The sequence below is a fragment of the Corylus avellana genome, chromosome 4 (genome assembly GCF_965113065.1).
Source record: "Corylus avellana chromosome 4, dhCorAvel1.hap1.2, whole genome shotgun sequence".
NCBI lineage: Eukaryota > Viridiplantae > Streptophyta > Magnoliopsida > Fagales > Betulaceae > Corylus > Corylus avellana.
In genome coordinates, this window is record NC_142493.1 from 2,738,804 (window position 1) to 2,799,751 (window position 60,948).

The following is a 60,948-nucleotide window of genomic DNA, read 5'->3' on the forward strand; positions in this document are numbered from 1 at the left end:
AATACTTACCTTGTAGCCTACAAATGACTCACGACTCAAGTAATCCTTTCGAAGTGCTCCATCGATCCGATTACTCATACCACACATTGGAAGACTAGATCCAGTCCTAAGCCTCCAATATCACATTACATGCCTGCAATTAACCACATCCTTAGACTTTGTTAAACTATCAAACTCTACACCTTATTACACACATAGCTACCCACAAGCTCTCACATAACATCGCTTACTCTCCTAGACATTAACTAAGCACCAAAGACCCTCCAAATAAGCCAACACAATTAAGGCCTTATTCTAATTAATTACTTTACACTAAGACACCCAAGGTTACTATATTCTTACATCATGTGTTAACTTGATTACTAAATACACACTTAATGAATTCCATCTTTACATAGCAATTTATTACTACATCCATTTATGATAGGAAAGTATATTTGGTACATATATAATTTAAATGCATATTAAGTTGATCCAATTTCAATAACGTGCTTAAGTCACTATTATTGTACATAGATAATCGCATTAATTATTTAATAGCAATACTAAGTGGATTCAAAGTCTAGTTATCATAACTAACTTATACATATAATACTAATAAACACTTAGAATAATCCATATAATTGTAATGACATATTAGAACCTAAACCCCATAAATGACGATTTCCATGGAACCCATGAAAACCTAGAGTTAATTAACACTCTAAATGCAATTAACCCATCCAATTAGCCATCCTAGTGTTCACATACCAAAAGTCTCAATTTAATTCAAACTACATAAAATTAGGGTTTATGCCCATACTTTACCAATAAGTAAAATTAGAGTTTCAACCCATTAATTCCATAACCTGGAACTTGTATAATGCATAACAATTTAATACGCATAAAAGCCCGACATTAATATTAGGCATTTAGCTTCATACTACAACTCCCCCCAATTTTCGGACCTAATCAAAATTTTCCAAATCATTATGATTTCAAGCTTGATATTCAATGGGTAAAACAAAACCTTAAAGAGAAACTAGAGATTCAACTATATAACAAAATCCCAAAAATCCCTTTCATAACCTTAACTTTCGGACCCAAATCAAAGCCCCACAAATCCACACAATTTCTAGCTTCTAATCCCATGGGTAACACGACAATCATAAGAGAAATCTTGAATGTTTACCTCACTAACCCCATGGCTAGAATCCCCTTGTGTTTCATCACCTTCTTCTTCTTCTTCTTCGGACAGCAACAGCTCTCTCTCTCATTCAGTCTCGTTCTCTCTCTCTCTCTCTCGGCCATGTGTGCGTGTGTGGGTGTAGAGAAGGAAGAGAGAAGATGAAAGAAAGGAAGGAGGAGAAATGAGAGATGTGCGTGATGAGAGAAGGGAGAAGAAAATGGGATAAGGGGATAAGGAATATCCCACATAGCCAGTGGTAGCCCGACACGTGGCATTAATTAGATCTCCTTTTTATTTTAAAGCCCCATCTTTTTAAAATTGCAAGATAACCCCACTACATATTGATTCTATCGTTATTGTCCTCTTTTATTCCCCACACTACTTTTATTTATTTTATCTACCACTTACAATTAAGCTATTTTATTTATTAATCCATTGTCACACTAACGTTATTATTAATTAACCTCTTTATCACTTAAAACTTACATTACACGAATATGTCATCATTAAATGACATTGTTATCATATTAGTATCACACAAATATTATCATTATTATTAACCAATCTTGTTTAGGTATCAATTATGATAAAGTTATTATTATTATTATAAATCATCCCATGTGCAATTTATCTCATTAATTAATTCAGATTACTATGAGATTATTAATAATAAACTTAATTATTTTCTTGGGTCTTACAATAATGAGACACTATTCCACCTCCACTTGTAGGGATGTTGTTATGTTAATCCTTACAAGATTTGGTATAGTGCTTACAACATTTTCTCCTATGTGCTTAATGGTCATGTACTACCTAAAATTTATCCCCAATATCAAGGATAAGGATGATTTTCAATTTTTCTAAGACCTAAACCTACTTAATTTGAAAAATGATAAGAATTACTAGTTAAAGGTATAGCGAGCCAAAAGGAGAAAAACCACACCATTTTGAATGTCGATAATTCAATAGGAGACAATAAATGAAACATTTTTAAGGTATATATATATGATAGAATGACAATCAATGAAGATCTTCTTAACATAATTGTAAAGTAACACAATATATATGTTTTTTAGAATATATATATATATCTTATTCGCATACATCAAATTAAATTTGGGAAGAGGAGCTTGGATACTTCTGTATCAGCCAAGGCGATGAAAGATAGAGAGAGGATTAAGGTGAAGGTGATCCGGGTGAAGCTAGAACTTCTTCCTCTATGAGAAAATGATCTTGTAGGCCTCTAGGAAGATACCAAGAGGCCTACAAGAAGATTTGCAAGAAGATATGTAAATTAAATTTAATTGTTTTCAGGTCAATAATTAAGTGAAATTATTGAGAATATGTGATTTTATCTTATTCACTTAACATTATTCAAAAATAAATTTATATATATATCACATATCGTATGGACTTATCCTTATTTAATTCAAGATATTATATTTGGTTTTATCATTTGCATTAACCTTGAGTGAAGTAATAGAAAAGTCATGCTGCGTATTGGAAGGTACGATATGTGATGCTACCAGGAGATTCTAGGTCTGATCAATACCCTCTCCTTAGGCCGTCCGATCCCCTCCCAGAGCCTTACGCCTCTGCACCACCGATGGGATCGAATTCTGTCTCTTCTGCTACTTCAATCCCCCCAACCATATTTTCCCCAAGCCCTAACCCTAACCCTAATCCTTCTCCTATTTCGCGGTTCAGCCCCGCAATTCCTTTGACCTCTCCTGCATTCCAAGTTCGCAGGTTCATGAAATCCAAAGCAATTCCTTTGACCTCTCCTGAGCCCAAAGTTCGCAGGTTCATGAAATCCGAAGCAATTCCTGTGACCTCTCCTGCGCCCCAAGTTCGCTCGTTCGTGAAATCCGAAGCACTAGCACCGATGAAATTCGAAGCCCCTGCCCCTAAATTGTCCAAGGTGGATTACTTACTAGTGTTGGATTTGAAAAACAGCAAAAGAGCATTACAACCCTTCAAGGGGGAAAGAAAATAGAGGGTGGTTCTAACCACTACAAGCGGCTGGGGGAGGAGAAAAAAGGGAAAAAAATGGCAATACAGTCCGAGTGAACTCTTGCCACAGCCCAATATGCCATATGATGGACACAGAAGTTTGCACTTCTGTTAATCTTCCTTGCCTCCCTCTTCGGGAGAAGAGATAAGGAATCTAAAATAATTTTTATAATACACCAATCTCAAATGATAGCTGGGAATTAAAGTGCTGAAATTACAATAAGTGAGTCCCCTTCAATAGTAAAATTCTTTAGATTTAAAGACATTGCCAAGCAGGCAGCAAGGAGAGCAGCCTGAGCTTCACCAAAGTTTGGCTTAGATCAATGCAATTAATTGCTTCTCTTTCTCTACTTATTTTTTGGAGCTATTGGATTCTAGGAGTTTGGCTGTTTTTTTATTTTTTTTCCTTTTTTATTTACCTGTTGTACGTTTTCTCTTGTATACCGCCATGTACTAGGGCTACACCTCATTTTGTGCTCTATTAGTTTTGTTGTCTTTTTTAACTAAAAATTTCAGCTCACCGATTACTATTATTTTATTTAGAAGTGCTTTTTGCATGAAAGGAAGCAACATTTGAAGACCACCATCAACTATTTTGTTTAGGTTGCCAAGAAGAGTTTCGCAGAGCCTCTTAAATTGAACTACTTGTGTTTCTCATTGGTGAGTCAGAATTTCTGAAAGAAGTTAAAAAAGTTAAGATTTTCTTTCACTTTGGCATGAGGAAGAAGAAGCGTCAAGTTATTTTTGTTTTGGGAGGGCAACGAGTTGTACGCTGTTTTTTGTTTTGAAAGGGAAATGAAATAACACTACAAAAATTATGGTCATTACCGGCGATCCAAAGTCACCGCTAATGAGCAAAAAGTTGCCGCTATTTGCAAATACCGGCAACACGCAGCCGCTATTTGGTGGTTGGTAGTAATCCGACGATAAAGCTAAATACCGACGACTTTCAAAGTATCATTAGCGGCCACTCTAAGTCGTCACTAATAATTTTTTTTTTTTTGCCGGAAAAAAGGGTTCAACATGGTTCCACGGTTGCCGCTATTGGTATATCATTAGCAGCGACCACCAAGTTGCCGCTAATTGTATGTCATTAGCGGCGACATTGAGTCGCCACTAATGATATAAGAAAATTAAAAAAGTCAATAGCGGCCACATAGATGCCGCTATTCCTCTATCATTAGCGGCAACCTATAGTTGCCGCTATTTCTCCAAAATTACCGACAACCTATAGTTGCCGCTATTCGTCTATCATTAGCGGCAACATAGAGTCGCCGCTATTTATCTCATTAGCGGCAACCTCTAATGAATTAAAAAATAGAAACTCAATAGCGGCGACCAATAAAAAAAAAAAAAAGCATCTATATATATATATATATATATATATATATAGGGTTGGCACGTGCAATACATCATAGTGTAAACAAAGATAACCAAGATTAACAGAACATATAGGACAATAGATATAACTCACTTAAATTCTAGGCATCCTACTTCTCGATTACTCAAAAGCAACTTTCTGGAAATTTCCAAAACCATTTTCAGTTATGAAAAATGAAAGGAATCTTATTTATAAAAACAAAATAACAAAAAAGCACATATGCTTGTAAGAAAAATAGCACATATGCACAAAGCACTACTACAGATTAAATAAAGAGTCAACTGTTGAGAGAACTATTCACCAAATTTTGCTTGTAAGAAAAATAGCAAAGTTTTAAGGCAATTACTAGCTTCTACTACAATGGCAAGTAATGTGGTTTACAATCAATTTCTTTTAATTGTCCATGCATAGACAACTTGAACAACTGTGATGTAGTTCTTACAATATATGAAAAACCAAAATATTGAAGAAGAAAAAAATATTACAATACTAATTAAATGATTAAATCAACATCATGAAATGCATGAAAATTGCTTACAGTACCGCATATTTCATCAATTGTTAATTAATCTTAAATTTGTGACTTAGGATAATCTAGAAGGTAACATCAAACCTACATTCTCTGCAGCAGTAACAACTGAAGCAACATTGTCTTTATTGAAATTCTGCAATCCTGAGATAATCTGTAAAGGACACGATTAAGTACATACAGTGGTGCAATTTGCAATTGAATTAAAATTCTCTTAATTAGATGGATTATAAAACTGTGAAAATCTAAAATTCTTTGAAATTATGCAACATTGCATTTGGAAAGCAGAGAAAGCTCCTTAATTCTCTAGCCCATTAAAGAGACATAATAAAGAAAAAGAAAACACATAGAAAAAAGGAAATTAGAAAAACAAAAGAATTAATAAATGAGTTTAAGCAATAGCATCAAATCTCTCCCCCTGTTTGATTGCAGTGAAATAGAAAACTTAAACTAAGCATAGGATAACAACAAATTGTTACTCTTCCCCAGGATCCAAGCATAGGAGAAATAGAAAAAAATGATTACAGAAAATGGGAAGTGGGTCTGAAAGTACCTTAAGAGCTCTTCGTTCATGAAAATCCTTCAGGACTGCTTCTTTGGTAGTTGATAAAAGGATCACTAGTCATCACATCCCTAATAGCTAGATTGGTGCCTTTAACCACATTGACCTTAATCAATCCAATGAATTCAACCATACCTGCCTATAAACAGTGCATTTGAAGAAATAAGATTTAGCATCCACATCAAACTCAAATTTTGAAATTAGCGAAGAAAATTTTTTATGTCCTTTTTTTCTTTTTTCAACTTGTGATATAAAATAACTGCTGGTTCACATTCAGTTTTCTACAAGAGAATATTAACAAAAAAAAAAAAGAATAGAAAAGATGGGAGCTAAAAACAAAAGAATGAAAACTTATATCTTGTTCCATTGTTTGGTCTTCCGAAGAAAATGTTTACTAGGTTGCGGCCCTCTACACTTTTAATGAATTTGCATTACTTACCAAAAAAGAAGAAGAATGAAATAAAGTTTAATGTCATTTAGTTCTCACAGCCAAATTTTCTCTCCAAATCTCACCTATTTTAGAGATATTTTCGGATGACGCTAAGAGCAATGTGCTGATATATTTTCCCTTATGCTTTCTTTTCTCTCCCCTTGACAAACAATTACAGGAAAATATGAAAATTTAATGAATTTCCTCTTTTCGTTTTCTCTAGGGATGAACAATTTTTGCATACGTGAAAACAGGACATTAAATTCCAACAGAGAAAATCATTCAGAGAAGTGCTAGTGTGAAGCAATCCAATTTTGGCTCATTTTTGTAGTTCACAAACTTTTGTGTTTCCTCTTACTTCCCCATACACGTGCTAATGCACTTTCCAATGTGATGAGGCAATACTTATAGTCCTTATAGACAATGTAAAGCATAGACTTCTTTAATCACTCCTTTATCACTTGAAGGAAGAGCAAGTGTATCTCATTGCTACAGATACGGTTTTATCAATAGTGTATATATTTAGACATTTCCCTCCAACTCCACCAAATTGTAGCATTAGTTTGTCAAAAATGTCTTGAACAAGTGTGGAACTTGAACTACTCGATTGGGCTGTGCTTATATTCTACAGACAAACATACACAGTTACACAAACAATTGTAGTGTATATGACTGACATTTAACCTTCTGTTCAATAATGTTTCCTTGACTTCCTCCTTCCTGTGTTTGTGTAGGTGCAGATACATTTGAACTTTTCTATAAACAAATAGTTCTAAACAGCCTACATGTTATCACTTGCAAGCAAAACAGAAAATTCAATGTGCTTGTGCATGTTCCGAGGATGTATAATGTTTCCATTCCTCTTTCGAAGGAATTCTTTGGAGTTCAAAAAGCATCAAATCTAATTCTTCAGTAAAACACAATTTCCAGTAGCATATTTTATATCCATAGCCAGCTCCAAAGACAAAAAAAGAAAAAGAAAAGTGCACTTAAACATCTGCATATACCTGATAAAAACAGAAATTAACCAAATGAAAAAGTCGTTACCAATAGATTGCACTTCTTAGAGGCCTTGTGCTCAGAGTCTTTTCTTGCCCAGCTGTTACGAAATGCCTGCCCAATACGAGTTCTAGTTGCTTGTTTCTCGAATTGTTTCTTGTCATGTGCAAAGAAAATGCTTAAAGAACTGCTTGGGGATGATGAACTCCTTTTATGAGTCGACGGGAAGGGGCAGAACAGCTGCTCATTGGAATCCGAAAATTATAGCATCTCATATTTTCTCCCGAGTGTTCAACAATGTTTCTGGTTTAGAATAGTAAATGTCTCTCATTCAAAAGTATGACAAGTATTGTATTAGCATTACCTAATAAAATCCAATCGTTCCTCTATAGAAGAATCCGGTTTTGGTTTTTCAAGGTTATTTGGGATGCAAGCTTCATACTTCTGGTTAACTGCAATATTTCCAACCAGAGTTTCCAAATTATCGACTTGTTCATCAGTCCATTCATCTAGCTTCACTGATAGAACCTGGTACATTTTTGGATTGAATTAGAACATCCAATTCCAAACTTCATCAGAGGGAGAGAGGCGAGAGAGAGTATAGCTACCTTGGTTGAAATCTGCAATTGAAATCCTACCAAAACCCTACATATCTCTGATTAAAATTTGATACACTACATGTCAAGCTACCAGAGTTGTTACCCGGTAAAATGACTTTACTTACCCTCCTAACCTGCTAGGGATCCTCCCACACATGAGGATCCAATGCGGAAACAAAGAAAATTTGAATCTGCTCAAATTTGTCAATTCCTCAAAGTGTTCTTGTGATATTTCTTTCTTCAATGGGCAGTTATATTTAAGCTTCTTTGTTATAAATGAGCTCTGGAATTTTTTTACTTCCCTTGGCACACACTTAGAGAGACAGAGAGAGAGAGAATTCAAGGTAGCAAAGTGTGTCACCAAAGACAGTCCTTTGGGAAAAGTATTGACAAGGCAGGAAATCTTGAAGAATCAGGATCAGCCTTTAGATAATAAGATAGGTTTCTCTACCAGCAACTATTTCCAGCTAAAGTTAATAGCAGGATGCAGGCCCCAATGCTGCTTCTAGTTGGCCCAGCACAAATTTGGCATTATTATATAATGTGTTAAGACGAGCTGAGAATAATTATCTGAAACCCTTCTGAGTCATACCATAAAGACAACATCAAGTAGTTGTTATAAGCCTTGTGGATTATGGATGGTGATTCTGGCTTGATAACATCTATATCACCGATGTCTCTCTTTCAAGTTCTATAAAGAAGTAAAAGACCTACTCAATCAAATTTTGAAGGCCTCAAAGTGGAAAGATAGTGCCAATACAAGGTTATATAATCTGTACTCATGAAATTTTGTTTTACAAGACTGTGTCAAGGAGCATAATTGGAAACTATACCTTTGAAATCTGCATGCCAAGGCTTCTATGTACACCAGAACACTTGATACAAATAAATACTCCCAGATTTGAGGATCTGACAATGACCAGATGAACAATTATGAATTAAGTAAATATGAGCTATTCATTTGTCCATAATAAACTTGACTAAACAATATGAGCAGTTTTCCTTCTGTGTAGATTAGTGAGAAATCAATAGATATGTATGCTGAACGATTGCATCGCTCAAAATAATACCATGAAATAATGCCTTAATTTTAAAAAATAATGACAACAAAAGACTTCAGAGAGAGAGAGAGAAAGCAGTCTTTTCAGGAAGAGGAGCATAAAAGATTCATTGGCAATGACATTATTAATCCTATTTACTCAAGATATGAAAACTTACACCCATTTTGGATCTGGAGTTCCACAATCTGCACAGAACCTATTACCAGATTGATGTAACAGACTCTCCAGTCTTAATTGCGGACCTAGTTAATAAAAAATACAAGTTGCGAAAGTCAGACATTGCTGCTTAAACTTTATCAAACGATTTGTTTAGAAGACACCGAAGGAGATATCATTTCCTATACACAGAGTTGCAGATCAAGCGTCAAAGCATTTAAGTACTTTATGAAGAGTACATGCAAGAAAGCAAGCTCTCAAAATTTTTGCCCAGAAAGTTGTGTAAGAATAAAAATCATTCAGTGAAAGGAATAATTCAGATTTTGGAGATAACATGACGTGAATAATCATCTAGTTTGGTAAATATCATATCAGTGTATGAGCTAGACTCATGATCAAAATAATTCCATGATTTTGATAGCCCATATCTATGAATGGGACATGAATTTCACTGGTGAATACCAATAAAGTGTACTTTGACCTACGAACCAAGAATTTCATAAACATCCGGTGAAAGAATAAATACCTGACCTCCCATTTGAAAAGTTAAGATTTGGAGGAGGAACAGGAGCTTTAATATGTTTGTAGTGGCAATAAACTTACCTCTAGAGCACTAATCTTTGCTAGGAACTGACCATATAATATGTTCATAATTTGTTGGATAGGCCTTTGTGTTTCTCATTCATTTCAATTACCAATTGGCATTCATAATTTGATAGACTTTAAGAATGACACAAACTACCACCACATGGGTCAAGGACTAGGAAAAAGGTTGATAAGCTATTGCAAATTTTCTTAAACAAGAAATTAAAACATAAAGTCTCAACATACTGGAAGATGAACATCGATCTGTTTTGCTACTCCAACTTGGTGTGTCTAAACATAAGAGATCATATAAGCTTGACGCTGACCCTACAAATGGAATATTTGTCATCAAATAATAGACCATCATAAAAGTTGGCAAGAATACCACTTTGATTAAGAATTGAACTTATAAAACTAACCTCAAAAGTGCAACTTGCGTTAAGCAATTTTGCACCGCTTCTAAATGGTTCTCCGTCGACGAGCTGTTGTTCTGTGTTAAGAAATATAAAAACAAATTAAATTGTAGTTGACATGATTTTGAGCTAGTAAATATAATCAACTATATTAGAATCTTCAACCAAATTTCAATAATTAATGTAGTTACAAAACTTGGACCACTTTTATGAAAAAAATAAAAAATCACCCACGGCCACAGGGCACTTGTCACCCACTCCCATGGTCCCACTGCCCACCTAACTTTTTCCCATGGCCCCATGTGCTCACTTTCCTGTATTACAAAAAAAAAATCATGATCCCTCTTTGGAGTCTTTTCCTCAGTTTCTCTTTGTTTCTTTTTCAGTTTCTCTCTCCGTCTGTCGCCGGTGCCGCTCTTGCCTCTCTCTCTCTCTTTTTCTTTTCTTTTTTTTTTTTCAGTTATTCTATCTAAGTGAGTCAGTGATGGCGGAGGAGGAGCCTTTTTTTTTTTCCAGGATTTCGGGGTGCCGTGGGTTAGGGTGTAACAGTTTTGTTCTAATAACAGCTGTTAATGAATGCAAATATGGGAAAGGAAAGATAGAAAGAATAGAATGAATGAATGAATTGACTATTGAACTAGGTATTTCGAGGATACCTAAACCTCCTTGAGTATTCGAGGATTCCTCCTCCAAGTTCACAATGAACAATTGTCTACAAAGTTATTGATTACATTCTCATTCAGACTATTTATACATCCTCCCTCAACTAACACTTCAACTAACTCTCAACTAACTAAATTGTATTATAACCTTCTCAACTAACTAAACTATATTATAACAGAAATGAGTTATCTACTTTAACCCATTACATTACCCGCTCCTTTAAAACACCTTGCCCACAAGGTGTGCAATTGAAAGAAAGCTGCCTATTACAAGGGACTACAAAGAATATTGAAATACAAATGCAGCCTAGGGTCAAAATGCAGGCCAAAAGCCCAAACCTTTGTCTGATATTTGTTCTCACTTCCCCACCTTCGCACTATTCAGCTTCCCAAGCAAGCCAGCTCAGGTGAACACACTACCCAAGTCTGACTTTCACAATGCCCAATTCCACCATTTGCACACAACAGTGACAGCACACACCTCCTCCTCACCCTTTTTTATTTCTGTTGAACCCTCTCTCTTCTCATGCATCATCTACATTTTCTTCCAGCGCCATCTATGTTTGAAGAGAAAAAAAAAATTCAGACCACAAAGCTGCTTCTCCACATTAGCAAATACAGCAACCTCCCCAACAGCAGACAAGCAATGCCTCATATTGGCCAAGGTTTCATCAGCCCGAGGAAGATCACCATTGGCAAAGACATCCTCCACAGTTGCATTTAAAGTCTCATACGCAGCTTCCATTCTTTGTTTGACGGTATCGACTTTATCAAGGGCAGCAATAGATTCAGCTGAGGATCCCTCTGCCTTCACTTCGCCTTTCTTGAATTCTTCTTGGGTCTCTACCTTCTCATTCAAAGGCGAATTAATTTCTTTTTCCAACTTGACTTGTTCGCCTAATGAATTTTTAAATTGTTTCTTATCTTCCTCTAGTGAGCCCCCTTGCGTCAACTTAGCTAAGCTTTCCATAGGATCATCGTAAAACCCCATGCCAAATCGTTTTTGTAAAGCTCTAGCAAAATCATCCCAAGATGAAAAAGAATTTGACTTAGGTAATTCTTTCAACCAAATTAGAGCTGTACCTTTCATGTGAAATGAAGCAATTTTCAGCCTTTGTTGATCTGGTGTAGAGAAATGCTCAAAAAACTGAACAGCCTTATAGCACCAATTCATCGGTTCGTCTCCATCAAACATTGGAAATTCCCATCGAATGAACCTAGTTTGAAACCCTTCACCATCTGCTGCATGACTCCTTCCTTTTGAGGTTGAGCCAAAATTGGCCTCCATAGAATCAAAAGAAGAACTTTTATCTTTCTGTTCTGGCGCCTTCTTTGTCTCTTGGAAATATTTCAGCAATTGAGCAAATTGTGCATCCTGCTGCCTCATATGCTCCTCCTGCTGCCTCATATGCTCATTTTGCTGCCTCATATACTCCTCCTGTTTTCTTGCATGTTCATCATGCTTCCACTCATTACGATCAATCCTTACATTCAACTCCTCCTGAATGATTTTATAAGCTGATACATCATCCTGTAACTTTTTAAACTCCTTCCTGAATTGTGCCAAATCAGACTCTTGCCCCATAGATCTAGTTTTCATGAAAAGAAAAAACAAATGGCTCTGATACCACTTGTAACAGTTTTGTTCTAATAACAGCTGTTAATGAATGCAAATATGGGAAAGGAAAGATAGAAAGAATAGAATGAATGAATGAATTGACTATTGAACTAGGTATTTCGAGGATACCTAAACCTCCTTGAGTATTCGAGGACTCCTCCTCCAAGTTCACAATGAACAATTGTCTACAAAGTTATTGATTACATTCTCATTCAGACTATTTATACATCCTCCCTCAACTAACACTTCAACTAACTCTCAACTAACTAAATTGTATTATAACCTTCTCAACTAACTAAACTATATTATAACAGAAATGAGTTATCTACTTTAACCCATTACATAGGGTGGGTAGGAAAAAAGAAAGAAGAAGATGAAGAAGACCCACGTACATACCAGGAGGATGTGCGTATGTGGGTCGGATCCGATTCGATCCGATCTAGGTCCGTCTATCTTCTCCTTCTCCGTCTTCTTCTTTCTCTTCCTCTCTTACTGATTTCGCTGTTTCTCTGAAGTTTGATTTCGCAGTTTCTCGGAGTGAATGAGAGAGAGTGAGAGAGTGATTTTATTTTGAGTCAGAGCGATTTTGGGACTTTGAGTAAGAAAACAAAAAAAATGGTCTGAAATTTTCAAAAAATTAGCGCCAATTTCAGAGATGGCGCTAATTTTATTTGGCACAATCAATAGTCGCCGCTAATGATCTCAAATAGCGGCGATCCAATATGTCGCCGCTATTTGGGGTTTCTTTTTTATTAAAAAAATTATACTTACAATTTTTTTAATTTTTATTTATTTTTTTTTTTTTTAATTTTTCTCTTGTAATATATTTTTATTATTATAATATTAACTAAAAATTTTCGTTTAATAAATTTTTATGATAAAGATCATTAAGTACTTGATATTTATCTTATAATTAATTATAAAATAAAACAAAATCCAAAGATAATATAAGATCAATATAACTAAGGCACTAAGATAATATAAAAAGCTTATAGTTCAATTGAATGTTCGATTGAACCTTTAATTGTATCCAGTTTGATCTATCAATTGATCATATCACGATCAATCGAACTAATTCACTAGGATCGATAAAATGTTTGATCGAACATTTAATCCTATCACGATCAATCGAACTAATTCATTAGAATCGATCGAATGTTTAATCGATCATTTGATCATATCACGATCAATCGAACTAATTTACAAGGATCGATCAGATGTTTGACCGATCATTTGATCCTATCACGATCAATCAAACTAATTTATCCGGATCGATCGGATGTTTGATCGATCATTTTATCCTATCACGAGCAATCTACCTAATTCATTAAGAGCGATGGGATGTTTGATCAATCATTTGATCCTATCACGATCAATCGAATTAATTCAGTAGGATCAATCGGATGTTTGATCGATAATTTGATCCTATCATCATCAATCAAATTAATTCAGTAAGATCGATCAAACATTTGATTCTATCAAGATCAATCAAATTAATTCATTAGAATCGATCAGATGTTTGATCGAACATTTGATCATATCACGATCAATCAAACTAATTCATTAGGATCGATTGGATGTTTGATCGATCATTTAAACATATCACAATCAATCGAACTAATTCATTTAGATCAATCGGATGTTTAATCAAACATTTGATCCTATTACGATCAATCGAACTAATTCATTAGGATCGATCATTAAAACATATCACGATCAATCGAACTAATTCATTTAGATTGATCGGATGTTTGATCGAACATTTGATCCTATCACGATCAATCGAACTAATTCATTAGGATCAATCGGATGTTCGATCAATCATTTGTTCTTATCATGATCAATCGAACTAATTCAGTATGATCGATGTTTGATCGATCATTTGATCATATCACGATCAATCGAACTAATTCACCTAGATCGATCGAATGTTTGATCGATCATTTGATCCTATCACGATCAATCAAATTAATTCACCAAGATCGATCGATTGTTCGATCAAACATTTAAATAAGAATAAGAAATAGAAAACTTCAATAATAATTAATAGGAGAATTTGTTTTCTTTAAAAGAAAAAAATAAATATTGATTGTTTATAAAAAATAAGAATAGAAAATAGAAACAATTCACCAATAATTAATATAAAAGACATAATGACATATTATTGGAGGTGAATTTTTGGTAAATAATTTTTTCTATTATATATGTAGGGCCAATAGCATCGCCCCAATATTTATAATTTTTATAATTTTTGTTTTTTTTGTTTTTTTGGTTTTTTTTTTTCAGGGGTAAATAGCGGCAACTGCTAAGGTTGCTGATATTGAGGGGTCAATAGCGGCAACTCTTTAAAATTGCCACTATTAGGCACTTAATAGTGGCGACTTTTTGTTGCTGCTAATAAGGCTTATTTTTTTATTTTGTTTTTTCGTCAAGACAAAGAGTTGCCGCTATTGACCCCACAATAGCGGCAACTTTAAAGTTGCTGCTATTAGGCACTTAATAGGGGCGACTTTATGTTGCCGCTAATAAGGCCTATTTTTTATTTGTTTTTTCGTTATGACCATTAACGACAACTTTTTAAAGTCGCCGCTGTTAGGAACTTAATAGTGGCAACTTTATGTCACCGCTAATAAGTCCTATTTTTTTATTTGTTTTTTGTTAGGACCATTAGCGGCAACTTTAAATGTTGCCGTTATTGACCCCTTAATAGCGGCAATTTTTTAAAGTCACCGCTGTTAGGAACTTAATAGCGAGAAATTTATGTCGCCGCTAATAGGCCTTTTTTTTTTTTTTTTTTTTTTTTTGTCAGGACCATTAGCGGCAAGCTATTGACTAATAAGTCCTATTTTTTTATTTGTTTTTTCGTTATGACTATTAGCGGCAACTTTAAATGTTGTCGCTATTGACTCCTTAATAAAAAGTTGCCGCTATTAGGCACTTAATAGCGGCAACTTTATGTCGCCGCTAATAGGCATTTTCTTTTCTTTTCTTTTTTGTCAAGACCATTAGCGGCAACTGCTAAAGTTGCCGCTATTGACCCCTCAATAAAAAGTTGCTGCTATTGACCCCTCAATAGCGGCAATTTTATGTCACCGCTAATAAGTCCTATTTTTTTATTTGTTTTTTTCATTAGGACTATTAGCAGCAACTTTAAATGTTGCCGCTATTGACCCCTTAATAGCGGCAACTTTTTAAAGTTGTCGCTGTTGCGCTCATAATAGCGGCAATAGTTTGTTGCCGCTGATTGTGTTTAAATAGCGGCAACGTGTGTCGCCGCTATTGAGTGCCTAACAACGGCGACCGTGTGATGTCGCCGCTAATGAGTAGTAAATAGCGGCAATAATGGTTGCCGCTATTGATGTTGCTGCTAAATATCAACTATTTTGGTATTTAGCGTCCGCTATTAGTGGCGACTTTGTTGTCACCACTAATGACCTCTCATTAGTGGCAATCTTTAAAAGTTGCCGCTAATGACCCCTCATTAGCAGCAACTTTTGGGTCGCCGCTAATAATTTGGTTGCAAAACAACCAAATTTCTTGTAGTGTAAATAAATCACTTCTAAAAAAAAATAAAACTATTTATGCGTTGCTTTTTTATTTTGGGAATATAATGAATTATTTTGTTTCCTTACTAAGACCATAACAAGTGGCATTTGTTTTAACCCTTAGATATCATGGACAGCTAGATTTAAGAATTTAATAAACTCAAATTCTTTAAGAATTCTATGGGATCCGAATCCAGGGTATATAAATGAAGTGGAGAGACGATTATTTTAGAGTAACAAAGCAAAACATCCCCCAATTTTTTAGCGATGCTACTAGGAGATTCTAGATCTGATCAATGCCCTCTCCCTAGGCCGTCCGATCCCCACCCAAAGCCTTACGCCTCCACACCACCGATGAGATCGAATTCTTGCTCTTCCACTACTTCAATCCCCCCAACCATATTTTTCCCAAACCCCAACCCTAACCCTAAACCTTCTCCTATTCCATCGTTCAGCCCCGCAATTCCTTTGACCTCTCATGCGCCCCAATTTCGCTCGTTCGTGAAATCCGAAGCACCGATGAACTCTTCTGGTGTATATGCATGTAGGTGTGGGTTCTCTTGAGCTTTCAGTGGGTTACCTATCTAGCTATTCAATTTATGTTTATATATAGGTGATACTATTGTTGATTAATTGTTGGAAATAATTTTGGATGGTGCACAAATTCTCATTGATATAAAATAACTACAATATGAAAATTAACAATAAAATAAATAAAATATATGAAATAAAAAGTAGAGTATGGAAAGATCTCACAATGCTATAGAATCACGCAAGCGCGTTGTCCTTAAAGGTTGATTTGTGCCTCCCAGAGTGTATAACTCAGTGCGATCTGATCTTTTGACACGCAACCTCCCAGAATTAGACTATAGCGTCTACCTTCATTAAGGACGCACTTCCAATAACGAAGAGTAATAGAACAACCCAATCGTCAAAGTGAATGAGTGACATCAAATAATTTTTGTAGAAAAGTTACTCATATAGCATATGGCTTTATGCCTTGAAAACAAGTGTTTTTTTTTTTTTTTTAGTAGCTCAATATATATATATATATATATATATATATATATATATATATAAGTGTTGGTGAGTTTTTTTTTTTTTAATAAAGCAAAGTCACCAACGGTTAGGAGCATTAAGATAAAACCAATGCATTAAAGTATTTTATGACTAAACGGTCATAACATAAAAATAAATAAATAATAATAAAAAAAAAAACCGTAAAACATTTGATAATAAAGGCCAAAGCCCTTTTTCCTCTAAGCAATGGTCAAACCATAAAACTATTAAAATTAATTTCATTTTATCATAAATCTGGTTTAAGACCCCAAAGGTAAAAAATATAATAAGTAATAGTAAATTAATGGCTAGAAAATTAATGTTTGTAACACATATCACAACAATCCCCCACATGTTACAAACATTAGAATAAAATAAGATTTGAAGCATGCATCGATGTGGTACCCGAAGGTTTTAACCACACATAAAATAAATAAGTAGGAACTGAATGAATCGTGGTAGAGTTAAACTCTTTTAACCAAATCCACAAGTTAAACAAACTTATCATCCACATAACTTTCTCCAAAAAAAAAATAATAATAAAAAATTAAATCAAATCAAATAAATAAAAAGTCAAATCAAATCAAATAAAGAAAATTGGGTTGTTCTATAATGGGTTGGCGCCTTATACAGGTCATGCGCCTCTGGGTCTCATGAGTGCTCTAGAGACTTGCCAAAGTCTCATGGGAAGCGGCACCACCTCCACACTCACATAGGTGGCGTCCATTAAGAATGTGTGTAGAGAACATCTCATCCCAACAAGTAGGGATTATAGACCCATTAAGAGTTTTAAACTCATCCTTACTTACTCTGCATCTTTTGTTATTACACCATAAAATGGCTTTCATGAGCGCTCTAGAGACCTACCCAAGTCTCATAGGAGATAACACCTCCACACTCATATAGGTGTATCCATCAAGAGTGTGTGCAGGGAACACCCCATCCCAACAGGTAAGGACTATGGATCCATTAAGAGCTTTAAGCTCATCCTTAATCACTCTGCATCTTGTACTGTCTTACACCATAAGGATGGACTCATCACTAGTCTTCTCAACAAGATAGTTAATAAACATAAATTGACAGTACCATACCTCATTTCACTTGTAATTTCGTTTCCCATTAAACTCATTCATGGGATCTCCAATCACAGTATCATGATTTGGGTATCAGTCTTATGCCCCTCGATGCTTCTCTCACTAGCCTTCTTGCTAGTGGCATGATCAAAGAATCTGCAGAATTCTTTTATGACCTCACAAAGTCCATGGACATATACCGGTCTCAATAAGCTGCCTCTCAATATTGTGCACTTTCTCATTATAAATTCTTTGCTCTTTGCTCGAGCTATGGCAGCCTGTCAACACAATGAAAACACAGATGAAACTGAATTAGCATATAAAGGCAAATTAATTTATCAATAGGTTCTTTAGCCATTCATCTTCAGTTCATGCCTTCTCCAAGGCAATTAACTCTGACTCTATAGTAAACCTTGCTATGCAAGTCTTTTTGAGGACTTTCAAGAGATAGCTCCTCCAACCAGAGTAAACATATAATAGTCATTAGTAGGCTTTGCTTATCTGAATAAAAAATGTAGTTAGCATTACAATATCCTTTCAATATAGCAGAATAATCACAATATGACAAACCAAAATTAAATGTGTCCTTTTAAAAATCTCAACAATTTAGAGATGGCATCACAATGCTCAATACCATGATTATGAGTATATTTACTCAATCTGCTAACAATATATGTAACATAAATTCATATACAGTTTGTCAAAACATCAAGCTACCAATGATTTGTGCGTATTTTTCTTGCAAAACACCATGATCACCATGATTCTTTACCAAATGTATTTTTGAATCATATGGTGTAGACATAGGTAGATAATAAAATTGCTCAAATCTTTTAAACATCTTTTCAACATAATATATATGAGATAAAATAATGTAATCATTATCCATAATAACTTTAATGTCCAATTTGACATTAGCTTTACCTATGTCTTACATATCAAAATTAGATGCAATAAATATTTTAATTTCATACACAACATCAATGCTAGTTAAAAAAAAATTAAGCAAGTCTTCAATATATGTATAAACAAATAATGACACATTCATTATTATAAAACTTGCTATGCATTTACTTGCACCATTAATCAAATATAAATTAGACAATATCACCTTGTCAAACGCCATTGTTTAGGAGCTTGCTTTAATCCATACAAGGATTTCACCAGTTGCCCACTTTATATTCTTGACCGGGGATTACTAGTCCCTCGGGCTGCTCCATATAAATCTCTTCATCATTTAGAAAATAATTTTGACATCCATTTAATGTAAAAGTTTATAAATATAAACAATAGCAAATAATATTCCAATAGATGCAATTTTAGTAAGCGGAAAATAAGTATCAAATAATCAACATTTTGCATTTACTTGAAGCTTTTAGCTACCAAGTCTACCATCAACTTATCTATTGTATCATCCGGTTTAAGCTTCTTCTTAAACACCTATTTATAACCAATTGGTTTGGTCTTACGAGGTAACTCAACAAGTTCCCAATAATTGTTAGACATAATTTATTCCAAATCATTATTTATAGCTTCTAACCAAAAAATGTATCAAACAGATTTAATTACTTCACCATAACATATTAGACCATCATCAATAATATAAGCAATAAAATCATTACCGAGATTCCTTCCGTTCTAGCTCGCTTGCTTATTTTCAATTCTTACACACCATCAACAATTTATTAGAAACAACAGAAAATTCATGAAATAATTTTTCCTCATTTTTCAAAGGAAACACATGCTCAAGGAAAATAACATTTTTAGATTCAATAATAGTATTGTAATCTAAAACATCACTCTTGATAATAAAGAATCTATAGCATGAATTATTACATGCAAAACCAATAAACTGCAATCATAAGTTTTAAAACCAAGTTTCTTCCTTTTAGGCTCGGGTAATATAACATTTGCCAAATACCCCCACACTTCAAGGTATTCCAAACAATGCTTATGAGTGTGACAAAAAAAAAAATAATGGCTTCCCTCCACACTTTGGTAGATAGCCTAAAAATTGACAATCATAGCATTCATAATTTATTCAGTATTCTAATTTCTCTTTATTCTCTTGATGTAGCCAAGATTTACATGTATAAATCTATCATGCTAAATATTAATGGAATAAACCAAAAAGTCGCAAGAAATTTTTTTTAATAATAGCACACAAATGCTTTAAGAAATGACTTCTCTGAGTTCATCTTTCTCCAAGTATGATATGCCATTTTCTCTTATTTCTTTTCTGTCAATTGATAGTTCTAAAGCTGTTTTAAAAAAATATTAATCATCACTTGTGATTTTTCAACATGATCCTTATATATTATATATATATAGGGATTGCATATTTCAAGTTCTATCAAGATTTTAAAAATAAAATCTTTTTAACTAAAGCCCCAATAAATATACAAAGTATCAAGCCCAACCAAATAATAATCAACTATTATTGGCTCATTTTAATAAATACGCGAATAATATCATTCTTATGATATGATAAATTTATCATGTATTAAATTAACCTCAATAATCACATATATTTTATTCTGAACCATCATGTCAGAGAAATTTGAAAGCTAAATGATATATATGAGGAATTACCAAATGACTTAAAGTGGTTATGTTAATCTAGCATGACATAGCTAACATAAATGCTAGATACTATTTATTTTTTGAAATAGATGAATCAATAGAAGCCACTGCTTATCATATACAAAATTCATGTAATTATAAAATTTTGCACCAGCTTTAATTCAATCAAGGAGCACCATCATAACTTCAATTTTTTTTTTTTTTTTTTCATTTTAATAAATGAAATGTATATTATATCTTAAAAAATAAGACCTATAAATCAAAGTTTAAAACTCACAGCGGAGCCAACGGCTTTACTCCAAGATCTTCCAAAATAGATTGTCATCACCACATACCAACTAGGTGTCGTGAGAACCAATCGACTCAATACGCGCACCACATCTTTTCTTCTTACTATGTGCTTACCTGCAAAAATCTTTAGAAAAGTGGTATTCTCTGCACACAATTAGCAATACCTATGTATTTTTTCCATTACAAAATGAGTAATCACTCACAGTTATTATTATTAATTTACATGGATGTTTTCCAGCCAAGCTTAGCACAACATAACAAAAAAAAAAGTGCTAAGTTCTAAAAATCAATAAAAAGGCTTAACTCTTTTTATTGTAAGAATAGTAACCCAACAATAAAAGATTATTTGACAAACAAATTAAATTAACATAAATTTGAGTTCAAATAATCGAAAATTCTTTCAATTAAAATATTTTCATTTTCCAATATCTACACATGAGATTAAGCTCTTTTTATGATAAACAAATCGATTATCATATTTTTCACAACAAAATCTTTCCACCCAATAATTAATTTCTTCGTTCTCGTATGCGAATTGTATATCACAAACTTTTATAGTATTTGACTTTTCACAAGTTTAAATACTGTTGTTATAGTCATAAACAAAATATTTGTGCAACCATTACGAGTCAACCTTTAAAATTGTTGGAAATAATTTTGGATGGTGCACAAATTCTCATTAATATAAAATAATTGCAATATGAAAATTAACAATAAAATAAATAAAATATATGAGATAAAAAGTAGAGTATGGAAAGATCTCACAATGCTATAGAATCATGCAAGAGCGTTGTCCTTAAAAGTTAATTCGTGCCTCCCGGAGTGTATAACTCGGTGCGACCGGATCCTTTGACACGCAACCTCCCAGGATTAGACTGTAGCGCATACCTTCGTTAAGGACGTACTTCCAATAACGAAGAGTAATAGAATAACTCAATCGTCAAAGTGAATGAGGGACATCAAATAATTTTTGTAGAAAAGCTACTCATATAGCATATGGCTTTATGCCTTGAAAACAAGTGTTTTTCTTCTTTTTTTTTTTTTTTTTTTTTTTTAACGCAGAATTTTGTTAATTAAAAGTAGGACGCTTGTCATGATTCATTTGGGAAATGGATGCTGCATATGAGATTATCATGGTGACTAATACCAGTTCATATTTAATAATATCCATTATGCTTGATTCTTATCTACATCTTGCAGAAGGCCGAATTTCAGGTGTGTCCACATAAAAGAGAGCGAGCATCCTCCTCCAGGAAACCAAAAATGAAGGTAATAATGTTCTTAGGGCTATTTTTATGGTAATTGCATGCAGTAGGGTATTTGTTTCCTTTTTTGTTTACTTTACCCGTGTAGTATTACATTATCTATGATTACTATTTTATTTAAGGTTCAATAAGTAGTTATACTTCGATGTGCATGCGGAATTTATCCCTAAACCCTATTTTTCACAATTAGCAACCACAGTCAAAAACAAGTAACTGCTTTATCTTTGTGAGGTACCAAGTCTGCCACCATATATGGATTCGTCGATACCCTTCTACCAATCCTGGATGGTGTGATTTCTTTTAATTTTTTATTTTTTTTTTAATTTTTTTGTATTTGTTATTTTATAATTGATTTTTATTTGTGCAGGGTGCTATTTACTCGAGATTGATACGCTAGAAAAATTGAGATGAAGGGTTGGATTGATACTGCGGTTATCAGCGAGCAATTGAAAAGTTGTTGGGATGCCGGATGCGGATAGCAAATCCCTCCCGTTCAGAAACCATCCCTCTTCACCTCATCTTCGAACAACAAGAAAGGTAATCTACATTTCTATGACTTGGTATTTTTTTGTTTTTTTTGCAGGTACGTAGGTTCGTACTTTTAGCAGAGCATGCAACTGTGTGTGGTGTGTTACATTCATTGCAGTCTAAAAGGTAAGATTTACTTAAAAAAGAGGTAAGATTTGTCTTTTTTTCCTCTTTTTTTTAAAAAAAATATTGTTTTTGTTATTTGTTATTTGTTATTGATATTTTTTTTATTTTTCTTTTTCTGTGCAGGGTGTTATCGTCTTGTTGTTGATATGTTCTCTAGAAATATTATGGTGGATGACAAGGTGTCTGAATCATTGATCACCTTGTTAAAAGATTGGTCTGTGAACATCCAGTCGATTAATACACGGAGAATTCAGCTGCCCCTGATTGGAAATTAGTACAATATATGGAGTAAGTTTTTTCTATTTGTTTTTAGAAAACAATATCCACGTACAAGAACACTAAGAGAAATTGTAACATTCATCTTCTAACATGTAACAAATTATTCTCAAATCTATTTTTAAATCATATAGCATTTTAAATCACTAGTACATGATTTTTATTTGTATAAAAATCATGCACACTAGTGAACTTAATTTTATTATTAGAAAATTATTATTTATACAAATATATTATATATTATTATCCATCCAAAATAACAATTAATCTTAAATTGTGATCAGAATTGTGTCAATAAGTAGAGATGTGGAAGTTATAGTTCGAGCCTACCATTCTTTATTGTCTTAGCTAGAAAGTTTAGCTGAGATTGGATAAAAACAGTGCTCAAGGCAAAACAAAGTAAAAGCAGAGTCACAGTTAAGCATTGGAAGAATGATAGATGCTATTAAAGAAATACACATTGTTCCTATTTCAAAAATAAAACAACCTTAATTCAAAGGTTACTGACTTTAAACCCATAAGGCTATATATGCAATGTGTTATATATATTATTATTGTTAAAAGTTCTTGCAAAAAGACTCAAATACAAGCAAAATACACTTACAACCCCTGTAATGGTCTAAACATTTCAACGGATGAAGCATTATATTTCTTCAAAACATCTTGACAGGTGCAAACAGAACTGCAGACCAAACATGTGTCCGAGCAAATCCATCTGGACATTAATTGCAGACAGACTTGCGAACACATCTTATTGTACTTGATTTTCTTAAAGATTTTACAACTTAAATCTTAAGCACAAATCTACCTAACCACAAATTATCTTTAGGTACTTGTTTTGAGCATTGAATCAGCCAAACTTCAAAAAAAAAAAAAAAAAAAAAAAAAAAAATTCAGCCAAACTTCTTTTTTTTTTTTTTTTCCTACGCAACCAAACAAAAACCATAACACAGGATACTTGCGATATATATAATTAGGGTTAACTTCACAACGATCTCTAAACTTTTACGCGTTTTGACATGATCTCCTAAAGTTTAAAAACTATCAATTTCACCATTTGAACTTTTAATTTGATGCAATTTCTTTCCTTGGGCATTGAAACATAAGGTAAAAATGATGAAATAACCTTTATACCTCCTAAAACTTGTATAAAATTATAAATTTACCCTAAATTTCAAATTAAATTTAATAAAAAAATAAATGGAGGGTACTTTGGTATTTTTCATAGATTCCATATTAGGATTTTAACGCCAAATCCTAATGGAGATGGTAATTGTATCAAATTAGAAGTTCGGAGTGAAATTGAACGTTTTTAAACTTTGAGGGAGTCATATCAAAACGTGTGAAAGTTCAGAGCAGCTTTAAAGTTTTCTCGTATAATTATATAAAGTGTGGCTTGTATCACTAATAAAGCTAACTTTTCATGTTCATATGTCTAAGTCCCTCCTGAGTAGTCTTCCACATGTTAATGTTATTATGGTCACGCTCAAATAAAATAACTACAATGGATTTTCCTCTCTAACACTTTTAGCCTAAAAAAGAAAACATATGGTGCCCATACAACCTTTTTCGCTAAACGCGCTTTACGAAAAATGCTTCGTCTGGGTGTTTGGGAAATTTTACCCCAACATTAGTTGAGGTTATCCATAGAATCCTAATCGTATCGTTTTTTATTTTGATTAATTTATTATTGGTTCACTTATACGCGTGAGTGGTCCTAGCTAGCTAGTTTCTGTCTCGTACTTGAGTTGATGTTTCCTTGATTGCGCACTAGCTGTTCGAGTCTTTGACGGACCGAATAACTGGTCCCACAAACACAAACCTGCTTGCTGGGTCCTTTAGTTTAGAAGTTCTAGCCGATTAACGGGTCCATGATGTTAGTTTTCCTTATATTGTTCCTTGATTGTAGGAGTCTAATTCTACGTTGGAATCTATTTTAATTGGTTTATTGAATGAAGAAAAGCAAGTCATTTTTATCCACTATTTTCCTGCTCTGTTTCTTAATTGTCTTAAAATTTAAGTTTCTCTGCAGAGAGAATACCCTTTTAACATATTTGACACAAAAAAACAAGTGAAAATGAAAATGGAGCCAAATTAGTTTCTCCGACTGCTATTGATCCTGGAAATGTGGCGCCATTCAACCAATTATTGGCACAAAGAATGATCATCATCATAAGCATAAGCATAAGCAAGGGAACAGTAATGACTTAGACAACATTATGATTTATGAACGCTATCTGATGAATACAGTTTAGCAGGGGGCCAACAATCTTCAGCACTACACTATAAGAATTGGCATCTGATGGAGATGCCAAATTAGAACACACTGCCTTATTCATGACTTTTAGTCAATATATATACAGAGAACAGAAATATGTAAATGTAATATTACAAAAGGCCTCCCCCCATTAAAGCTCGAAAATCACGGCCTATGCGGTTTAAGAGCGCCATAGGAAAGTGGTGAAGGTGCTGGAACCGTCGCCGGTTGATGATAGGACGAATCAAGAGGATCTGAATAATACTTTTTCGTACAAGGAATGTAATTCATGTTGTTCTCGTTGCAGCGGTGGTTCCACATCTTGGAGAAAAATGCAGCACATTCATGTTTTGATTTCTGATATGGAAGGTCTATAATGCAATTCTGTTTGACATCAAGATAATTTTTATGGATCAATTTTCTGCATTCAGGGCCCACCTCGGTGAAGAAGTTGTTTGATAAATCGAAGGAACCCAGGTTAGGCAGCTTGCAGATTTCATCCGGGACCGACCCATAGAACTCGTTCCGAGACAGGTTAAGCACCTCTATTTTAGACAGGCACTGAAATGAGTGGGGTATTGGACCCGTCAATTGATTGATGCTCACATCAAAAACAGTGGCCAATTTCAGTTTCCCAATCTCAATTGGCAAGCAACCTGTAAGCTTGTTGTTCAAGAAGAGCACCTCAATGAGGGTGTCCTTAGCGTTGCCAATGCTTGGCGGGATTGGCCCTGTGAACTTGTTGTTGGCAAAAGTGAGATAAAGGGCTGGCGTAGAGCCAAGATTATAAGGAAGATTCTGGTAAAAATTGTTGTTGTTGATGAAGATTACGTCCACGTCTAGCATGAACACTTCGGGTGGAACCGTGCCTTGAAGATTGTTAAACCGGAGGTCCAAGAAGGTGAGCTGTTTGGCACGAAGAACTTCCATCGGGAACTGCCCTTCCAACTTGTTGTTGCTAAGATCTAGCTCGTAGAAGTACGGAAGCTTTGAGATATCCCTGGGGATGCCACCGGTGAAATTGTTGGAGTTCGCGTGGAACACGGTTATGTCCGGTAACATTTCAACGAACTTTGAGAGAGGGAGGCCGTCCTTACCACCACCTAAGTGAAAGCCGTTGAGGTCCACCGCAGCAAGTGCTTTTTGGTTGTACTTCGGAACGGTGGCGCAGGTTAAGCCGTTGAATTTGCATACGTCTTTATCTTTGCGATCCCATGAGGCCAAATTTTTAAATGGGTCCTGCGTGACTAGTTTTCTGAAACGTTGAAGTACGGGGTAGACTAATTGAAGTCGAGTTAGGGGCGGCGGAGGTGGAGGCGACGGAGGTGGAGGCGGCGGAGATGGGGGCGGCGGAGATGGGGGCGGCGGTGATGGAGGCGGCGGAGATGGGGGCGGCGGAGATGGAGGCGGGGGAGATGGGGGCGGCGGAGATGGAGGCGGTGGAGGTGGAGGTGGCGATGGAGGTGGGGGACATTCAGGTTCAAGAGGGGGAGGAGGACGGTTTTCATATTCAGGAGGAGGATGGTTTTCATATTCAGGAGGAGGATAGTTGCGACCACCACCGCCGCCTATAATAATTTCCAATGCTTCCCTATTGGACCCAATAGCCGGATCACCGGCACCCACCCCATAGAACAAGCACAAATGAAGCAAGAAAGTTGATAAGAAAAGTGAAGCTAAGAAAGAGATGAAAAGTGAAGCAAAGAAAGAGATGGCGGCCATCACTTCTCTGTACACATGCAGGACCTCTGAGAATAGATAGAATAATGGGGAAGTTTTTATAGAATGTGCGTAGACTCCGAGAAGAAAAGTCAGAGGTCTCCCCCCTCACATGCTTACAGGTGACAATTCTGTAAATCATTGTCCGGTTTGGAGGTTGCTACCCTCTCACTTTCGGAAGAAAGCTTTTCCTTGCAGCTCTGTTTTTTTGTCATTGATTCCTCGCACTTTAGATTAAAATGATCATGTTGGTGTATTTTAACAAAAAAATCATTATTTTTATTAATTTATTGTTACAATTTCATTATGAAATATTATGCACTCATATTGTTAGCCAAAATAGTTTAAAATTGGGGAAAATACATTTTTTACCCCACTGAATTATCTACTCATTTACACTTTTAACCCCAATATTTAAAAAGTGACATTTTACCCTTTCAAACTTCTAAATTGTTATAATTCAACCATTCTGGTCTTTTTTTTCTTTTTCTTTTTCTTTTCCTTAAAATGCCTACATCTCAAGTTAAAAAAAATAATAATAATAAAATAAAATTAAAATTTAAAAAAAAAAAATTAAAAATTAAGGGGCGGCCGAAGCCACCCCCAGGCCCGATTGGGGTGGCCGGCCACCCCTTAATTTTTAAACCTTAATTTGTGGTTTTCTTTTTCTTTTTCATATCAATTAAATCTATTACAAAAATGTCAGCAAGTTTACATTAATTTGTGGTTTTCTTTTTCTTTTTTTACAATTTTGTTATTTAATTCTTATGGTAACTTACAAATATTTGTCTACATACATAAGAGTGCTTTGCAACATTTGAACAAATATGTGTAGAATTAAAGACTACTTGATCTATGATATAATTAATAAGACCCCTAGAGTTTAAAGTGTACATGGGCGAGTCTTTGTAGGTAATTTCTCTTCTTATTAGAAATATTATATGTCATTATTATCCATCCAAAATAATAATTTTACAATTCTATTATTTTATAAACCTTGCCACCAACATACATGAATATAATGTAAACTTGTAGAAGTAAAATTTTTTAAGTTTGGTATACAAGGAAAATTTGATGCCCAAAAGAAGAAAAAAGATAATATATATATATATATATATATATATACCAAGAAATTTTTTATGCTTAAAAGAAAGAGATGAGATTATCCAGGAAAGGGCAAGGCCCCCTTGAGCCATTGGCTGCACTTGATTGAACAGATAAAGGGCAGACAAACCACTTTTTCGCAAAGAGACATATATACTTGGAATTGGCTTAATTTGGCAATTTGGGAAGACAGCTCATAATTATAATAATAATATTAATTAACAAAGACTTGGGGGAGACTTGGGGGTTGGATGCTTTAGCCAATCCCATCAATCATCATCGACCTAGAGATTCTTCTTCCTTTTTATTTTTATTTTTATTTAAAAAAAAAAAATCAATACAGTGCAATTGTTAACCAGCGCCATTCAATGAGACAAATAAATAAGAGGGCATGAGATCGACATTCCATCTAATTCAATTTTTGCATCAGTAATTAAACACATTAATTTAAATTAAAAATGTTAAAAATATACAAAAAAAAAAAATGCCCTTTATTATTATTAAATAAAAACATAGGGGTAGTTTGCATCCACTTTTGCTTTTGGGGTGGCCGAATCACCCGCACGAACCCCCAATTTTGGTTTTGAGAGTGGCCGAGCCACCATCATAAATTTTAGAAGAGGGCGGCTGAACCCTCCTCACTTTTTAAGTTTTTGTTTTTGTTTTTAGGAGAAACTTCACTGAAGACTCTTGAACTTCTATTCGATTTGATAAACTCCCTAAACTTCAAAATCTCTTAATTTAGTCCCTTGAATTTTTAATTGCTCTCAACTTAGACCCCTCCATCAGATTTTAAATGTTGCATGACGTATATACTCCTGACTTTTGTATAAAATTTCAACTCCCAAAACGTTTTTTTATTTTAAAAAAAAACAAAAATAGGGATATTTTGGTGTTTTTTGTATTTTTAACGGCTAAAATTGACGGAGGGGTCTAAATTGAGAGCAATTGAAAGTTTAAAAGACTAAATTGAGAGATTTTAAAGTTTATGGGAAGTATTTCAAGACGGGTGAAAGTTCGTGGGTCTTCAGTGAAATTTCTCCTTATTTTTATTTTTAATTTAGTTTTATTTTGATTTTTAACTTATTAATTATTTTAGTTTATTTTTAAAAAAAAAAAAACAAAAAGAAATTAGTATTTACGAAGTCCTAATGAACTTTTTTGTCAAAAATTTATAGTTCAAGTGTCATTCTTAATAATTTAGAGGCCCAAAAAAAAAGTAATAATTTAGGAACTAAAATATATATATTTTTTTTTTCTAAATTTAATTATTTACTCAATCATTAGTTAGTAATAATTTTGAAGTGTTGCAGCCAATCCAGGGAATTGGCTTAAAGGTCTCCCCGACAATGTAATCATGGTACCTACTTTCTATAAAGAATGTGGAAAAATTTGAAGGCTTCAAGTTATTAGGTGAAAGAAGGATCCTGAGATAACCTATGGTGCTGATGGAAGCACGGAGGAATGGTCCGCTGTACAATGAATCAACCAAATTGGCTTCATCACAGCCGCTAATAAAAATGATCATCGCTAAGAATCCAATCAATCTTTTTGTATGAAAAAGTACACTTTATGATTCAAATTTTGGGACGGTTTTCAATTTGACTTATAATATTTTAATTTTTTGCAATACACCTCTTAAACTTATAATTTTTTTTTTTTTTTAATTCGACCAATATTATCTTAAAATTTTCATATTGTGCCTATTTTTTTTTTAATAAAAAATTTTAAAAAAAGGTGGCCGTAGCCCCTCCTTTGGCCATTTGGCCATTTTTGTACCTTCAAATTTTATTTTTTTATTTTTTATAAAAAAAAATAATAAATAAAAAAATTAGGAATAATATGGAACTTTAGGATAACATTGATCAAATTGAAAAAAAAAAAAAAAAAAAAAAAAAAAAATTAAAGTTTAGAAGGTGTATTATAAAAATTGAAACATTAAAAATCGAATTAAAAAACGTCTCAAATTTAAAAATAGTAAAGTGCAATTTTCCCATATATTTATTATTATGCAGAAACAAAACTCGCAAAGTAAATGAATTTTCAGCTTTACACGTCATGAAATGATAATTTATCCGTACAATGATGATGATCAGGAAGGTGTCAAATCTGTATATATACTGCGTTTTTAATTAGTTTATTTGGCAGCTTAAGTTGAAATTGGCCGGAGCCAAATTTGTTTGCACATGTTGTATAACTTGTCGTGCATATATTTCCAGCTAGTCATTGAAGTGGAAATGTGTCGCCATGCAGCAAATTATTGGCACAGAAAAGGATCAACTTTACGATTCTCTTGAAAAAGAACAGAAATACACCATGTGCATGTGTACACTTGTTTCTCTTTGGTTGTAGTCTGTAGGGAAAAGTTGATGGAATTATGAGGACCAAATTGTGATGGTGACAAACGACAATATATATAAGATATTATCTACATCGATGTACGTAGTGATCCTTCTCCACTCAGTGGAATTAATGTTTTCGTTCCATTCCAAAAATGCCATACCCTTTAGGTCAAGTCGGAAACAGGACACAAAGGCTATGTGACTATCATCCACAATCAACATCTGCAAACCATGTGATTTTTGTTTCATATTGATCAACTTGATATGAAAGTTTGTTCACTAGCTAGCAGACATGCACGTAGCTAATTGTAAGTTGTAACTGGCAATTAATTGGGTATATTCAGTCTGTGAAAAAACTTCATGAAGAATCCAAAACAAATGATTTGAAAAAGAAAAAAACTATTAAGGAAATTTTAGAAGAAGAAGAACAAGAAAAGGAAATGTATTTGCAGCAAAACGAGAGACTATATATGATTCATCTGTTAATTGAGAGATTCTGCAATCTTTTTTTCTATTTTTTTAATCCACATTTCTTAATCTCCTTCCCAAAGTACGTGCCTTTACTCTTTGGGTATTGTATCTTTTATTTCTTTCTATAATTAGGAATATGTAATTACGTTTAAGAAACCTTAAAATTTTGGCCTTCTTGGGAAACCAAATTAGTTCAAAGTATGATGGAAAAGCGGATTGAGATCCCCAGCCTATTGAGAATTGTCCACCAATTTTTGTTGAAATCATGGCTATTTATTTTCATCCAACAGCTACCAATCTACCATATGTCTCATTTAATATAAAATAAAAAATATATATTATTATTTTTTAAAATATAATATAAAATAAATTAAATTATAAAAAATATATGGGGTGGTTCCGCTACCCCCATTTTCTCCATAGGAGGTGGCCGGCCACCCCAGCTCAGCCTTGGGGTGGCCGAAGCCACTCCCAAGGGCCGGAAGGAGGTAGCCGAACCACCCCCTGGGGCCTAACCCCAAACAGACTTGAAAAATCTCAACAAATAATTCTCTGAATCTTAATCATATTTAACTGAACAAGTAGACCAATAGAGATTAGAGAGAGATGCAGGAGAAGAAGATGATTGCTAAATCCAGATTCCAAAGGGTTTGCTTAGTTTCTCAGTAGGTCCACCGCGGTGGTGGGCATGTTCTTGGGTATAATCTCTGGCATTCGCGTCCTAATTTTTGTTTATTTATGTGCTTTTTCTCTGTGTTAACAGTTAACACCTTCTTAATTAAATTATGGGTTTTGTTCACAGAATCATCGCCAAAACCTTGATGAGCAAAGAGGTACATACTTGCGTACTCATCTGGGATTTTTTCTATATTTCTTAATTTACAAATATCTTTTTCATGGTTTGTCTGATTTTTTCAGCTGAGCAGATAATTGGGAAAACAGTTGGAGAGGTCAGGCCAGTTGCCGACATGCACCAAGAGGGAAGCTGAGATGGCCCGCTACTCTGACTGTTTGGGGGTGGCCGGAGCCACCCCATGGCCACCCCCAAGGTTGAGATGGGGTGGCCAGCCACCCCTTAAGGAAAAATGGAGTGCCCGAACCACCTATATATTTTTAATAATTTATTTTATTTTTTATTATTTTATTTTATATTTATTTTTTTAAAAAAATAATATTTTATTATTTTATATAAGTGATTGGTGGATGTTAGCGGAAAATAAATGGCCAAAATTTCCAAAAAATTTGGTGTACAATTCTCCCACTATTGCCGGGGAGAATAGTGGGAGGAACCTTAAAATTTTGCCTTCGTGGTAAACCAAATTAGTTGAAGTATCATGGCAAAGCAGTATTACTTGCACAAGTTTGGTCTTTAGTGAACATTGTCAAACCTCAATCATGTACAACAAGCTGTCAGGGAGTGTCGGACATCAATAATTTATAAGGTTTGCTTTCTCTGTATGTGTGCTTGCAGGGCATTTCTTGGGCTACTTGCTTTTTAGGAGGATCCCCTCCAATGTGGCAATGAGTTTGGCAATTTGCATCAGCAATGAATAGCTTCGTGTGAAAGAGTATTGGGACCCTAGTTTGTTCTGACAAGAGTTCGGGCATCATTTTGGGCAAGAGCTCAAGTACCTGTCTAGTTGCTCGGACAATTGCTCGAATAGAGTAGGGTCTGATGTTCTGTCGCATGAAGTTGGCCATTGCACATATAATAGGACAATATCATTGCACAGAATCCTAATCCTACTTTTTCTTATATGTACTTGCAAAAGACGGATATGTATATGTGTCAACCTGATATTGATCAATAATCTTGAGAGGAAAGATCATTTTATTGATGTTAACTACATATTTTTTTTTTATAAACAGACCATAAGTCTCTAACACCTAGGTTAAACCTCCCCCTCTTCTCTCTTGCACCACAGGAGGAAACCAATTTGAGGACCTCGATCCCCTCTCTTCACCCTCGTCCTCCCTCTCTTGATGCTACCTTCAATTAATGTCTTTATGGCTAGATTTTTTTTTAGCCCAATATATCTCTTATGAGGCCTTAGCCATTGGCTTTAGCTCATCGTGGCATCCACGCGCCTCCTCAAGGCTTTCATGTGTTGTATCTCCCTCTTCGCCTTTGCATATGTTCTATTTTTTGTTGTTGGGCTTAGATTTTTATTTATGTTATTTTTTTTGTATTTTTGTAGTCTTTGTTACGTTTATGTTGTTTGCTTTGTATTTTTTGTTTTTTCATTTGTGGGTTTGTTTCTACCCGGGTTTATGGGTTTGTTATCCTTAATGACATATCATGTTCTGTGTTCAGCAATCCCCCCCCCCCCCCCCCCCCCCCTCCCCTCCCTCAACCTCTTCTTGATGGTTGTTGTTACCTAACAAAAGTACTGGTAGAGTTAAAGGATATTACGAAGGTCATATCCCTATCTATGTCCCTTTTTGGGGTCTAGGTAGTATTGAAGGGTCTCAAGAGTCAAGACAATTATGCCCTTGTCCGTATCCTCCATTTTAGTGTTTTAGCCACTTTATGCTGACAATTTCTTGGCTTTTGCCTAAGCTATAGAGGTCCAAATCTTTTATGGTTTATTGGGATTGTTGGACCTATTGCCTATTTTATGTTTACAATTTTGGCACCTTTTTTTTTTTTTTTTTTAGGTAACCCCTTTTTATGTAATAGAAATATAGAATGTTCTTATAAAAAAAAAAATTAATTAATTAAAAAAAAAAAAAAAACTACCTATTTTTTTATACAATACTCAGTATCTTATGTGTAATTTGTTTTTTTTTTTTTTTTTGACATGTCCACACAAGGGAATGGAGAGGGGAACTCGAACTAGTGACCTCCGCTTCATGAAACGTGATCTACAACCGACTGAGTTACCCCTTGGGGATTTATGTGTAAGCCTTGGTGGTTCATAAAATTTAGGTTAACTATTTTTGTTACAATTAATATCACATTTTGGAATTCATTTCGTGATAAATCGCGACCTATTGCCTATTTCAATATCAATTCATTTTTAGGGATTGAACCAAAAAAGAATTTAAGCTTCTTTTCGGATAGGAAAGAGGATGTCCCTTTGTTAATGGACGCCTAATGAAGCGGAGGTCACTAGTTCGAATCCCCCTCCCCCCTCTTGTGCGGACATCTCAAAAAAAAAAAAAAAAAAAAAAAAAAAAGAAAGAGGATGTCCCTTTGTTAATGGGCTATATTTGGGCCTATAGAACGGTTCTATAGGCCCAACTTCGTATAAACTTAATTGGACCTTAGTTCAACATCTTCTAGCCCTAATAATAAACATTAAACAACCCATCGCACGCCGGCCACTGCCCAACGCCGCCGTAGTTTGGGTTGCAATTCCTTATTGTTTTGTCTGTTTGGTTTGTTCCTTCAAGCAAGGTGAGATTTTTGCAAAAAAAAAAAATTGATTTGTCTGTTTGGTTTGTTCCATTGCCCAAGCTCTGTTTTTGCAATTTTTGCTGAATTATTGTGTTTGATATTGATAGAGCAAATTTAGTGGGCCAATTTTTTCACTGATTGACCTTGCAATTTATGTTCGTTCCACTGCCCAAGAGAATGGATGAATAGTTATATGGGAATCAAATCGGAAAAGTCTTAATGAGAAGTAGGGGTGGCCATAGTTTCACAGTGAAAACCTCATGGGAGTGGGATGATATAAGTTGTTTTACGGTGTTTTCATCTCTATTTTATATAATGCTTTACCCAGTGATGTGGCATTTTCATTTTCATTGATTTTTTTTTTAAAAAAAAAAAATTTCTTCGTCAAAAAGTGTGCGGCTCTGCTTTTCAAAAGAACTGGTGTTTAGCTCATACACGAGAATCCGAGAAATTTTTTGACAAAGGTAGGCCTCTCTGCCTTAATCCTGCGATTTTCTACGGTATGATTTTACTTTTTCTCTCGAATATGCATATTTAAACAATTTTTCTTTTTAAATTTTTTTTTTTTGTTTTTATGTAAAATATGATTGTTTTGGTTCGTAGTTTTGTTATTGGCTTTCAATCGATGATTGTATATGACCTTTTAATGCATATTTGTAGTTGTTCAATATGACAGCAAATTAATATGCATTGGGTTGAGTTTTATGCTCATTCTTTTATTTGTAAGGTGTAGGAAGGGTGTGAAGTCTAGTATTGGACGCCAAGATGCAGGCTTGTAGTGGAGCTGCAGTGAGAGGTTCGGTTCAACAGCCTATTTGGACCAAGGGATCAAATTTTATTCCAAAAGGGTCCAGTGTTGTTGGATTTCCGCAACATGTAAAAGTCAATTCGATGAAAGCCTGTAGGTGTTCTTGTATTGAAGGAGGTTTGGTTACAGGGAGGCCACCTTCTTCTGTCTTTGTGCCTGAAATTGGAGGTAGCAGACTCTACAATAAATTTATGATAAAAAAAAAAAAAAAATGTACTTTCCTTTTTGTATATTGTGTGTGAGTGTTTTGAGTTGTTGGAGGTGGCTCACATGAACGCTAAACGCCTCCTTAAGAAGAGGCGTGCATATATTTCCAGCAGTTATTGAAGTGGAAATGTGTCGCCATGCAGCAAATTATTGGCACAGAAAAGGATCGACTTTACGATTCTCTTGAAAAAGAACAGAAATACACCATGTGCATGTGTACACTTGTTTCTCTTTGGTTGTAGTCTGTAGGGAAAAGTTGATGGAATTATGAGGACCAAATTGTGATGGTGACAAACGACAATATATATAAGATATTATCTACATCGATGTACGTAGTGATCCTTCTCCACTCAGTGGGATTAATGTTTTCGTTCCATTCCAAAATGCCATACCCTTTAGGTCAAGTCGGAAACAGGACACAAAGGCTATGTCACTATCATCCGCAATCGACATCTGCAAACCATGTGATTTTTGTTTCATATTGATCAACTTGATATGAAAGTTTGTTCACTAGCTAGCAGACATGCACCTAGCTAATTGTAACTGGCAAGTAATTGAGTATATTCAGTCTGTGAAAAAACTTCATGAAGAATCCAAAACAATGATTTGAAAAAGAAAAAAACTATTAAGGAAATTTTAGAAGAAGAAGAAGAAGAAGAAGAAGAAGAAAAGGAAGTGTATTTGCAGCAAAACGAGACTATATATGATTCATCTGTTAATTGAGAGATTCTGCAATCTTTTTTTCTATTTTTTTAATCGACTTTTCTTAATCTCCTTCCCAAAGTACGTGCCTTTACTCTTTGGGTATTGTATCTTTTATTTCTTTCTATAATTAGCAATATGTAATTATGTTTAAGAAACCTTAAAATTTTGGCCTTCTTGGGAAACCAATGGTGGTTGGGGGTGGTTTCGGCAACCCCTAGGCTCCATGGGGTGGGTCGGCCACCCCCAGTACCCACTGGGGGTGGTTTCGGCAACCCCCTTGGGCACCAAAGCCACCCTCAATTTTTTTTCTTTTTTTTAAAAAAAATAAAGTAGGTGCCACGTGTCAACATTTGATTAGTCCACATATACTTTTATTAAGTCAACTAACGGTCAACTGATAGAAGGACTCACAATAAATGTGATGTTAGGACAAGCATAAATTTGTCAAAAGTAGATTGGTGTTGACATACTGTTTTTATAACTATAGTGTGATGTTAAGTTTTATCTTGATGACATCAGGATGCCGGTATTACCGCCATCTTAAGTTAGAAACTGAGCTTTGTTCTACTTCTTGCATCTCTATCTGATCTGACTAGATAAGGATAGGTGTTTTTATTCTTATAGTTTTTCTTCAATTGGGTTCTGTCATCCTTCTGGAAATTTTATATATACTAATTTTGTACTTGTTGAGCACCTGTTTTTAGCATAGGCAAGAATGACTGTTATTTTCTTACAAGGATCTGATTCCATTGGCATACTCATTCATCTCTTGAGGTTCCTACTTACTATCTAATGATAGGTGTAAATAATAATTTCTGATAAAATTTGTGCTTTATTCACATATAGTGCATTCTGTTAATCAGAAGCATATGAAAAAATCAATCCTTACTGTTGATAATTAATAGCACACCATTGATTAGCAGGATTTAGTCAAGGCTGACTGTTTTGCGTGGAATTGCATGTTATGAAATATAGGTAATGGAAGCAACTTTGTAGACCATGGCTTGAGTGAAGCTGATCCTGAAGTCCGTTTAATTATTGACAAGGAGAAGGAGAGGCAGTTCAAAAGCCTTGAGCGTATTGCCTCAGAGAATTTTACGTCTCGGGCAGTGATGGAAGCAGTTGGCTCATGCCTGACAAACAAGTATTCTGAAGGACTACCAGGTAAAAGGTATATTTTGTTCATTTAAGGGAGATGGTTACATTGAGTGTGTGTTTGTTTGAGTGTTTTTTTTTTTTTTTTTGCTAATAGTTTTACTATATAACTCAGGTACTGTGGTGGCAATGAGTACATATATGAGCTTGAGACACTGTGTCAACAAAGGGCTTTGGAAGCATTTCAAGTAGATGGAAAGAAGTGGGGTGTTAATGTTCAGCCGTTGTCTGGTTCTCCTGCTAACTTTGAGGTTTATACGTCGATATTAAAGCGTCATGACCGGTTAATGCATGGTAAGTTGTTATCCTCACTTCACTTTAGCTATTGTTGTTAGAATTTGCACTCTTGGGATACATGGATTTACATATCTCTACTTGTAACTTAGGGTTTGGACTTACCCATGGGGGGCATTTGTCTCATGGATTCATGACTCCTAAAAGACGGGTATCGGGCACATTAATTTATTTTGAGTCTATGCCTTATCGACTTGACGAATCTGCAGGTGCTGCAATTCTGTTCTCAAACTTGTTAAGGATAGAATGACTGATTCATTGACCGGGAGGTTAATTCTAACTTTGTTTAAATATGAAACAGGTCATGTTGATTATGACATGCTTGAAAAAACTGCTACTCTTTTTCGACCAAAACTCATTATTGCCGGTGCTAGTGCTTATCCTTGAGATTTTGACTATCATCGCATGAGGAAGGTAAGGGTTTTAGGTTGTTATGCTTGTTTTCCAATAATATCTGTCTTGGGTTGGTAACTGACCTGTTTGATATTGAAGACTGCCGATGCTGTTGGTGCTTTTCTCATGATGGATATGGCTCACATTAGCGGACTTGTTGCTGCATTTGTTGTTGCTAATCCTTTCGAGTATTGTGATATTGTGACCACAGCAACACACAAGGTATGTGTCACATTCTTCCAATTTTACTATACGCTCCAATTCAGTTCTTTGGTTTTGGTTTCCTTACTTTTGGTGTAATTAAGTGACAACTGGATTTTGATCTGAGAGTGCTGATAAAATATCATCATTCCTCTGAAAATCTTGTACTATCTTTCTTGTAATGTGCACAAACGTGACCTGATAAATTTAGACATTTTTCTCCAGTCTTTAAGAGGTCCTAGAGGTGGCTTGATCTTCTTCAAGAAGGATACTGTTCTCGGAGTTGATTTAGAATCTGTCATCAACAATGCAGTTTTCCCAGGTATACAGGTCAGCTGGACTTTTCTCTTTTACTCTGTTATGAGAAGCTATCATTATTATTGATGTTGATGTTGATGTTGTTATATTCTTATTACTAATAGTATTACTATCGTTACCGTTGTTGTTGTTGTTACTTCTGTACCGTTCCATGTTTAGGGCCTTTCAACTTTTTGAAAATTACCTATCCAGGGAGGTCCTCAAAACCACACAATTGGAGGACTTGCGGTTTGCTTGAAAAAAAAAAATGATTATGGTCATGCTTAAGTAAAATAGTCACAATTGGTCTCCCCCTCCAACCTTTTTCACTTGGAAAAAAAAGAAAAAAAACATATGGTGTCAATACAACCTTTTTTTGCTTAACGCGCTTTACGCAAAATGCTTGGTCTGGGTGTCTGGGAAATTTTAACCTAACATTAGTTTGAGGTTATCCATAGAATCCTAATCTTATCTTTTTTATTTTGATTAATTTATTATTGGTTCACTTATACGCGTGAGTAGTACTAGCTAGCTAGTTTCTGTCTCGTACTTGAGTTGATGTTTCCTTTATTGCGCACTAGCTGTTCTGAGTCTTTGACGGACCGAATAACAGGTCCCACAAACACAAACCTGCTTGTTGAGTCCTTTAGTTTAGAAGTTCTAGCCGATTAATGGGTCCATGATGTTAGTTTTCCTTATATTGTTCCTTGATTGTAGGAGTCTAATTCTACGTTGGAATCTATTTTAATTGGTTTATTGAATGAAGAAAAGCAAGTCATTTTTATCCACTATTTTCCTGCTCTGTTTCTTAATTGTCTTAAAATTTAAGTTTCCCTGCAGAGAGAATGCCCTTTTAACATAATATTTGACACCAAAAAGTGAAAATGAAAATGGAGCCAAATTAGTTTCTCCGACTGCTATTGATCCTGGAAATGTGGCGCCATTCAACCAATTATTGGCACCAAGAATGATCATCATCATAATCATAAGCATAAGCAAGGGAACAGTAATGACTTAGACAGCATTATGATTTATGAACGCTATCTGATGAATACAGTTTAGCAGGGAGCCAACAATCTTCAGCACTACACTATAAGAATTGGCATCTGATGGAGATGCCAAATTAGAACACACTGCCTTATTCATGACTTTTAGTCAATATATATACAGAGAACAGAAATATGTAAATGTAATATTACAAAAGGCCTCCCCCCATTAAAGCTCGAAAATCACGGCCTATGCGGTTTAAGAGCGCCATAGGAAAGTGGTGAAGGTGCTGGAACCGTCACTGGTTGATGATAGGACGAATCAAGAGGATCTGAATAATACTTATTCTTACAAGGAATGTAATTCATGTTCTTCTCGATGCAGCGGTGGTTCCACATCTTGGAGAAAAATGCAGCACATTCACGTTTTGATTTCTGACATGGATGGTCTATAATGCAATTCTGTTTGACATCAAGATAATTTTTTTGGATCAATTTTCTGCATTCAGGGCCCACCTCGGTGAAGAAGTTGTTTGATAAATTGAAGACACCCAGGTTAGGCAGCTTGCAGATTTCATCCGGGACCGACCCATAGAACTGGTTCTCAGCCAGGTTAAGCACCTCTATTTTAGACAGGCACTGAAATGAGTGGGGTATTGGACCCGTCAATTGATTGATGCTCACGTCGAAAACGGTGGCGTGTTCCAGGTACCCAATCTCAAATGGCAAGCACCCTGTAAGCTTGTTGTTCAAGAAGAGCACCTCAATGAGGGTGTCCTTGGCGTTGCCAATGCTTGGCGGGATTGGCCCTGTGAACTTGTTGTTGGCAAAAGTGAGATAAAGGGCTGGCGTAGAGCCAAGATTATAAGGAAGATTCTGGTAAAAATTGTTGTTGTTGATAAAGATTACGTCCACGTCTAGCAAGAACACTTGGGGTGGAACCGTGCCTTGAAGATTGTTAAACCGGAGGTCCAAGAAGGTGAGCTGTTTGGCACGAAGAACTTCCATCGGGAACTGCCCTTCCAACTTGTTGTTGCTAAGATCTAGCTCGTAGAAGTATGGAAGCTTTGAGATATCCCTGGGGATGCCACCGGTGAAATTGTTGGAGTTCGCGTGGAACACGGTTATGTCCGGTAACATTTCAACGAACTTTGAGAGAAGGAGGCCATCCTTACCACCACCTAAGTGAAAGCCGTTGAAGTCCACCGCAGCAAGTGCTCTTTGGTTGTACTTCGGAACAGTGGCGCAGGTTAAGCCGTTGAATTTGCATACGTCTTTATCTTTGCGATCCCATGAGGCCAATTTATTAAATGGGTCATGCTTGACTAGGTTTCTGAAACGTGTAAGTACGGGGTAGACTAATTGAAGTCGAGATAGGGGCGGCGGAGGTGGAGGCGGCGGAGGTGGGGGACATTCAGGTTCAGGAGGGGGAGGTGGAGGTGGCGATGGAGGTGGGGGACATTCAGGTTCAGGAGGGGGAGGAGGACAGTTTTCATTTTCAGGAGGAGGAGCAGGATAGTTGCTACCACCACCGCCGCCTATAATAATTTCCAATGCTTCCCTATTGGACCCAATAGCCGGATCGCCGGCACCCACCCCATAGAACAAGCACAAATGAAGCAAGAAAGTTGATAAGAAAAGTGAAGCAAAGAAAGAGATGGTGGCCATCACTTCTCTGTACACAGGACCTCTGAGAGTAGATAGAATAATGGGGATGTTTTTATAGAATGTGCGTAGACTCCGGGAAAGTTGACACATGGATGAAAATAATTTCCTTACATATCCATCTGATTAGGCTTTCATTAGCTTAAATAAAATTGAATCCTACGTGCTGTTACAAAGAGATAATGGCATACTAATTAAATGTACACATTACAAAGAGATAATGACTTCTACGTTACAAAGAGATATTGAATCCTACAACAACTGTTACAAAGAGATACATTAAATTCAATTAACTACTTAACATAACGTCAAAAACAAATATCTTGGAACAATAAACGAAGAGTTACGTCAATATCTCTCCCCTCACATGCCTCTATAGATGACAATTTGGTAAATCCTTGTCCGGTTTGGAAGTTGCTGCCCTCTCACTTTCGGCAGAAGACATGTTCTTGCAACTCTGTTCGATCGTCACTGCTTCCTCGCACTTTAGATTAAAATGATCATGTTGGTGTATTTTAACAAAAAATCATGATTTTTATTAATTTATTGTTACAATTTCATTATGAAATATTATGCACTCATACTGTTAGCCAAAATAGTTCAAAATTGGGGAAAATACACTTTACCCCACTGAATTATTCATCAATTTGTATTTTTAACCCTAATATTTAAAAAGTGACATTTTACTCTCCCAAACTTCCAAATTGTTGCAATTCAACCATTCTGACCTTTTTTTTTTCCCAAAAGGCCCTCATCCTAAATTTAAAATAATAATAATAATAAATAAATAAAATTAAGAGGTGGCCGGTCTTGGCCACCCTCGGGCCCAATTGGGGTGGCTGGCCACCCCTTAATTTTTAAACCATAATTTGTTGTTTTCTTTTTCTTTTTCATATTAATTAAATCTGTCATAGAAATATTAGCAAGTTTAGATTAATTTGTGGTTTTTTTTTCTTTTTTTTTACAATTTTGTTATTTAATTCTTATGGTAACTTACAAATATTTGTCTATATACATAAGAGTGCTTTGCAACATTTGAACAAATATGTGTAGAATTAAAGACTACTTGATCTATGATATAATTAATAAGACCCCTAGAGTTTAAAGTGTACATGGCCGAGTCTTTGGAGGTAATTTCTCTTATTATTAGAAATATTATATGTCATTATCCATCCAAAATAATAATTTTACAATTCTATTATTTTATAAACCTTGCCACCAACATACCTGAATTTAATGTAAACTTGTAGAAGTAAATTTTTTTAAGTTTGGTATACAAGGAAAATTTGATGCCCAAAAGAAGAGAAAAGATAATATATATATATATACCAAGAAATTTTTTATGCTTAAAAGAAAGAGATAAGATTATCCAGGAAAGGGCAAGTTCCCCATGAGCCATTGGCTGCACTTGATTGAAGGGCGGCCAAATCACTTTTTTCGCAAAGAAAAGACATATATAATTGGAATTAACTTAATTTGTCCATTTGAGAAGATTAGCTCATAACTATAATAATAATATTAATTAAAAAAGACTTTGGGAGACTTCGGACTTGGGTCCTTTAGCCAATCCCATCAATCATCATTCATCATTCATTATGGACCCAGAGATTCTTCTTCTTTTTTATTTATTTTTTTCAATACAAAAGATCAATGTGGGAAGAATATCCACAACTTGGTAATTAAAATTTAGTGCAATTGTTAACAAGCGCCATTCAATGAGACAAATAAATCAGAGGGCATAGAGATCGACATTCCATCTAATTCAATTTTTGCATCCGTTAAATACATTAATTTAAATTAAAAAAGTTAAAAATATATATAAAAAAAATGCCCTTTATTATTATTGAATAAAAACATAGGGGTGGTTCGCATCCACTTTTGCTTTTAGGGGTGGCCGAATCACCCACACGAACCCCTAATTTTGGTTTTGAGAGTGGCTAAGCCACCATAACAAATTTAAAGAAGAGGGCGGCCGAACCCTCCTCACTTTTTAAGTTTTTGTTTTTGTTTTTAGAGAAAACTTCACTGAAGACCTCTGAACTTCCACCCGATTTAATAAAACCCTTTAAATTTCAAAATCTCTCAATTTAATCTCCTGAACTTTCAATTACTCTCAATTTAGATCCCTCCATCAGATTTTAAACGTTACATGATGTTTATACCCTTAACTTTTGTATAAAATTTCAACTCCCAAAACGTTTTTTTTATTTAAAAAAAAAAAAACAAAAATAAGGAATATTTTGGTCTTTTTGTATTTTAAACGGCTAAAATTGACGGAATGGTCCAAATTGAGAGTAATTGAAAGTTCAAGAGACTAAATTAAGAGATTTTGAAGTTCATGGGAGGTATTTCAAAACGGGTGAAAATTCGGAGGTCTTTCAGTAAAACTTTTCCTTATTTTTATTTTCAATTTAGTTTTATTTTGATTTTTAACTTATTAATTATTTTAGTTTATTTTTAAAAAAAAAAGAAAAAAAATTAGTATTTAGGAAGTCCTAATGAACTTTTTTGTCAAAAAATTAAAGTTCAAGTGTCATTCTTAATAATTTAGAGGCCCAAAAAAAAGAAGTAATAATTTAGGAACTAAAATATATTTTTTTCTAAATTTAATTATTTACTCAATCATTAGTTGGTAATAATTTTGAAGTGTTGCAGCCAATCCAAGGAATTGGCTTAAAGGTCTCTCCGACAATGCAATCATATAAAGAATGATCATGAGATAAAGAGCGTGGAAAAATTTGAAGGCTTCAAATTATTAGGGGGGTGTTTGGCAAATGGGATGACCTAAACACTGTAGTTGATATTAATTGATGTGATAAAAAAGTAAGAATGTTTGGTATAAAAAATGAAAAAGTGGTATGAAAAAGTGAAAAAGTTTTGTTTTGTAGTGATTTTTTTATTTGAATAATAATAAAAAGTGAATGATTTGATATTAAAAGTGAAAAAGTTAGAATGTTTTGATGTTGATTTTTTTGGGAAATGGTGATGAACAGTGTTTGGCCCATCCCCATTCCCATTACCAAACAAACCCTAGTGAAAGAAGGATCATGAGATTACCTAAGGTGCTGATGGAAGCACGAAGGAATGGTCCGTAGTACAATGAATCAACCAAATTGGCTTCATCACAGCCGCTGATAAAAATGATCATCACTAAGAATCCAATCAATCTTTTCGTATAGAAAAGTACATTTTATCCCCTCAAATTTTGGGATAATTTTTAATTCGACTTACAATGTTTAAATTTTTGTAATGTACCCCTCCGACTTGTAATTTTTTTTTTTTTCAATTCGATCATTGTTATCTCAAAATTTTCATATGAAAAAATAGAGTGGCCTTATCCTCATATATATATATATATATATATATATATATATATATTTAATAATTTATTGTATTTTTTATTTAATTATTTAAAAAATAATAATATTTTATTATTTTATATTGAGTGATCGGTGGGTGTTAGATGAAAATAAATAGCCAAAATTTCCAAAAAATTTGGTGTGCAATTCTCCCACTATTGCCGTGGAGAATAGTGGGAGGAACCGTAAAATTTTGCCTTCTTGGGAAACCAAGTTAGTTGAAGAATCATGGCAAAGCAGTATTCCTTGCACAAGTTTGGCGTTTAGTGAACATTGTCAAACCTCAATCTTGTACAACAAGCTGTCAGGAGTGTCGGACATCAATAATTTATAAGGTTTGCTTTCTCTGAATGTGTGCTTGCAGGGCATTTCTTGGGCTACTTGCTTTTTAGGAGGGTCCCCTCCAATGAGGCAATGAGTTTGGCAATTTGCATCAGCAATGAATAGCTTCGTGTGAAAGAGTATTGGGTCCCTATTTTGTTCTGACAAGAGGTCGGGCATCATTTTGGGCAAGAGGTTCAAGCACCTATCTAGTTGCTCGGACAATTGCTCGAATAGGGTAGGGCCTGATGTTGTCGCGCATGAGGTTGGCTATTGCACATACGATAGTACAATATCATTGCACGGAATCTTGATCCTATTTTTTCATTTATGTACTTGCAAAGACTGATATGTATATGTGTCAACCTGATATTGATCAATAATCTTGAGAGGAAAGATCATTTTATTGATGTTAACTACATATTTTTTTTATAAACGGACCATAAGTCTGTAACGCCTAGGTTAAACCCCCTCCTCTTCTCTCTTGCACCACAAGAGGAAACCAATCTGAGGACCTCCCCTCTCTTCACCCTCTTCCTCCCTCTCTTGATGCTACCTTCAATGTCTGTCTGGTTAGATCTTTTTTTTGGCCCAATCTATCTCTTATGAGGCCTTAGCCATTGGCTTTAGCTGATCATGGCATCTACGCGCCTCCTCGAGGCTTTCATGTGTTGTATCTCCCTCTTCGCCTTTGCATATGTTGCTATTTTTTGTTGTTGGGCTTAGATTTTTATTTATGTTATTTTTCTGTATTTTTGTAGTCTTTGTTACGTTTTTGTTGTTTGCTTTGTATTTTTTGTTTTTTCATTTGTGGGTTTGTGGGTTTGTTATCCTTAATGACATATCTTGTTCTGCGTTCAGCAATGCCTCCCCCCTCAACCTCTTCTTGGTGGTGGTTGTTGTTACCTGACAAAAGTACTGGTAGAGTTAAAGGGTATTACAAGGGTCATATCCTTATCCGTGTCCCTTTTTGGGGTCTAAGTAGTATTGAAGGGTCTCAAGACCGTTATGCCCTTATCCGTATCCTCTATTTTAGTGTTTTAGCCACTTTATGCATGCCCTTTCTTGGCTTTTGCCTAAGCTATAGAGGTCCAAATCTTTTATGGTTTATTGGGATCATTGTTGGACCTATTGCCTATTTTATGTTTACAATTTTGGCACTTTATTTTTTTTTTTTTTTTTTTTTTTTTTTTTGGTAACCCCCTTTTATGAAATAGAATGTTCTTAAAAATAAAAAATAAAAAAATAAAAAATAAAATAAAAAAACCAATTTTTTTATACAATACTCAGTATCTTATGTCCAAGACATTTTTTTTTTTTTGACATGTTCACACAAGGGAAGGTGGAGGGGAATTCAAACTAGTAACTTCCGCTTCATGAAGTGTGATTCACAACTGACTGAGCTACCCCTTGGAGACTTATTGTTGAAATATTTTCAAAATATATATATATATATATTATTTTGTGTCTTGGGAATGTTTTAAATTGAAGGTTTTAAAGAGCATTGAATGAAAGTTGTCCCACATTGAAAAGAGTGAAGATTTTGTTGGCATTTATAAGTTCCAAAATCCAACACATTTAAACTGTTAAATGAACTATGTTAGGATACACCCTAATACATGTTACCGTATAGTGCGAAGCACCGGACGCACTTCGCACCGGACGCACGCGCGCGCGTGGCGTGGGTTGTAGAGCGCTAGTGGCGCCTTGATGGCACACATAGCACAAAGCATTGAAGCTCGGAGCGATCTGATCATGACCATTCATTTTTGGATGGTCAAGATCGTTCAATCTAGTGGTTTGATCTAAACCGTAGGATGCTTCTTAATTAGATCCAATGGTTGGATCTACTGGATTGTTGATCTAACGATTGAGATTAAATAATTAAGATAATTATTTAATCTAACGGTCAGATTAAGTGCCAGTTGGATTATCAGTTTATAACAGTTTAATTTTTCAAAATTCAAAATAGCAGTTTTATTTCAAAATTCAAAACAGCGGTTTAATTTTCAAAGTTTGAAATTATCTGATCTGTTTTAAGAGATAATTGATTAATCTCTGATAAGATACAATTCTCTTTATATCCTTATCTGATTTTTAAAATTTAAAATTATTATTTCCTTTTGTCTCTGATTGGAATAGAAAATCTGAGGGCATTTTCATGTTTTAATTTCGTTTGTGCAGAACGCAGTTAAAAACACAGAGGTTTCTGGGCTCCATTGTATCCTGGAGAAAAATTTGTTGTAAACCCTGTTGTATACCAATTCTGGTGGGGGCAAATATTTTCTTAAGGAAATGGACGTTGTAACACACCTTAAGAGCATTTTTCATTTTCTGTATTTTTCCAATTTGTATAACAATCTTAAGAAAATAATTCTGCTTCAATGGCGCACCACAATCCTTGAAAGAACTTGCTGCTGATTTCACCAAACTCGTCCGCTTTGATGGAACATCATTCAAGAGGTGGCAGAAGAAAATGCATTTCCTCCTTGCTGGAATTAGAGTGGCTTACGTGCTAACACGTGAGAATGAGACGATTGCTGAGACTCGGGCAATCGTGAAGTGGGAGCAAGATGACTATATTTGCAAAGGCCACATCTACAATGCTATGGTGGATTCTCTGTTCGACATCTACCAAAGCAAATCGACTGCCAAAGATGTCTGAGATGCACTCAAGGCTAAGTATCTTTTAGAAGATGCTACAAGTAAGAAGTTTTTGGCTTCTAAATTCATGAATTATAGAATGATAGATGATAGGTGTAACATCCCCAGCCCATTAAGGCTGAGTTTGCCACTTTTCTTCTTTTACAACAAAAGTTCTTGCAAAGATCTATAAGGTCTATTAGAGTACTTGATTTTAAAGGATACGATAAATGTATAAAATATTATTCAAGAGATTTTATTACAAGCGAAATTAAAAAACATTAAACTTTAGTTGCGGAATATCATATTATTACAATCACTGATATGAAAAGACTTTGAAAATTAATAATTATTCTCATCCCCATTCCGGCCTCCTATTCCAACGTCCTTTCTACCTGAAAACAAGAAATAAAACTAAATGAGCCCAAAGGGGACCCAGCAAGTAAAATCCACAACCATAAATAGTTTACTCCTTGTTCTCAGTTTTGAAAATCATTTTCACAAATAAATATACATACAGCCATAATAATACATGTATGTACAGTTGCATCTCCCGTAGCATATACATATTATTACGTCTATGAATAAATCATCGTCATAAATCATCATTGTAAATCATCATAGTATATCATCGTTATAAATCGTCATTGTAAATCATCATAGTATATCATTTTTGAAATCATATCGTCATTTTCTCATATTAGGGCCCATGTACACTGTTACCCCTGTGTACGAGGGTTGCGGGTCCTATGACCATGGCACTGAACTGTGGCCTCAGCCATGCCCGACCGTCAATTAACTCTTTTTCTTGGTGCACTCAACGGTCTGTTGATGGAATACCACCTTCTGGCATAGCCTCCTTCAGTAGTTTCGCCTCCATTCGAGTATCGGTACCGAACTCATCTCATCTTATCTTGGGGCCAAAAATACTCTCCTCCATACATGTGCCCTCATTTCATAAACATTTAACTCATTTCTTGTACTTTTCTTTGTACTTCTTTTGATGCATCTTAGAGCAACATGTAGGAAGGTTTATCATCATTCTTCTTTCTTATAATCATCATTATTTCTCAACTTTCTTTTCTCAAAATGGAAACTTTTCCCAAATATAAACTTGTTGTACTTAGAAAGCATTTAAAGAAATAGAAACTTTCTAAATAATTCTTTTAAAAATCATTCATGCATGCAACATATCTCCATGATAGGTAAATAAAATAATCAATTACAGTTTGATACAAGAATGTATAAATAGCATGACATGAAGTAAGTTTAGAAGAGGTAGTGAATTTACTTACCTCTAGACTGATGCTAAAAGGTGGCCTGAAGGATCTAGTTGCTCCAATCTGACTTACACCACTAGTATATCTTTTGGAACTAATTTCTCAAGTCCGCTATCTCTTGTGTTCTTTCTTTCTTGTAGCGCTTTGTCTCGCCCTTTCTCTCTCTGTTCTGAGTAAACACTCTTAGAAAGAAGAAAGACCGAGTAAAAAGCGGAAGAAGGAAGAATATGTGCAAGAGATGGGATAGGAGTAGTGAAATTGTGAAGGAGAAGAGCTCTATTTATAGGAGAAAATCAAATACTATTCTACCTTCAATTTACAATTATACCCTCATTTTACTATTTCACCTACCAAATACTATTATACCTACCATTTACTATTTTACCTACCATTTACTATTCTACCTACCCTATACTATTCTACCTTTCATTTACTATTCTACCTACCAATCTCCAATTACCATTCATACAATATCATAAATTTCTCAAGAATTAATATCATTGCCTAATATGAATATTAATATAATCATAGCATCAAATTAATATTCTCTAAAATAAGACTTTAAAAATCTGGGGTGCTACAATAGGCCTATTGTTGAACAATTTAATGAGATTTTGCATATTTTGAGTCAATTTAGTCAGCATAACATGAAGATGGATGAGGAAATTGCTGTCTCATCCATCATTAACAAACTTCCTTCTTCCTGGAAAGATCAAAGGAAAATTTTGAAACATAAAAAGGAAGAAATAACTGTTGATCAGTTAGGCTAGAGCTTTCAGATTTTGAGGAAGAACTGAAGAAAAAAGACAATGAAGAACAAGGATTTCTGTCCTCGAAAGCGCATATGGTGGAGGAAGGATCTTCTTCAAAGAAACCCTTTCAGAATAAAAAGCCATTTCAGAAGAAAAGGACGAATTTCCAGAACCAGAACCAGAACTAGAACCATGATAAGAAAGCGAAATTCGCTTGGTATCATTGCGGAAAATCAGGCCACTTCAAGAAGGATTACTGTTTTCTGAAGAAGAAACAGCAAGTTTCTGACTCGAAAGAGTTTGTGGCTATGATATCCTAGATTTTCATGCTCGAAGAAGATGGTTCATGGTGGATCGACTCATGTGCTTCAAAGCATGTATGCATGGAGAGGAGTCTATTCAAGACATTTGAAGCAGTGGAGGATCGCTGTGTTCTTTTCATGGGAAATTCCACCACTGCTGTAGTGAAAGGCAAAGGAACAGTGAATTTGGAATTCACTTCTGGGAAAGTTCTTACACTTACTAATGTATATTATGTTTTTGATATTAGGAAGAACCTTGTGTCAGGGGGTCTTCTTAATAAATTGGATTTAAGTGTGTCTTTGAGTCAGATCAGTTTGTGCTGACCAAAAGGGGTGTTTTTGTTGGGAAATAGTATTTATTTCAGAACATGTTCAAACTTAATTTGGTTAATAAAGTTGTGAATTATGCTTATATGATTGACTCTGTTTCTTTGTGGCATAATAGATTAGGACATGTTAATATTAGAAAATTGCATGATATGTTTATTTTAAATTTGATTCCTCATTCTGTAAATGATATGGTTGATAAATGTAGGATATGTTTGAAAACAAAGATTATCAGAAAATCTTTTCCAAAAATTGATAGATCTTCTACATTATTGCAACTTGTGCATAGTGATATTTGTGACATGCATAGCAATCTTACAAGAGTGGGTAAGAAATATTTTGTAACCTTCATTGATGATTTTTCAAAATTCTGCTATGTTTATCTTTTATTTTCAAAAGATGAAGTTTTGGAAAATTTTAAAGTTTACAAAACAGAAGTGGAAAATCAATGTGATGTCAGAATTAAATGCCTTAGATCTGATAGAGGAGGAGAATTCTATTTTCCTTCTTATTGTGAATCTGTAGGAATTATTCATGAAACATCCATTGCTTATACTCCACAACAAAATGGAGTTGCTGAAAGAAAAAACAGAACTTTAGTTGAAATAGTAAATGCCTTGCTTTGTAATTCTGGACTTAATAAAAGTTTTTGGGGTGAAGCATTATTTACAGCATGTTATATTTTAAATAGAGTACCACAAAAGAAATCCAAGGCTACCCCATATGAATTATGGAAGAAAAGAAAACCCAATCTTAATTATTTAAGGTGTGGGGGTGCAGGGCTATTGTCAGATTACCTGAACCAAAAATCAGGAAATTAGGACAAAAAGCTATTGAATGTATTTTCTTGGGTTATGCTCAACATAGCAAGGGTTATAGGTTCTTAGTTGTTGAACCTAATAATTCTGTTGAGGTAAATACTGTTATAGAATCCAGAGATGCAGAATTTTATGAAAATAGGTTCACATCAATTCCATCTATAAATGATAAGATGGTGGAACCAATTAGAAATAACAATGAATCTGGTGAGCCAAGTGAACCTTCTGAAATAAGGAGGAGTAAAAGAATGAGAAAAGAAAAATCTTTTGGACCAGATTTTATTGTATATTTGGTTGAAGGATCTAGAGATTCATCTTGTAAACAAAAGATGATCTCTCCTAATATAGATTAAGATCCTTTGACATATGAAGAGGCCATGAAGTCTCAAGATTCTGCATTTTGGAAAGAAGCGATAAATGATGAAATGGATTCTATAATGGGAAATCATACGTGGATACTAGTAGATCTACCCCCTGATTCCATACCTATTGGTTGTAAATGGATTTTTAAAAAGAAATTAAAGGTAGATGGAACCATAGAAAAATTTAAAGCAAGGTTAGTAGCTAAAGGTTTTAAACAAAAAGAAGGTTTGGATTATTTTGATACTTATGTTCCTGTTGCTAGGATTGCTACTATTAGAACTTTGATTGCATTTGCATCCATTTATAATTTTGAAATTCATCAAATGGATGTTAAAACTGCGTTTTTAAATGGTGAGCTTGAAGAAGTGATTTATATGCACCAACCTGAGGGATTTGTTATGCCTAATCATGAACGAAAAGTTTGTAAATTAATTAAATCCCTCTATGGTCTTAAACAAGCTCCCAAACAGTGGCATGAAAAATTTGATAATGCTATGGTAGCAAATGGATTTAAAATCCATCATTCTGACAAGTGTGTATATAGCAAGTTTCATAAAAATCAAGGAGTCATTATATGTTTATATGTTGATGACATGTTGATTTTTGGAATCGATTTTGAAAGCATTGAAAATACTAAGAATTTCTTGTCTTCCAGCTTTGACATAAAAGACTTGGGTATTGCTGATGTAATTCTTGGTATTAGAATTGTTAGAAATGAGAATGGATTAATTCTTAATCAATCTCATTATATTGAAAAAGTTCTTAAAAGGTTTAATCAATTTGATTGCAAACCTATGTCTACACCTTTTGATGATAGCATGAAATTGTATCCTAATACTGGTAGAGCTGTAGATCAATTGGAATATACTAGAGTTATTGGTTGTTTGATGTATGCAATGACATGCACTAGACCTGATATTGTGTATGCAGTGGGTAAAATGAGTAGATATACTAGTAATCCTAGTCATATTCATTGGATTGATGTACAGAGGATTCTTAAATATTTAAAAAAGACCATGGATTATGGTATTTTGTACAGCAGATATCCTACAGTATTGGAAGGATATACAGATGCTAGTTGGATCACGGATAATGATGATCACAAATCAACCAATGGGTGGATTTTCACCTTTGGTGGAGGAGCTATCTCCTGGGGTTCTAAGAAACAGACCCTTATTACAGACTCTACCATGGCGGCTGAGTTTGTGGCATTGGCTTCTTGTAGCAAAGAAGCTGAATGGTTGAGGAATTTATTAATGGAAATTCCTGTATGGCCTACACCTGTGTCTCCAGTGTCTTTACACTGTGATAGTCAAGCTACTCTATCACGGGCTTATAGTCATATCTATAATGGCAAATCAAGGCATATTGGTTTAAGGCATAGTTATGTAAGGCAATTATTCACTGATGGAGTAATTACCATTAATTTTGTGAGATCTATTCAAAATTTGGCAGATCCATTGACTAAAGGACTTGCAAGGGATTTGGTGTGGAAAACATCAAAGGGGATGAGATTAATGCCATTAGATCACCAATAGTGGAAACTCAACTCAACACTTGAAATTTCAAGATCTTGAGTTCAATGAGCTAAAGTGCACTATATGTTGTGATTGCAAGCACCATATTTTATATTAGTTTTTAAAACTAATAAAACATCCCAAGGTAAGGGTGCTTGGAACCTGTAATGTTACAATAGAGGTTGTGTGTTATGCATTTAATAGGCTTATAACATAGTTTTGTTGAAGTGTATTTGTTACAGGACACTTCTAATGAGCCTACCTATATGAGTGTCGGAGATAGTGCCGCCTTTTATGAGACTAGGATTGTCTCTAGAGCGCTCATGAAACCGGGATATAGACACAAGGCCAATCCACATGTAGGCTTAAAAAGAAAATACCCAAAGAGAAGAGAAAGCTTATGTGAGGACCGTGAGGTATGTCCGGTTACTCAACTAGGATAGCTGGTTCAAAGTTTATCTACCATGTTATTCTGATTAGCTTTGACATACTATCACTAAGTGAAGGTTCAAGTTCTCAAGACACTTTTATTTATGTATGAGTTTTCCTATTCTACTCAAGTTGTTTTGATTTTGAAAATGGTGGGGGATTGTTGAAATATTTTCAAAACATATATATATATATATATATATATATATATATATATTATTTTGTGTCTTGGGAATGTTTTAAATGGAAGGTTTTAAAGAGCATTGAATAAAAGTTGTCCCACATTGGAAAGAGTGAAGATTTTGTTGGCATTTATAAGTTCCAACACATTTAAACTATTATATGAACTATGCTAGGATACACCCTAATACATGTTACCGTACGGTGCGAAGCACCAGACGCATGCGCGCGTGGTGTGGGCTGTAGGGCGCTAGTGGCGCACTTGGCACGAAGCATCGGAGCTCGGAGCGATCTGATCATGACCATTCATTTTTGGACGGTCAAGATCGTTCAATCTAGTGGTTTGATCTAAATTGTAGGATGCTTCTTAAGTAGATCCAGTAGTTGGATCTACTGAATTGTTGATCTAACGATTGAGATTAAATAATTAATAATTATTTAGATCTAACGGTCAGATTAAGTGCCAGTTGGATTATCAGTCTAATTTTTCGAAATTCAAAACAGCAGTTTAATTTTCAAAATTTGAAATTATCTGATATGTTTTAAGAGATTATTGATTAATCTTTGATAAGATACAATTCTCTTTATATCCCTATCTGATTTTTAAAATTTAAAATTATTATTTATTTTTGTCTCTAATTGGAATAGAAAATTTGAGGGTATTTTCGGGTTTTAATTTCGTTTGTGCAGAACGCAGTTAAAAACACAGAGGTTTCTGGGCTCCATTGTATCCTGAAGAAAAATTTGCTGTAAACCCTGTTGCATACCAATTCTGGTGGAGGCAAATATTTTCTTAAGGAAAGTAACGTTGTAACACACTTTAGTAGCATTTTTCATTTTCTATATTTTTCCAATTTGTATAACACTTATGTGCATTCCTTGGTGGTTCATACAATTTAGGTTAACTATTTTTGTTACAATTAATATCACAATTTGGAATTCATTTTGTGATAAATCGCGACCTATTGCATACATATTTCAATATCAATTCATTTTTAGGGATTGAACCACAAAAGAGTTTAAGCTTCTTTTAGGACAGGAAAGAGGATGTCCCTTTGTTAATGGGCTATGTTTGGGCCTATAGAACGGTTCTATAGGCCCAACCTCATATAAACTTGGACCTTAGTTCAACATCTTCTAGCCCTAATGATAAACATTAAACAACCCATCGCACGCCGGCCACTGCGTTTTTTCTGTTTGGTTTGTTCTTTCAAGCAAGGTGAGGTTTTTGCAACAAAAAAAATTGATTTGTCTGTTTGGTTTGTTCCACTTCCCAAGCTCTGTTTTTGCAATTTTTGCTGAATCATTATGTTTGATATTGATAGAGTAAATTTAGTGGGCCAATTTTTTCACTAATTGACCTTGCTTGGCCTTACAATTTATGTTTGTTCCACTGCCCAAGAGAATGGATGAATAGTTATATGGGAATCAAATCGGAAAAGTCTTAATGAGAAGTAGGGGTGGCCATAGTTTCACAGTGAAAACCTCATGGGAGTGGGATGATATAAGTTGTTTTACGGTGTTTTCATCTCTATTTTATATAATGCTTTACCTAGTGACGTGGCATTTTCATTTTCATTGATTTTTTTTTAAAAAAAAAAAAAAAAATTTCTTCGTCAAAAAGTGTGCGGCTCTGCTTTTCAAAAGAATTGGTGTTTAGTAGGGGTGTCAAAAATTACCGGGAAACCGGGGACCCGGTTTCGGTGCCGGTTTGAAAAATTAAAAAATCGAGTACCTCGGTTCCGGTACCCGGTTTTTACCGGGAATACCGGAACCGGGTTTATATTATATATATATATATTTAAAAAAAAAAAAAATTTACGCTTATGATAATCTCTATGAATATTTTTTAATGTTTTTAATATAATATATATTATATTAAAAACATTGATTTTTAGGATTTTTGAGCTTTTTTAGGTTTTTTTGATAATTATTTGGAACAATCACAACAAATCCTCTTTAATTTAGACAAAAAGACTAATAGATTTTTTCTAAAAATGAGTCAACTTATGAAAAAAATAATAGGCTTATTTTAGGCCCAACACCTTAAATAAGCCCAAAAACCAATTTTTTTCAAAAACCGGAAAATCGGACCGGGTTGACACTCCTAGTGTTTAGCTCATACGCGAGAACCCGAGAATTTTTTTGACAAAGGTAGGCCTCTCTGCCTTAATCCTGCGATTGTCTACGGTATGATTTACTTTTTCTCTCGAATATGCATATTTAAACAAATATTTATTTATTTATTTATTTTTATGTAAAATATGATTGTTTTGGTTCCTAGTTTTGTTATTGGCTTTCAATCGATGATTGTATATGACCTTTTAATGCATATTTGTAGTTGTTCAATATGGCAGCAAATTAATATGCATTGGGTTGAGTTTTATGCTCATTCTTTTATTTGTAAGGTGTAGGAAGGGTGTGAAGTCTAGTATTGGACGCCAAGATGCAGGCTTGTAGTGGAGCTGCAGTGAGAGGTTCGGTTCAACAGCCTATTTGGACCAAGGGATCAAATTTTATTCCAAAAGGGTCCAGTGTTGTTGGATTTCCGCAACATGTAATAGTCAATTCGATGAAACCCTGTAGGTGTTCTCGTATTGAAGGAAGTTTGGTTACTGGGAGGCCACCTTCTTCTGTCTTTGTGCCTGAAATTGGAGGGAGCATACTTTACAACGAATTTCTGAAAAAAAAGAAAAAAAGTAATTTCCTTTTTGTATATTGTGTATGAGTGTTTTGAGTTGTTGCAGGTGGCTCACATGAACGTTAAACGCCTCCTTAAGAAGAGGTGTTAACGTTTGGACTCCACGACCATATGCATCTAACACTAGCATAATGGTATCCAAGCAAGAAGTGTTTACTGTTTCTGGTTCTTATTAGTGGTAAAATCATAGAGGGTGGGCATTTGTTTTGCCTTGGTGTGTTATTGGTTTCTTCAATATGCATCCCTGATGATATGGTTGTGTAAATTATGTATTTGTTCCCAATGTTTTGTTAGGAATGTCTAGTCTAGCTTTAGTCGTAGATCCGGCTAGGATGAGCGTTGAGCGTTTGTTAGGAGGATGACATGTCGTGTTTGAACACCAAAACTTATTTAGTGTTAGATATTTGTAAAATTTCTGGACTCACTATAAATGACGATGTTAGGAGAAGCATAGATTTGTCAAAAGTAGATTGGTGTTGACATACTGTCTTTATAACTATAGTGTAATGTTAAGTTTTATCTTGATGACATCAGGATGCCGGTATTAGTGGCCATCTTAAGTTAGAAACTGAGCTATGTTCTACTTTTTGCATCTCTATCTTATCTGACTAGATAAGGATAGGTGTTTTTATTCTTATAGTTTTTTCTTCAATTAGGTTCTGTCATCCATCTGGAAATTTTATATATACTAATTTTGTACTTGTTGAGCATCTGTTTCTAGCATAGGCAAGAATGACTGCTATTTTCTTGCAAGGATCTGATTCCATTGGCATACTCATTCATCTCTTGAGGTTCCTACCTACTATCTAATGATAGGTGTAAATAATTATTTCTGATAAGATTTGTGCTTTATTCACATATAGTGCATTCTGTTAATCAGAAGCATATGAAAAAATCAATTCTTACTGTTGATAATTAATAGCAGACCATTGATTAGCAGGATTTAGTCAAGGCTGACTGTTTTGCGTGGAATTGCATGTTATGAAATATAGGTAATGGAAGCAACTTTGTAGACCATGGCTTGAGTGAAGCTGATCCTGAAGTCCGTTCAATAATTGACAAGGAGAAGGAGAGGCAGTTCAAAAGCCTTGAGCGTATTGCCTCAGAGAATTTTACGTCTCGAGCAGTGATGGAAGCAGTTGGCTCATGCCTGACAAACAAGTATTCTGAAGGACTACCAGGTAAAAGGTATATTTTGTTCATTTAAGGGAGGTGGTTGCATTTTGTGTGTGTTCGTGTGTTTTTTTTTTTTTTTGCTAATAGTTTTACTGTATAACTCAGGTACTATGGTGGCAATGAGTACATAGATGACCTTGAGACACTGTGTCAACAAAGGGCTTTGGAAGCATTTCAAGTAGATGGAAAGAAGTGGGGTGTTAATGTTCAGCCGTTATCTGGTTCTCCTGCTAACTTTGAGGTTTATACAGCGATATTAAAGCCTCATGACCGGTTAATGGTAAATTTTTATCCTCACTTCACTTTAGCTTTTGTTGTTAGAATTTGCTCTCTTGGGATACATGGATTTACATATCTCTACTTGTAACTTAGGGTTTGGACTTACCCCATGGGGGGTATTTGTCTCATGGATTCATGACTCCTAAAAGACGGGTATCGGGCACATCAATTTATTTTGAGTCTATGCCTTATCGACTTGACAAATCTACAGGTGCTGCAATTATGTTATCAAACTTGTTAAGGATAGAATGATTGATTCATTGAACGGGGGTTAATTCTAACTTTGTTTAAATATGAAACAGGTCTTGTTGATTATGACATGCTTGAAAAAACTGCTACTCTTTTTCGACCAAAACTCATTATTGCCGGTGCTAGTGCTTATCCTCGAGATTTTGACTATCATAGCATGAGGAAGGTAAGGGTTTTAGGTTTATGCTTGTTTTCCAATAATATCTGTCCTGTGTTGGGTTCATATTGTGTCTCGATAACTTTCCCTTTCTAGCAACTCAGTAACTGACCGATTAAGTTTGATATTGAAGATTGCCAATGCTGTTGGTGCTTTTCTCATGATGGATATGGCTCACATTAGCGGACTTGTTGCTGCATCTGTTGTTGCTAATCCTTTCGAGTATTGTGATATTGTGACCACAACAACACACAAGGTATGTGTCACATTCTTCCAATTTTACTGTACGCTCCAATTCAGTTCTTTGGTTTTGGTTTCCTTACTTTTGGTGCAATTAAGTGACAACTGGGTTTTGATCTGAGAGTATACTGATAAAATATCATCAATCCTCTGAAAATCTTGTACTATCTTGTAATGTGCACAAACATGACCTGATAAATTTAGACATTTTTCTCCAGTCCTTAAGAGGTCCAAGAGGTGGCATGATCTTCTTCAAGAAGGATACTGTTCTCGGAGTTGATTTAGAATCTGCCATCAACAATGCAGTTTTTCCAGGTTTACAGGTCAGCTAGACTTTTCTCTTTTACTCTGTTATGAGAAGCTATCATTATTATTAATGTTGATGTTGTTATATTCTTATTACTTATTGTTACCGTTGTTGTTGTTACTTCTTTGCCGTTCCATGTTTAGGGCCTTTCAACTTTTTAAGTTATTTGTGTAACATATTAAAAGGAAAATTACCTATGCAGGGAGGTCCTCATATATAACCACACAATTGGAGGACTTGCAGTTTGCTTGAAGCATGCACAGTCCCCAGAGTTTAAGGCTTACCAGAACAAGGTACTTCATTTCCCTTTACAATCAGAACTTGGAACCGGGTATGCCATAATAATCATATTTATCATAATTATTGTCTTGTAGGTGGTTTCAAATTGCAGAGCTCTTGCTAGCCGATTGACCGAATTAGGATATAAGTTGGTTTCTGGCGGTAGTGATAATCACTTGGTTCTTGTCGATCTAAGGCCACTGGTAAGTTTCTGGCTCTTATGTTTTATTATTATTATTATTATCGTTGCATAATTGACTCATGCACCCAGCAGAATATGAACCCCATCACTCCCGTACATATGGGGAAAGTGGCAGGCCCAAAGACCACTTGCGTCATCTCTTTTTAGTTTGTAGACTTGGATGCTGGTATTTTCCTGCTGATGTAAATGCCGCTACTCAGGATTTGTCTCTTGGCTTATGAACATTTTTTTGGCATTATTACTTGAGCACTTGATTCGTCAAATTACAAGTCAATGCTATAACATGATGTTTATGTGTCAGGCAGGGAATGATATGCCTTTCATGTTTTCCAACAATAACCAATCTTGATCATCTATGACCCCATTAATATTTGGGAAAGGTGTTCTTTCGAAATTTGAGTTTAAGACTGAGTTTTCAATTTGGTCAATTTAACACTTGAGTTTACAAAGATTTTAAATCTAAGACCTCTAGACTCTAGTCAATTTTCTCTCAAATAAATAACAAGAATGGCATGAAAAGACTATTATACTGTTCCCATTAAAAATTGAATAGAAACTACAACAGTACTAGGGTGGCCATGAGCCAGCCACCCCTTTGATTAAAAATTAATATTTTTAATGACAATGTTATAATACACTATGCATGTCATTTTTGTTATTTATTTTAGATAATGGTTAGAAGTCCCGGATTTAAAATCTTTGTAAACTCAGATCTAAAAAGCAAAATTTGCAAAAGCACAGGGGGTTCTTGAATATTTTCCCTTAATATTTTTTTATGTTTGTATTCTTCGGTTTGGTATGTCTCCAAAGAAAAAGTGTTGTGACATATTAACCTTGAGTTTGTTCTCAATTGCTTTTGCCTAGGTTATTATTTCAACTATTGAGCAAGATATTTGAGGGAGCGGATCCCTTTTGTGCTATTTACCTTATTAATAGTATTTAACATCTCTCTTCTTAATAGGGTATTGATGGGGCTCGGGCGGAGAAGATTCTTGACCTGGCATCTATTACCCTTAATAAAAATTCAGTGCCTGGTGAGACTTGCTTTGGCAGCCCTATCCTATTCCATTTATTTATTGTTTGCTTCTTCCTCACTTGTTGAACTTATACGTGCTAATGTTGAATTACAAAGGTGATAAGAGTGCACTCGTCCCAGGAGGCATTCGCATCGGATCACCAGCTATGACAACTAGAGGATTTACTGAGAATGAATTTGTAGCAATTGCAGACTTCATTCATGAGGGTGTGCAGATAACCCTGGAAGCTAAGCGATTAGTCTCAGGGTCAAAGCTCCAACATTTCATAAAGTTTATAGCATCCCCAGATTTCTCTTTGATGGATAAAGTGTCGGACCTACGCCGCAGAGTCGAAGCTCTTACAGCCCAGTTCCCTATCCCTGGGGTATAAGGTAGTGAGAATCCAAAATGATAGCTAAATTAACTTACGTGATAACTGTCTTAATAGATTTGCCGATAATTATATTCATGTGAGTTTCTCCTCGTCCTATCACACATTTCTTATGATCATAAATTGTTATCTACTCACCAAGGAGTGCTGGAAGAGAAAAATGGTAAATTCACTTTCTATAAAGTAGTAGATGATAAAATTAACTGATTTAAAATTTAAAATAGTCAAAGCCACCTGGAACTTTGGCATAGTTTCTCAAAAGAGCATGTTGTGACTGGGGGGATTTTTGCTCAATGTGCATATTGTTAATACCTACTTTGATCAGCCACGGGTAATCATAGTTTAGTAGAGTCTGAACCAAAGTGGAATTGCCTTTCCAAATTGCTATAGAAAAAAAAAAAATAGTAACAAAAATGTGTTTTCTTTTTAGGTACTTACAGAGGAAGTGAATTTGCTCTCAGCATTATTAGCAAGCAAGGTTTAGAATCCCTAGACCTTTGCTCTCCACATCTTTTACTGACTGTCCATCGAACTTGTCCAATTTCACAAAATTTTGATTCATAACTTTGAAACCGGTTACGTCAGATCCTCCTTCCATTATGAATATCGTCTTAAAATTGTTAAGAAAATAATGTGACAAAGAAGAAGAATCAGAGATAAACAAACACTGAAATTGTTAGGAAAATATTATTAAAGTAAGAATAAAAATCTAAAACAAAAGATAACTTTGCGGC

The 60,948-nt window shown here is 34.8% G+C and overlaps 1 protein-coding gene and 3 pseudogenes across 2 annotated transcripts; 2 read left to right on the forward strand and 2 right to left on the reverse strand.

Annotated features, from left to right (window-relative positions):
* Positions 1 to 24,994: 24,994 nt before the first annotated feature.
* Positions 24,995 to 27,216, reverse strand: LOC132178662 (uncharacterized protein At4g06744 pseudogene; annotated as a pseudogene).
* A 6,896-nt stretch (positions 27,217 to 34,112) lies between these two features.
* LOC132180061 (serine hydroxymethyltransferase 3, chloroplastic) lies at positions 34,113 to 39,184 on the forward strand. The gene is given in 9 exon segments (XM_088515789.1): positions 34,113 to 34,215; positions 34,949 to 35,191; positions 36,911 to 37,106; positions 37,206 to 37,384; positions 37,477 to 37,593; positions 37,686 to 37,798; positions 37,877 to 37,999; positions 38,204 to 38,308; positions 39,105 to 39,184. Coding segments are annotated over 8 exon segments (1,077 nt in total). The 5' UTR covers positions 34,113 to 34,215; positions 34,949 to 34,980; the 3' UTR covers positions 39,138 to 39,184.
* Positions 39,185 to 39,312: 128 nt separating this feature from the next.
* On the reverse strand, positions 39,313 to 41,029 carry LOC132177223 (uncharacterized protein At4g06744 pseudogene; annotated as a pseudogene).
* A 14,464-nt stretch (positions 41,030 to 55,493) lies between these two features.
* Positions 55,494 to 60,366, forward strand: LOC132180064 (serine hydroxymethyltransferase 3, chloroplastic-like; annotated as a pseudogene). Its single transcript, XR_015911862.1, has 11 exons — positions 55,494 to 55,877; positions 56,911 to 57,106; positions 57,200 to 57,374; positions 57,467 to 57,584; positions 57,676 to 57,788; positions 57,913 to 58,035; positions 58,238 to 58,342; positions 58,529 to 58,619; positions 58,701 to 58,808; positions 59,769 to 59,841; positions 59,940 to 60,366. The product of XR_015911862.1 is annotated as a serine hydroxymethyltransferase 3, chloroplastic-like (transcript).
* The last annotated feature ends 582 nt before the right edge of the window (positions 60,367 to 60,948 follow it).